The 69524-nt window shown below is 49.1% G+C and overlaps 3 protein-coding genes and 1 long non-coding RNA gene across 7 annotated transcripts in view; 1 reads left to right on the forward strand and 3 right to left on the reverse strand.

Annotated features, from left to right (window-relative positions):
• Positions 1–2235: 2235 nt before the first annotated feature.
• ITGAL (integrin subunit alpha L) lies at positions 2236–44946 on the forward strand. 3 transcript variants are annotated; one of them, XM_040258467.1, is made up of 31 exons: positions 2236–2457; positions 3803–3905; positions 4626–4717; positions 4820–4887; positions 8224–8341; positions 8466–8596; positions 9347–9492; positions 11535–11667; positions 11827–11977; positions 17008–17081; positions 17162–17294; positions 22987–23138; positions 24995–25132; positions 25785–25982; positions 26127–26257; positions 27907–28067; positions 28157–28311; positions 30681–30767; positions 33746–33802; positions 33897–33970; positions 34492–34633; positions 36807–36917; positions 37315–37394; positions 37500–37586; positions 39103–39178; positions 40696–40806; positions 41036–41092; positions 41199–41297; positions 41931–42026; positions 42856–42966; positions 43458–44946. In XM_040258467.1, exons 1-31 carry the CDS (start codon positions 2403–2405, stop codon positions 43629–43631), a joined length of 3501 nt encoding a protein of 1166 aa, XP_040114401.1. In that variant the 5' UTR covers positions 2236–2402; the 3' UTR covers positions 43632–44946. The 3 variants fall into 3 exon arrangements, with proteins under 3 accessions (XP_040114401.1, XP_040114390.1, XP_040114409.1); XM_040258456.1 differs by having other exon boundaries at positions 28157–28308; positions 30678–30767; XM_040258475.1 differs by having other exon boundaries at positions 28157–28308; positions 30678–30767; positions 33749–33802.
• On the reverse strand, positions 35696–36911 carry LOC120877469. The gene is made up of 3 exons (XR_005724353.1): positions 36823–36911; positions 36094–36149; positions 35696–35790 (listed from the first exon to the last, which is right to left on the reverse strand). It is a non-coding gene; the product is annotated as an uncharacterized LOC120877469 (long non-coding RNA).
• A 6270-nt stretch (positions 44947–51216) lies between the features above and the next one.
• ZNF768 (zinc finger protein 768) lies at positions 51217–54636 on the reverse strand. 2 transcript variants are annotated; one of them, XM_040258834.1, is made up of 3 exons: positions 54527–54634; positions 53618–54339; positions 51223–53326 (listed from the first exon to the last, which is right to left on the reverse strand). In XM_040258834.1, exons 2-3 carry the CDS (start codon positions 53703–53705, stop codon positions 51729–51731), a joined length of 1686 nt encoding a protein of 561 aa, XP_040114768.1. In that variant the 5' UTR covers positions 53706–54339; positions 54527–54634; the 3' UTR covers positions 51223–51728. The 2 variants fall into 2 exon arrangements, with proteins under 2 accessions (XP_040114759.1, XP_040114768.1); XM_040258825.1 differs by having other exon boundaries at positions 51217–53326; positions 53618–54636.
• Positions 54637–57970: 3334 nt separating this feature from the next.
• Positions 57971–69524, reverse strand: part of LOC120882636 (zinc finger protein 764-like) — a 21164-nt gene continuing 9610 nt past the window's right edge. Inside the window, exons 4-8 of the mRNA XM_040266668.1 lie at positions 68095–68172; positions 63069–63271; positions 62581–62812; positions 62312–62425; positions 57971–61558 (exon numbers count right to left, since the gene is read on the reverse strand). Coding sequence (XP_040122602.1) covers positions 60642–61558; positions 62312–62425; positions 62581–62812; positions 63069–63271; positions 68095–68172 — 1544 coding nt within the window. The 3' untranslated portion in view covers positions 57971–60641. The remainder of the gene's footprint in view (positions 61559–62311; positions 62426–62580; positions 62813–63068; positions 63272–68094; positions 68173–69524) is intronic.

Genomic DNA, 69524 nt, shown 5'->3' on the forward strand with positions numbered 1-69524 from the left:
GATTTCACCTCAGTGCAATTATACAGTCTGCCTGGAATGCAGGAGACCCAGGATTGATCCCTGGGTCAGGAAGATCCCCTGGAGAAGGAAATGGCACCCCACTCCAGTACTCTTGCCTGGAGAATCCCATGGAGGGAGGAGCGTGGTAGGCTACAGTCCATGGGGTCGCAAAGAGTCGGACACGACTGAGCGACTTCATTTTCACTTTCTTTCACGTAGCATGATTTTCAAGGCTTGTCCATGTTTAAGCATGTACTAATATTTCATCCTTCTAAAAATATTTGTTTTTTAAGCTCAACAATTTGTATTTATTTATTTATTTAGCTGCCTTGGGTCTTAGCTCTGGCATGGGGGATCTTTTGTTGTTGTTGCAGCGCATGGACTATCTAGCTGTGGCTTGCAGGCTCCAGAGCTTGCAGGCTCAGTAGTTGTGGCTTGGACTTAGTTGCTCTGAGGCCTGTGGGATCTTAGTCCCCAGACCAGGAATTGAACTTGGGTCCCTTGCATTGCAAGGAGGATTCTTAATCACTGGACCTCAAGGGAAGTCTCTAATTTTTTAAAATTTATCTTTTCTCTTATTCACTTATTTTTTTTAGCCACACTGCACTACATATACGATCCTCGTTCCACAACCAGGGATCAAACTCAAGCCCCTTACAGTGGATGCACAGAATGTCAACCACTGGACCACCAGGGAGGTACCAACTTCATTCTTTTTTAAACAAAATTTCTTTTAACACCAAAAACACTTTGTATTGGGGTATAGACGATTAACAATGTTGTGATAGTTTGAGGTGAACAGCAAAAGGTCTCAGCCATACATATACATTAATCCGTTCTCTACCAAACGCCCTCCCATCCAGGCTGGCACAAAACACTGAGCAGGATTCCATGTGCTATACAACGGGTCTTTGTTGGTTATCCATTTCAAAGATAGCAGTGTGTTCTTGAACATCCCAAAGTCCTTAACTATCCCTTCCCCCTGGGGCAACCATGAGTTCATTTTCTGAGTCTGTGAGTCTCTTTCTGTTTTGTAAATAAGTTTATTTGTGTCATTTCTTTTTAGATTCCACATGTGGGGGATGTCATATCATTCTTTTTTATGACTGACTAATATTCCATTGTATGAATAGACCACATTTTGCTTACCTATTCATCAGTTGGTAGACGTTTGCATTGTTGCCAATTTTGGGTTAATACGAATAATGCTGATTTGAGCACTCTTGTATAAGTTTTTTTGCAAACACATGTTTTCAGTTCTTTCGGATCTAGACCGAAACTGTGTTTAACTTTTCTGAGCGACTGTCAAACTGTTTTCCACAGTAGTTTAAATCCCACTGGTAAAGCAGAAGGGCTCCAGTGTCTGCACGTTCTCACGAACCCTTAGTTCTTTTCTTTCTTTCATTTTTAGTCTAGCCATCCTCGTGGGTGTGAAGTGGTATCTTTTCGTGTTGATTTGCATTTCTCCAGTGACTAATAATATTGAACATTTTCATGTGCTCAGTGGCCATTTTATATACTGTCTTTGGAGAAATGTCTTTGCCCACTTGAAAAACTGGGTTGTCTTTTTATCACTGAGCTACAAGAGTTCTTCATATATTCTGTTTTGTTTTTCCCTTTTTTGGCCACACCTCATGGCATGTGGGATCTTAGTCCCCAGAACAAGAATTAAATCCACTCCCCCTGCAGTAGAAGCTTGGAATCCTAGTCACTGAACGCCTGGGAAGTCTCACCAGAGTTCTTTATATATTCTGGATACAAGTCCTGTACCAGATGATTTACAAATCATATATCTTCCATTCTGTGGAAATTAGTTTTTTGTTGTTATTTTTTAGACTCAAAATGAATGATTAAACACACTGTTCTGTAACTTGCTTTTTTTTTTCTTCAACAGTGAGTATATTACGGGCATCTTTCAATGTCAAGGGAAAGCTATCTCATCCTTTTTCCCCCACACCCATCTTATTTTTTTCTTTCCTTCCTTTTTGGTGGCTACATAGCATTCTGTGACGGTTGTACCACAGTTCATCTGACCAGTCTTCCCCTGAGTGTTAATGAATCTTAAGTCCTTGTGTTGGTGAAGGACTGAGACACCGCAGCTGTTGGGCAGCACGACTGTGCTGTCTTCCCCAGGATAATATAAAAATGTAAGAGGCACAGGAAGTGTCTAACCTGCTGAACACTTCCTCTCCAAACCCCATGCATGCGGTTTCACAACCTCCCTAGGCACAACCCTCTCTCCCCCGGATTCTGTCACCAGCCTGGCGCCTCTGTGAGAAAGTTCCACTGCAAGACGCCCTGGGGATTTATCATTTCCCTCTTTCACCCAGTCCGGTCGCCAGTAAATCCCAAGAGCCCTCTGAGACTCTACCTGGGGTGGCTCCCTCCAGCCGGCTTGAAAGATGAATTCCTGCACCATCGTGATGAGTTTCCTGCTGTCTGGGCCTTTTGTCTTTGGTAGGCAAGGGAGATGGGGAGGGGAAGGGTCATGCCTCTGTGCTGAGGGAAGCAGCAGGTCTTTGTAGAACTTAGAACGGAGTAAATGAGCAGCTGATTTAAGGGTGGCATGGGCCATAGGTAATGCGGGGGGCTGGGGAATCCTGGAGAGAGGGGAAGGAAAACAAAGAAAGTCAGACAAACAAACTACAGGCAGGATCTGAAGGTCTTTTCAGGCAAAAGAGGGAGAAAAAGGTCACAACAGTGAGAGATGGGGGAGGGGGCCCTTAGAAAGGGGATGTGCCTGCGTGCTAAGTCGCTTCAATTGTGTCCAACTTTGTGCGAAACTTGGAGAAGGAAATGGCAACCCACTCCAGCACTCTTGCCTGGAAAATCCCATGGACAGAGGAGACTGGTAGGTTACAGCCCATGGGGTCACAAAGAGTCAGACACAACTTAGACACTTCACTTTTGGACTTTTGTGTGACCCTATGGACTGTAGCCCACCAGGCTCCTCTGTCCATGGGATTCTCCAGGCAAGAACACTGGGGTGGGGTGCCATGCTTTCTGCGGGGAATGGTTAATGTACACATAGATCTGGCCTAGGATCTGGTTCTATGCTTGGTTCTACCTCTCATTGTCATCTTGGACAAGTCCCTTCCCTCTTTCTGGGGCTCAGTTTCTTCATCTGAATAAACGAGGCCTGCATCTCTGACATCTTAAGTTGTGTGAAATAAGCCCAAGACCTGTAAGGAAAGCCGGGCTGAAAGAAGACAGTTTGGGGCCTTTCAGATGACACCAAGGATCACTAAGGTTGGGGAGGTGATAGGGGAATTTGAGGTCTAACAGTTATGGCAGAGACTGGTCCATGGGGGTAGGGGAAGTTAGGGAGCGTTACCTGAGCAAGGAGGCAGCCTCACAGAGTCAGGGGATCTCCAACTTTCACAGGGAGGAAGGCTGAGGCTAATGATCTGAGTTTTCAGGGCGACTGGGCCCCATGTCCCGGGGAGAAGTGGGTGTGTGAGGAGATGCAAACCCTTGAGGCATTCCCATTGCCACGGGGGCCCCTTCAGATTGCTCCTCCCTTAGGCGCCACCGTCTTCTCATCCTTCCTTTGCTGAGAGGCCAGTCGGAAGTTGTGTGCCTTTAGAGCTCTGGGTAATAGGAATCACTGCTTCCATATGTCCTGCAGTCCAGGCCCCCAGGAGAGGTTGGAGGGCAGCTTCTGGTCCTGCCCCAGGTGTGGGTGGCTTGACCACACTAGGAGCGTGTGGTTGGCGGCCAATCAGCGCCTGCCACTGTGGGGGCTTGTGAGGTAAGGAGGAGTCCCTGGTCGGAAGTGGCTGACCTGCTTTTTGTCTCTCAGCCCCAGCCTGGAGCTACAACCTGGATGTGCGACATGTGCAAAACTTCTCCTTCCCACTTGCCGGGAGGCATTTTGGGTACCGCGTTCTGCAAGTGGGAAACAGGTGAGCTGATGCCACAGGCCCTCTCTGCCCTGGCCAGGACCTTCCTGTTTCGAGGAGTCCGTGGTGGGATCCAAGCAAGGCCATCTGATATTAGGATGAGAACTATCCATTGTTAAAGGGCCCCAGAACTTCCCTGGTGGTCCAGTGATTAGGACCCCAGGCTTCCACTTCAGGGGCAGGGTTCAATCCCTGGTTGGGGAACTAAGATCCCACATTGCGGTGTGAAAAAAAAAAAGCCCTATAAGTGCCTCATAGAAGGGGATACATATGACAACCCCTAAAACGCTTTGCCACACTTTCTCAATTCCAGACTCTCTCCCAAACTATGAACTAGTGAACTCCTTTAAGGCAGAGATTTTGTTTCTCTCTCAAATCCCCTCTCCATCCCTAGTATATAGCACATAGCAGGTAAGCCATATGTGACTTTTGAATTGATTGCTGATTGAATGAAACCACAGTGTCACATTCTGGCAGATCATTCTCTTGGCCTGTTTTTCTGTACTGTCAATGGAAAAGATCCTTAACTTTCTAGAATTCTGGCATATTGGATTATTTTTCTGGGATCCAATAAGGAAGAGATGGGAGCTTAGCATCCACCCAGATAGGGAGTGGCTGAATTGCTTCCAGAAACCTTTTGGGAGAGCTGAACCCCCTTAATAGGTCAGAGTGGTGGGGTAAAGACCTGGGCAACTCCATCTCACAGGTGGAATTTCTCATCAGGGTTGTTGTGGGAGCTCCAAATGAAGGGAACAGGATGGGAAACCTGTATCAATGCCAGCCAGAAGCTGGAGACTGCCTGCCAGTCACACTGAGTGAGTAACTGGTTTGGGAGGAATATGCTCAGGAAGTCGAGGCTGGCCCCATCACACCTGGGTTGCCTAAGTTTCTCCAGGTGAATCTTCTGGTGCCCACAGGTTCCCGCTATACCTCCAAGTACTTGGGAATGACCTTGGCAACAGACCCCACAAGTGGCAACCTTTTGGTAAGATTTTTGTATAGTGTGATATCAGTACCTATGAAACTTTTGCTAGGAAAGGGAGACAAAAGAAAGAAAAAAGTGAATTAAAGAGCCTATACAGATGAAGAAAATGTGATGCATATATACAGTGGAATATTGCTGTTGTTTAGTCTCTAAGTCGTGTCTAACTCTTTGCGACCCCATGGACTGTACCCCACCAGGCTCCTCTGTTTATGGGATTCTCCAGGCAAGAATACTGGAGTGGGTTGCCGTTTCTTTTTCCAGGGGATCTTCCTGATCCAGGGACCAAACCCAAGTCTCCTGCATTGCAGGTGGATTCTTTACCATTGAGCCACTGGGGAAACCATACAATGGAGTATTACTTAGCCATAAGAAGGAACGAAATTGGGTCATTTGTAGAGATGTGGATGGACCTGGAGTCTGCATGCAGAGTGAAGTAAATCAGAAAGAGAAAAACAAATATCATATATTAACATATGTATGTGGAATCTAGAGAAGTGATATAAATGAACCCATTTGCAGGTCAGAAATAGAGACACAGACGGAGAGAATGGATGTGCGGACACAGTTGGAGAGGGGAGGGTGGGACGAATTGGGAGATTAGAATGGACACATATATACTGTCATGTGTAAGATAGATAGCTAATGGGAAGCTTTTGCATAGCACAGGGAGTTAAACTCAGTGCTCTGTGATGACCTAGAGGGGTAAGATGAAGGGAGTGGGAGGGAGGGCCAAGGGCCCAAGTGGGAAGTCCAAGAGGTCCATGTATACGTATAGCTGGCACTATACGTACACTTCGTTGTACAGCAGAAATTAACATAACATTGTAAAGCAAATATACTCCATTTTTAAAAAAGGATCCTATGGAAGAGTAAAGGCACCAGAGAGATTTGGATTCAGTTAGCATTTATTGAGACCCAACTATCAGCTCTTTTTAAGACCTTAGCTACCTCAGTTTTTTTTTTTTTCCCAAATGCGAAATATCTGTGACCATTCATACACAAGATGACTATGGTGGTACACCACTTTAACATTTTAATAGTTATACATTGATTTAATGGTTTATTAGAAAAAAAATACAAGTCCCTCAAATTCATGATTTCTTGGATTGCATTGCTTAGGATGAGGCTAAAGTTTTAAAAAGTAAATTTGTTTTTTTTAGACAAAGCAAAAACCCAAGAGGGAATGCAAAATGGGACTGGAAGTAGGTCCAGGAGAAGGAAGCAAAATAACTTACAGCATAAATAAATTAAAAATGAACCCATTATTATTGAACCAAGAGACTCACAATAATACATTTATATCCATTGCACATAGCCACTTTGTCATTAGGAACGAAAGTTTCAGAAGTGGACAGGGAGGGGAGCGCGGGGCCAGCGAAATTGCTACATTGTATTCACAATTGGGGTTCAGAGGCTGTACAGGGAGAAGCCCCCTATCCCTTTTCTTACCCCCTTTGGTCCCTTAAGACCTTGAGACCCGATGCCCGGAGTTGATTTTAAGCAACAAAGTCCTGGGTTTGTCTTTTTTAATTCTGTTAAAGTCTAGTTGATTTACAATGTTGTGTTAATTTGTGCCGTACAACATAGTGACTCAGTTATACATATGTTTTTTTCATAATCTTTTCCATTATGGCTTATGACAAGATATTGGATATAGTTCCCTGTGTTATACAGTAGGACCTTGCTGTTTATCCTATGTATAATATACATTATATAGGATAACTATATTTAATAGTTTGCATTTGCTAATCTCAAACTCCCAATCCTTTCGTCCCCTATCCCTTCTCTCCCAACAATGTCCTATTATATAACACAAGGAACTTTATTCAATATCTTGTCATAAGCCATAATGGAAAAGAATATGAAAAAGAATGTACATATATATATATGTAACTAAATCACTTTGCTGTACTCTAGAAACTAACACAACATTGTAAATCAACTGTACTTCAATTTTTTAAAAAAATAAATCTTAATTAAATGAAATATTAAATAAATAATAGTATGTGTGATATGCCCATATGGCAGAAATTGTGAATTCATACACAAATGCCTAAAGCTTGAGAAACCCTGCATTATCTCTTCTAATCCTTAGGACAGAGGTGAGATAGGGATCAGTAGACACATTTTACACAGGAAGAAACAGGACCCAAGGGGTTCAAAGCCTTTGTCAAGATCACACAGTTTTAAGGAGGTAGAGCCGGGATTTGAATCAGATTGCTATCTGAGCCGGAGTCCATTGTTCTTCCCAATTCATCTCAGCAGTATCCTGACCCAGGTGTATGAGAGACAGAAGGTTAAGTGAGTGAAATAAAGGGTTGGCTGAAAAGTTCCTTTGGGTTCAGTATGGAAAAACCCAAACAAACATTTTGGCCAACCCAATATTTATCCGGTATTTAATTGGAGTTTGGTTACTTAGCTATGATTACACACCAGGCACTGTACTGGGTTCTGATGTGGGAAAAGGAAATGAGATACAAAGATCATGATCCAGACCTTTCAAAATTACAGTCTGGCAGGAAAGATAGTCATCAAAAAGGAAGCAGCATTGAAGATTCTAGGAATAGTCATTTGATTTGGTGTAAACGCAGAATGTGTCATTGGGAATAGAAGCAGATGGGCCTGGAAATGTACAATAGTGCCCACTGTAAACAATATGAATGCCAAACTAAGGAGTTTAGATTTCATCTTGGAGGCAGCAAGCATCCATTGGGGTATAGCATTGGTAGTAAGGATGAAGAGACTGATACAAAAGACCTGGAGGCTGAATTACCTTGCCTTGGTAACCAGTTGGATATAAGGAATGAGAGTCAAGGGATAATGATGCCTAAGGGCAACGTAGACTTGGTATTTCTATTCTGGCTCAAGGAGCTTGCAAGATGAATTTCAGAAAATTATGGACTTCATGGAGGATGTGATGAAGGTTTTTGTTCTTGGTTGATGATGCACAAAAGACACACAGCAAGAGGAAGCCCCAACCCGTTTCATTTTTAAATAATTTAATTAATTATTATTATTATTTTTTTTTGCTGGGCTGAGTCCTCATTGCTGAGTGGGCTACTCTGCAGTTGTAGTATACAGGCTTTTCATTGCAGCACCTTTTCTTGTTGCAGAGTACAGGCTCTAGAACACATGGCCCTCAGTAGTTTCGGCTTCTGGGCTCTAGAACAAAGGCTCAATTGTTGTGGCACATGGCTTAGTTAGTCTGAGGCATGTGAGGTCTCCCGGGATCAGGGATCGAACCCATGTCTCCTGCGTTGGCTAGCAGATTCTTTACCACATGGAGCCACCAGGGAAGCCTGCCTCAACCTTTTTGAAACTCTTTGCTTCCTTCAGGCCTGTGATCCTGGGCTGTCTCGAACATGTGACCAGAACATCTATCTAAGTGGTCTCTGTTACCTCATCCACGAGAATCTGAGGGGTCCCGTGCTACAAGGGCACCCTGGTTATCAGGGTAAGGAGTGGGGGGCCCAGTGGGGAGCAATACCTCCAAGTGGTTGCCCTTTCATGGGAACAAGCATGGGGAGGCCAACCCCTGGAGACCCTTTACCAAGTCCCTCTGTGTCTGACCTCTGTAGAATGTATAAAGGGCAACGTAGACTTGGTATTTCTGTTTGATGGCTCAATGAGCTTGCAGCAAGATGAATTTGAGAAAATTGTGGACTTCATGAAGGATGTGATGAAGAAACTCAGCAACTCTTCCTACCAGGTAAATATAGTAGTTAGGATTCCTGGTGGTAGGCAATAGCTACCTAAAGGCATAAAGGGAAAATCTAGTATTAATACAATGTGTCTCTATAACCTAAGGGCATGACTGTTACTGGACCTTTGCTTCCAGAATTCTCCCTAATTCGTATTTCTCTTTCTTTTTTGCTCTTGCTTCCCTCTTCTCTTTCTTTCTGTTTCTCTCTGCAGACTGGCTCTCAGCTTCTTTAGATCACATGGGCTGGTGGAAAGTGCCCAAGTTCACATGTTCAAGTTGCAGGAGGGCTGTTGGTTTTTTTTTTTTTAATTTTTTAAATCATCTTCTCAAGCAACCCCTCCCTCTGTAAATTCCAATTTCACACAGGAAAGATTTTGACTGGCCTCACCTCAGTCCAGTGGCCAACTTTGGCCCAGCCAGTTGTACCCAATTTAGCAGGGTCATATTCATACTCAGCAGTATGAATATATGAATATGGCTGCTAGGAACCATCTCTGTTGGTGAGGTAGGCAAACCCAGAGAACCAGAGCCCAGCAGACAGCATTCTATAAGGGATTTGAAATGTATTTATTTCTGTGTTTGTTTATATACGACCTCATTTCCTTCTTCTTTTTTTATATAGCCTCATTTTCAAAAGAATGATTTGAGGCAGGAATGTGGAGTTGGGTTGCCCAGGTTTGGATAAGAAGTTGAGATTGGAGCAGACAAGTGGGAAGGGCTGTATAAAGAGTTTCATGTCTTCCTTCTTTTTTCTAGTTTGCGGCTGTTCAGTTTTCTACAGGTTTCAAAACAGAATTTACTTTCTTGGATTACAATAGACAGAAGGACCCTGACGCTCTGTTGGCTGGAGTCAAACACATGCGTTTGTTGACCAACACCTTTGGTGCCATCAACTACGTTGCGTGAGTTCCCTTTTGTGAAAGATCCCATCCATTGGTTGTCCTGGGTATTACTAGCTTCTTCAGGTTGCAAGGTGTAGGAACTCGATAGGTAGATCTAGCAAGGGACAGGTTATTGTAAGAATTCAAGTGGAGCAATTTTAGTTCACTCCTTTCATTGATTTATTTTTAGTTGAATAATAATTGCTTCACAATGTCATGTTGGTTCCTGCCATACAGCAACGTGAATCAACCATAAGTCTCCCACCCTCCACCTCATCCCACCTCTCTAGGTCCTCACAGAGCAACAGGCTGAGCTCCCTGAGTTAAACAGCAACTTCCTAGTAGCTATTTGTCTTACATATAGTAATGTATATGTTTCAATGTCACTCTCACAACCTTTTTTTTTTTTTTTTAAATTATTTATTTATTTATTTTAGGCTGTGTCGGGTCTTAGTTTCTGCATGTGGGATCTAGTTCCCTGACCAGGGATCAAACCTGGGCCCCCTGCACTGGGAGCGTAGAGTATAGGCCACCTGACCACCAGGGAAGTCTCTCATTGGTGATTTTGGACAGAGAGTGATAATCTGACTTATGTTTTTAAAAGGATCCCTCCAGCTACAGAGTTGTGATCAGACTGTGGGAAGGGCAAGGGTGGAAGCAGGGAGGCCAGTTTGCGGGCTATTGAACAATCTAGAAGAGAGACGATGGTGGCTTAAGCCAGGGTGGGAATCCTTGAACAGGATCCATGATAAACTGTGTTCAGGTGGATGGAAGCTAGGGAAACATTTGCATCCGAGATAGAACCAGAGATATTGGCAGCAAGTGGTTTTGACCCGGCCCACCCATCAGATTCTTCTGTCCTTGGCAGCTTCCAAGTGTTAATAGCTCTCCTATCTCTTCACCTCACACTGTGGCCTCTCCAGGTGACTTTCAGCTTCTGTGCCCAAAGCAGATCATGCCCTAAGTCAGGGATGGTGGGATGGCCACTCTTGGATAAATTGTCCATCTTTGGTTAGCTGTAGAGAAGGCAATGGCACCCCACTCCAGTACTCCTGCCTGGAAAATCCCATGGAGGGAGGAGCCTGGTGGGTTACAGTCCATGGGGTCGCTGAGGGTTGGACACAACTGAGTGACTTCACTTTCACTTTTCACTTTCATGCATTGGAGAAGGAAATGGCAACCCACTCCAGTGTTCTTGCCAGGAGAATCCCAGGGACGGGGGAGCCTGGTGGGCTGCCGTCTATGGGGTCACACAGAGTCGGACACAACTGAAGTGACTTAGCAGCAGCAGTTGGTTAGCTGTGGGGTGAGGAGAGAAGGATGGTTCAGAAAGAGTGGCTGTCCCAGGGGAAGTGGTAGGCAGCCCGTCTTGCTTCAGAAGGAGGCTGTGGGCAGGGCAGGAATTTGCAGCCTGGACCTGTCCAGAATTTAGTCCTCCCCTCTTTCTCTTCTGTCACATGACTGAGCACCTACTCGAGTCAGGACCCAGAGATACAGCAGCAAATCAAACATGGCTCTTTCCTCAGGGAGCTCATGATTTGTGGGGGAAATTGATGTGGAAACAAGTCTCTTTGATTCCCTAGGAAACTTGCTGTTGCAGAGATGTACAGGCAGCCTGGAGATGGTTGGGGAGGCAGAGGTGGTGTTGAATGAGCTTTCTCTAGAAGAATGCCTTTCCAGTTTTCTTTGGCTATGGAACCCATCCTTCCACTGGAATCTCACCTAGATCACCAGCATATCTAACTGATTGAAGTGTAGTTGCCATGTGGTTGAAATGGAGAGTAGGAAGCCCAGAGTCTCCCCTCATTGCCCACGGTCTCTGGGACTACCTCGTGGCTATCTAGAATTCCGTTGAAGACCACTGGTCCAGAAGGAGAGATATGGCGACCTGGGCTGAGGAAGGAGGCTCAGAAGAGAGCTTTTGAGGGCTGGAAATAGCTGCCTGGTAATTGTGAAGAGGGATTTGTCATCATTAGCTGGACAGTGACTTAATGAGCATGGTGAGGCAGAGCCTCAGAGGATCTGGCGGGGAGTCTCTTACATCCCCCTCTTCCTGGATACAGGAAAAAAGTGTTCCGGCAAGAGCTGGGAGCCCGCCCAGATGCCACGAAAGTGCTTATCATCATCACTGATGGGGAAGCCACCGACGAACAGAACATTGATGCAGCCAAAGACATCGTCCGCTACATCATTGGGGTACAGGCCCCAGGTCCCTGCTACTCCTTAGGACCCTCATTCCCTCTCCTATTCTTGAACCCCACTCCCTCTCTCCCTGGGGCCAGGGTCTTGTAAAAATAGTAGGAAATTGTTCTGCAAGTTTGGAGATGCCAGCTCTTCACTCTTCATTTCTTCCAGATTGGAAAGAATTTTAAGACCAAAGAAAGTCAGGAGGCGCTCCATCAGTTTGCCTCCAAACCCGTGGAGGAGTTTGTAAAGATCCTGGACACATTTGAGAAGCTGAAAGATCTATTCACCGAGCTGCAAAAAAAGATTTATGTCATTGAGGGTGAGTGGCAGGCCCTGGGAGAGAGGGTTTGGGGGATATAAAGAACCTCACCTAGGATGTTAGATTTGAGGCATTCGGAATAATAATCACGAGCGCTTACAAAGCATGTGTCACTCTGCTAAGAGTTCTCGGGATGAAAGACCTCAGGTAGGAACTTAGGGGAGGGTGATATAGGAGCAGCCTCTATTTTCCTCTGAAGTTCTGTCTTCCTATTGAAGCTCGGCCTGGTCCAGGATGGGGCTCCGAGCTGACCTATATCTTATTGGTGTCAGCTGTGTCCTGTAGAATGACTATAATTGTTTCCATAACTCAGCTCCCTCGCTGTCATTTAACCTGGGCTTCAAATTATTTGAGAGCAAGCAGGGAGGGGCTGAGTGCAAGGAGCCCATAGGCCCTCTTTCTTGCCCCAGAATAAGAGAAGGTTTGGTTGTAGTTGTCAGACAGGAGAGTATTTCCCCAAGCAGCCTAGTCTGCTGAAAGGTACGTGATTTCCCCAGGAAGCCCCTTCGCTTAGGACACAGCCTTGGTGTTCACATCATGTGAACAGGCAATGTGTTATGTATAATGGGACCAAGCAAAATTAACTCTGCCTGTGTTGTGTGACCTCAGGCAGGTCACTTTCCCTCTCTGAGGCTCGTTGCTCTGTCAAACGAGAATAGTAATAGCTATCTCAGAAGGTGGTAAGGTTTGACCACTGTATTCATTTCCTAGGGCTACTGTAACAAAGTACCAAATATGAGGGGGCTTAAAGCAAGAGAAGTGGGTTGTCTTACAGTTCTGGAGCCTAGAAATCAATACTCAAAAGCTTGACAAGGCCATGCTCCTTGGGATGGTTTTGGAGAGAATCCTTCCCTGCGTCTTTAAAAAAAAAAAAAGTTGAATAATTAATTAATTTGGCTGTGCTGGGTCTTAGTCGAGGCACACAGTATCTCTGATCTTCATCGGGGCACACAGGATCTTTAGTTGCAACATGTGGGATCTAGTCCCCTGACCCAGTCCCCTTGCATTGGGAATGTGGAGTCTTAGCCACTGGACCAGCAGGGAAGTCCCTCCCTCCCTTCTAACTTCAGCGTTTGCTAACATTCCTTGGCATTCCAGCTGCATCATTCTGGTCGTCTGGCTGTCTTTTCCCTATGTGTCTGCCATTATCTTTTCTGCGTGTCTGTCCTTCTGTGTCCAAATTGCCCCTTTAATAAGGACACCAGTCATATCGGATCAGGGCCCACCCTAATGACCTCGTTTAAACACATCATAAGCTAATGCCTGTGGCTGGCAATTTGTTATGTAAGGGAATATTGAAACACTCCTGTCGATAACATCCGAGTAACAAAAGACGTATAACCATGACTCTGGTCAGTAAGTTGTTAACTTGATTACCTCTGTAAAGACCCTGTTTTCAAATATGGTCACGTTCTGAGGTACAAGGGGTTAAGACTTCAATATATTTTCTTTAAGGTACACAGTTCAAGCCTTAATGACTGTTTAGAAAGTGCTTGGTAGCTTGTAGGCTCTAAGTAAGTCATAGATCTTATCCTCTATCCTCCCAGCCCTTACTCATCCTTCAGATCACAGTTTAGAGGTCATCCTCTCTGATACTTCCTTGTTGATCCCAAGTCTGGGATCCTGTGTGCTGCTTTAACCACTGTTTTTGTTTCCCATCACACCGCTGTGATATACATTGTATTAGAACTCTATTAGGATTTCCCTAGGGGGTCCAGTGCTTAAGACCCCGAGCTTCCACTGCAGGAGGCATAAGTTTGATGTCTGGTCAGGGAAGTTCAAGTTTGTTAATTCTAGCCATGGAGTCACGAATATATTCAGGGCTTTCCTGATGGCTCAGTGGTAAAGAATCTGCTTGCCAATGCAGGAGACAGGTTTGATCCCTGGTCTGGGAAGATCCCACATACCACAGAGCAACTAAGCCCATGCACCACAATTATTGAACCAGTGCTCTAGAGCCTGGCAGCCACAACTACTGAAACCTAAGCGCCCAAGAGCCCAAGCTTTGCAACAAGAGAAGCCACTGCAGTGAGAAGCATCAAAACTAGAGAAAGCCTGCACAGCAATGAAGACCCAGCACAGCCAAAAATAAATAAATACATTAAATTAAAAAAAAGAATACATTGGAAAATCACTGGAGAAAGTACATCAGCCATACTTCAATTAAAAAACAAACAAATAGGAACTTCCCTGGGGGTCCAGTGGCTTAAACTCTGTGCCTCCAATGCAGGGGGCCCAGGTTTAATCAGGGAATATGCTGCAGCTGGTGGCTCAGACGGTTAAGCGTCTGTCTACAATGCAGGAGACCCGGGTTCCATCCCTGGGTCGGGAAGATCCCCTGGAAAAAGAAATGGCAATCCACTCAGTGCTATTGCCTGGAAAATCCCATGGACAGAGGAGCCTGGTAGGCTACAGTCCATTGGGTCGCAAAGAGTCAGACACGACCGAGCGATTTCACTTCTTCATGCTGCAGCTGAGAGTTTGCATGCCATAGCTAAGACCTGGTGCAGCCAAATAAATAAATAAAAATCTAAAACAAACAAAAACTTGGACTGAAAAAAATTGAAAAAGAGAAAGAACTCTCTATTAGATGTCTGTCTCCCACACTATACTGAGATGTCTATCTCAGTAAGCATTGTGCTTGCTTTTCCACCACTGTATTCCTGGCACCAAGTATTTAGTGACTGTAAATATTTCTTCAGTGAATGAACACATCTTCATGAAAATGGCTATGGTTCTTACAAACTTACAGGTCACAGGCCCTTTATCTATATCATTGAATCCATTCTTCTTAGTATCCTTGCCAGGCTGGTGGTAATTATTTTCATTTTATTGATTAATGCTGGCAGCAACCATGGAGCAGGCACTGTGAATCAGACTCTCAGGGATAGTGTCAACATAGAACTCACGTTCAGGTTGAATAAGGAAAGATAAGGGGCTTTCCTGCTGGTCCAGTGGTTGAAAGTCCTCCTGCCAATGCCGGGGACATGCATCCGATCCCTCATCCAATAGGATCCCACAGGTGCTGCACCCATGGAGTCCAAGCACTCTAGAGCCTGTGCTCTGTAACAGAAGAGGCCACTGTAATGAGAAGCCCATTCATGGTAACTAGAGAAAGCCAAGACCCAGCACAGCCAAAACCAAATAAATACAAAGAAAGATAGTAAGACAGGAAAACAGTGGAAACAGAGAGAGACTTTATTTTGGAGGGCTCCAAAATCACTGCTGTTGGTGACTTCAGCCATGAAATTAAAAGACGCTTGCTCCTTGGAAGAAAAGCTATGACCAAACTAGACAGCATATTGCAAAGCAGAGACATTACTTGCCTACAAAGGTCTATCTAGTCAAAGCTATGGTTTTTGCAGTAGTCATGTATGGATGTGAGAGTTGGATATAAAGAAAGCTGAGTGCTAAAGAGTTGATGCTTTTGAACTGTGGTGTTAGAGAAGACTCTTGAGAGTCCCTTGGACTGCAAGGAGATCAAACAAGTCCATCCTAAAGGAAATCAGTCCTGGATATTCATTGGAAGGACTGATGCTGAAGTTGAAACTCCAATACTTTGGCCACCTGATTTGAAGAACTGACTCGTTTGAAAAGACCCTGATGCTGGGAAAATTAAAGGCAGGAGGAGAAGGGGATGACAGAGGATGAGATGGCTGGATGGCATCACCGACTCTATGGACATGAGTTTGAGCAAGCTCCAGGAGTTGGTGATGGACAGGAAAGCCTGGCGTGCTACAGTCCATGGGGTCACAAAGAATTGGACACAACTGAGCAACTGGATTGAAGCAGGATGTTTCAAGATTGTGATAGGTACTGTAAAGTAAATGAATAAAGAGATAATACAGATTTAACTGGAAGAAGCCATGTTAAGGAAGCTTTTTAAGAAAGGCCTTTCTGAGATGCAGATTTTTTTTGTGGCCACACCGACCGGCTTTTGGATTCTCAGTTCCTCGACCAGAGGTTGGACTCAGGTCGCAGAGTGAAAGCCTGGAATCCTAACCACTAAGCCACCAGGGAACTCTCATGAGATGCTTTTTTTTTTTTTTAATTGAGATAAAATTCATTCAGAGATGACTTTTGAGCTGAGGCATGAAAGATGAGAATCAGACAGTTATGGGAGGAGAGTGGACAAAGAGGATTATAGTCAGAGATAAGGTCAAGTGCAAAGGCCCAGAGATGGGGCAGGGATGGACATGGAGGAGCAGGGGAAAAGGTCGGTGTAATGAATGTGGGGCCTAAGGGAGAGAAAAGGCTGGAGAGGAAGGCAGGGCCTCCCAGTTCCTCCTAAGGAGTTTGAATTTTAGTCTTCAGACCAATGCGAAGTTGTGAAGTCTTTAAGAAAGTGAAAGATGGGATCTGATACACATTTCTCAAAAAAAGAATTAACTTGCTCTGTGGAAAAAGGCATAGAAAAAGGAAAAAATGAAGTCCAAGGGGGTTCCCTGGCAGTCCAGTAGTAAGGGCTCTGTGCTTCCACTGCAGGGGATGTGGGTTCCATGCCTGGTCAGGGAACTAAGATCCCACGTGCCTTGAGGCATGGTCAAAAAGAAATTAAACAGAACGAAGGAAAAGGGAAGAATCAAGGTTGATTCCTGGCTTTTAGCATGAGTCACTAGGTGGATGGGAGTGGCATTCATTGAAGAGGGGAAGCCTGAGGAGAAACAGAAATCAAGAGCTGCCTCTTAGATGTGCTGAGTTGGATAACAGAATATCCACATTTGGGTCCCATGGAGACTCAGGGGACACTCAGGGCATAAGTGGCTTCCCCGTCTGACTCTAAAGTCCATGCTCTTGGGAATTCCCTGGTGGTCCAGTGTTTAGGACTTGGTGCCCTCCCTGCTAGGGCCCCAGGGTTGATCCCTGGTGGGGGAACTAAAATCCCATAAACTGTGTGATGCAGCCCCCCAAAAAGTTCATGCTCTTTCTACCTTGCCTATGGGCAGATGCTGTGTGATTTTTTTCTCAGTCCTTTCCTGAGCATGACTGCTCCTTGGGATTCAGCCCATTCTCCCTACTTCATCCCTCAGGCACAAGCAAACAGGACCTGACATCCTTCAACATGGAGCTGTCCTCCAGTGGGATCAGCGCGGACCTCAGCGAGGTGAGTGACGGGCCTGAGGCAACCGGCAGAGGAAAGTGGTGAGAATGAAGCTGATCCCCCTCCTCTGCCGCTCTTGGCAGGGCCGTGGCGTTGTGGGGGCCGTTGGAGCCAAGGACTGGGCTGGGGGCTTTCTCGACCTGAAGGCAGACCTGCAGAGCAGCACATTTGTTGGGAATGAACCACTGACAGTAGAATCGAGGGCAGGATATTTGGGTAAGTATTTCTTTTTTTTCTGCTGCGTTCTTTCTGGTTGGGGAACCAGAGAATCACTCATGTTGACTTTCAAAATCATAATGAAAGCAATGAAGCAACAGTATGAAGAAGTTCAGTTTAAATATGGTCATAATAGTCTTCATTTTTCTCTAACAGCCCCTTGTGTGTGGGTGCATGTCTGACTCTTTGACCCCATGGACTGTAGCCCTTCAGGCTGCTCTGTCCATGGGATTTCTCAGGCAAGAATACCAAAGTGGTTTGCCACTTCCTCCTCCAGGGGATCTTCCTGACCCAGAGATGGGATCTGAGTCTCCTGCATTGGCAGGCCGATCCTTTACCCCTGAACTACCATGGAAGCCCCAAATATGGTCCTGACAGTCTTTATTTTTCCCTTAATAACCTCTCACCTAGGTATTAATCACATTTTTATTTTCTGTGTCTTATGATGCTTTGACACGTTATGGCCTCGCTAGTCCTGGAGAGACTGGCTCCTCCCAGGACTAGTTAATTTCTACAGGTAGAAAACTGCTTGCCTGGGAGGAGGCCTTCCATAGGCCAACCAGCCAATCCAGAGCTTGCTCCCTGATCAGTTCTTTATCTAACTTTCATGCACCAGGCTAATATCTACCCTGACCTAAATCATCCCTGGCCCAGGTACTAGACAACTGAAGACCATCCCTATAGCTCAGAGCCTACCAATGTTATTCAAACCGCCTAGTCTTCTGTGTGTGTGTGTGTGTGTGTGTGTGTGTGTGTCTAAGTTAGTCACTCAGATGTGTATGACTCTGCGACCCCATGAACTATAGCCTGCCAGGCTCTCTGTCCATGGAATTCTCCAGGCAAGAATACTGGAGTGGGTTGCCATTTCCTCCTATAGGGGATCTTCCTGACCCAGGGATCAAACCCAAGTCTCCTGCATTGCAGGCAGATTCTTTACCTTCTGAGCCACAAGGGAAGCCCAACCTCTCTGTGTTGTCATTCAGTCATACCTATGAAATTAAAAGACGCTTACTGCTTGGAAGGAAAGTTATGACCAACCTGGAGAGCATATTGAAAAGCAGAGACATTACTTTGCCGACTAAGGTCCATCTAGTCAAGGCTATGGTTTTTCCAGTAGTCATGTATAGATGTGAGAGTTGGACTGTGAAATAGGCTGAGCCCGGAAGAATTGATGCTTTTGAACTGTGGTGTTGGAAAAGACTCTTGAGAGTCCCTTGGACTGCAAGGAGATACAACCAGTCCATTCTGAAGGAGATCAGTCCTGGGATTTCTTTGGAAGGAATGATGCTAAAGCTGAAACTCCAGTACTTTGGCCACCTCATGCGAAGAGTTGACTCACTGGAAAAGACTCTGATGCTGGGAGGGATTGCGGGCAGGAGGAGAAGGGGACGACCGAGGATGAGATGGCTGGATGACATCACGGACTCGATGGACGTGAGTCTGAGTGAACTCCAGGAGTTGGTGATGGACAGGGAGGCCTGGCATGCTGCGATTCATGGGGTCGCTAAGAATCGGACACGACTGAGCGACTGAACTGGACTGAACTGATGCATTAAATCCTGAATACACTTTACTGTGGTGGCTTCTCTTGTTGCAGAGCCTGGGCTCTAGAGCACTCAGGCTCAGTAGTTGTGGTGCACAGGCTTAGCTGCCCCATGGTATGTAGGATCTTTTCTGACCAGGGATCAAACCCACATCGCCTGCATTGGCAGGTGGATTCTTAACCACCGGACCACCAGGAAAGTCCCTGAGTACAGTTTAAAACAATCTAACTCATTAATAGGTGGACCAACCCCTCCTCTGCAAAGTTTCTTCTTCCAGAATTGTCCAGGAACTCCAGGATTGATTCAGTCTCAAGAGTTCACCAGATGCCAAGCACAGAGGAAATGCGTTTGGTCAACTCACAACTGTTATTGCTTCTTTCTGCCTCGTGATGTCTTGTCCTGCACAGTCCTGGGGATGCTGTTCATCCAAGGTGATGCCAGTCTCAGGAACAGAGGAATATTGGCCTTGCACTCAGGGTTATAGCCATTCTAGTTCATGTTCAACCAGTCTCAAGGCATAAACTGACTTCAAGAGCCCTGCGATAGGACTGCTTCTGGGTCCTACATCCTCACAGATCTAGAACCAACAGCTTCCTCCCTTCCTCACCTGTGACCCTTGCCTAGGAGTGGGCTCATTACACAAAGACTATTATTATTCAACTCTCAGAACACAAAGATCTTGTTAAAAACTTTCTTCGGGAAAATTGGTGCTATTCATCATGCATCTACCCTTCTAAGGGGGACTGCCCCAAGTGATTTTTTTCATTTTCTTTTTTTGACAAGTATTTGGGACAAGTATTCTTTTTTTGTGAAGGCTTCCCCCAGTGGCTCAGTGGTAAAGAATCTGCTTGCAAGGCAGGAGCTATAGGAGATGCCGGTTCAATCCCTGATTCAGGAAGATCCCCTGGAGGTGGGCATAGCAACCCACTCCAATATTATTGCCTGGAGAATCCCATGGACAGAGGAACCTGGTGGGCTACAGTCCACGGGTTGCAAAGAGTCAGACACGACTGAAGCGACTTAGCACACATACATTCTTTTTTTGTGCAAGTATTATGCACCAGGAACTGTTCTAAGTGCATGACACCTATTAACTTCTTTGATCTCATTTTATCTTCCCAGCAACACTGTAAGTAGGTATTTTTATCATCTCTATTTTACAGATGAAGAAACTGAGGCCAGGACACTATTTATTCATTTATTTTGGCTGCGCTGAGTCTTCAACAGATCGAGGGCTTTCTCGAACTGTGGTGCCTGGGCTCTAGAGCACGTAAGCTCACTAGCTGCAGCAAATGGGTGGAGTTGCCCCTGGGCACTTAGTTTCCCAACCAGGGGTTGAACCCACATCCTCTGCACTGAAAGGTGGATTCTTAACCACTGGACCACCAGGAAAGTCCCAAGTCCAGGGGACTTTAAATAACTTGTTCAGGGTCACAGAGCTAGCAGGTGGAACCCAGGGTCTGTGGTTGGTAACCACTTCACTTACCCTATAGCATCTATACTGCTGCCTTCAAAGAGGATTTTTGTGCTTCAGTATCCAGCTGGCTCTCCGCAGCTGTAGGTTCCATGTTTATGATCCAAGGTTGGTTGAAGCCACAGATTTGAAAGTCAGGGATATCAAGGGCCAATTGTAGGATTTTGAGCGTCTGTGAATTTTGGTATTGGGGCAAGTCCTAGAACCAATCCACTGCGATACCTAGGGACAACTGTACTGGAAAATAGTTGGCAAGATGGCTCCCTAAATAAGAAGAAATAATGCCAAAGTTGAATCTCTAGTTAGGCACCCACCCCACAATACACACACACACACCCCCACACATAGATGTCTGTGTGTGTGTTTATATATATGTAGAAGTAAATATATTCTTGATTGCCTGCTATGCTACTGTCCTTCAGATCTTAGTTTATGTTTCACTAGCATGGTGCCAAGCATCTTACATCCACGATCTTATTTAATCCTCAAAACAACCCTGTAAGATTGGTACTGTCTCATTTTTTTTTTAATGAGAAAACTGAGGCTCAGAAAAAAGAGAGTAATTTACTCAAGATTATACAGCCAGGAAGAAGTCACACTTGGATTAAAACCTAGTCTCTCTAATTTCAGAGATCAAGTTCTTAATCCCTGTGCTTCAGGAATATACATGAAGAAACAAGGAGAGTGGTTTGGCCTCTTCACCATTCCTCTCCTGGGCTATAGAATCTCAGACATCTCTTTGTCTCATTCACTTTGAATTGCTCTAAGCAAAGAAGGTCATGCAGGGAAGAGATAAACTGAGAGATCAGGAATGATATATGCACATTTACTATATATAAAATAGAAGTACATATTGTATATAGCCCAGGGAACTCTACTGAATACTCTGTAATGGCCTATATGGGAAAAGAATCTAAAAAAGAGTGGATATATGTATATGAATCAGTTTGCTATATATGTGAAACTAACACAACATTGTAGATACTCCAATACAAATTAATTTTTAAAAATATGCAAAGAAGGTCAAGTTGGGTTAGTGAGCCATCTTCAGAGCATTCCTATAAGCTGGCTCTTGGCTCTCACACAATCCCTGATCTAATTTCCTGCAGTACTTGCTCCAGCATTTTGTCAGTAGGAGCAGAGGGCAGGCAACCTCGCCACAGAAGCTGTGAAGTATGAAGATAACCTCCGTGATACTTTGAAGCAGGAAATATTTTCATGTCACCTCCTTTTTTTTTTTTTCCTTGAGGTATGGTTGACTTACAATAATATATTAGTTTCAGATATACAAGATAGTGATTCAAATTTTTATAGATTATGCTCCATTTATGGTTATTATGAAATATTGGCTATATTCTCTGTGCTGTACAGTCACTACTCTTTGTGTTTGTTGTTCAGTTGCTCAGTTGTGTCTGACTCTTTGGGACCCCATGGACTGTAGTGTGCCAAGCTTCCCTGGCCCTCACCATCTCCCAGAGTTTGCTCGGACTCATGTCCTTTGAATCAGTGATGCCATCTAACCATCTCATTCTCTGTCACCCCAGCTCTTTATGTTTACATTTAAGTATTTTTATTAGGCTATGTCTCCAGGCTGATTGATTTGTATAATCTTTTCATTTCAATCTTTTCTATTAAATTTTTATGAAAAAATTTTCAAACTTTCAAGAAAAGTTAACAGTACAGTGAATACCCATATACTTTTCACCTTATCAGTTATTAACATTGGCCACTTTTGATTTATCTCTCTTTACATATATACACATATATATGTAAAGAATAATATACACAAATGTATATTATCAGTCAGCATTCTCCAGAGGAAACAAAGCCAACAGGATATATCTAGATCTGTATCTTTATAAAGATACATAATTCTTTTTGTCTCTTTTCTCATCTATCTATCTATAAAGAGATTGGTTTTAAGAAACTGGAGACTTCCCTGGTGGTCCACCGGTTAAGAATCTGCCTGCCAGTGCAGTGGACACAGGTTCTAGCCCAGGTTCGCTAAGATTCCACATGCTGTGGGGTAGCTAACCAAGCCCGTGCACCACAACCACTGAAGCCTTCTAGAGCCTGTGCCTGAAACAGACAAGTTACCACAGTGAGAAACCCTTGCACCACAACAGGAGAGTAGCCCCTGCTTGCTGCAACTGAGACGCAGCGCAGCCAAAAATAAATATTTTTTTTTTCTTAAAAAAAAAAAGAAAGAAATTGGGTCATGCGGTGTGAGAGCTGCCAAGTATGAAATCCATAGGGCAGGCTGGCAGTCTTGAGGTCTCTATTGCCCGGTTTTTAATCTTCAGGCAAACTTTGCCTTCTTCTTACTAATATATCCCATTTTATTTCATTCTTTAAAAAGAAGGTAGTCTCCTTTACAACCCCCCAGGTGAACTGAATCTCGGAAAGATGTTTACCCTTTAGCACGCGGCTGCTTTGTCTGTGCATGCGTTTTATCCACGGTTTGAGAAATACAGTTTTGGACCATAGCGCCAGGATTTGTACCCCTCGGAGCACTTGGCTGCTCTTCTCAGGAGAAGGTCTTCTGATGATTTCAGTGCATCGTTCCTGCTAACCCAGCTTCCCAGGATCTCCACCACCTTTTCCCCTGGGGTGTACCTTCTTTCAGCAGCCCTTGTGTTCCTGACTCCAAGCCCCTCCCTCTCTCTCTCCTCAGGTTACACGGTGACCTGGCTGCCCTCCCGAGGGACCATGTCATTGCTGGCCACTGGAGCCCCCAGATACCAGCATGTCGGGCGGGTGCTGCTGTTCGAACAGCCAAAGAGAGGAGGACCCTGGAGCCAGATCCAGAAAATAGACGGGATCCAGGTGAGCGTGGCTGCAGTGGCATCAGTCGATGAGGGGCTGGCAGATACTAATCATGCTCTCTGTCGTCTTCTGAACACTCATGCACCTGTTGTGTGGTGGCCCTATGCCAACCACTGTCACATTTGTTCCCCACAAAGCCTCTGGGGTGTTTTGTCATCCCCTCTTGCCAATTTAGGGGCTTCCCTGATGGCTGATCATCTGGTCCCATCACTTCATGGCAAATAGATGGGGAAACAATGGAAACAATGAGAGACTTTTTTTGGGGGGTATGGGAGCTCCAAAATCACTGCAGATGGTGACTTCAGCAATGAAATTAAAAGACATTTGCTCCTTGGAAGAAAAGCTATGACCAAACTAGACAGCATATTAAAAAGCAGAGACATTACTTTGCCAACAAAAGTCCATCTAGTCTAAGCTATGGTTTTTCCAGTAGTCATGTATGGATGTGAGAGTTGGACTATAAAGAAAGCTGAGCGCCGAAGAATTGATGCTTTTGAACTGTGGTGTTGGGGAAAACTCTTGAGAGTCCCTTGGACCGCAAGGAGATCCAACCAGTCAATCCTAAAGGAAATCAATCCTCAACGTTCTTTGGAAGGACTGATGCTGAAGCTGAAACTCCAATACTTTGGCCACCTGATGCAAAGAACTGATTCATTGGAAAAGACCCTGATGCTGGGAAAGATTGAAGGCAGGAGAAGGGAATGACAGAGGATGAGACGGTTGGATGGCATCACCAACTCAATGGACATGAGTTTGAGTGAGCTCCTGGAGTTGGTGATGGACAGGGAAGCCTGGCATGCTGCAGTCCATGGGGTGGCAGAGTTGGACATGATTGAGCAACTGAACTGAACTGGTGGCCCAGATGGTGAAGAATCTGCCTGCAATGCAGGAGACCCAGGTTCGATCCCTGAGTCGAGAAGATCCCTTGGAGAAGGTAATGGCTACCCACTCTGGTATCCTTGCCTGGGAAATCCCAGGACAGCAGAGCCTGGCAGACTACAGTTCATGGGGTGGCAAAGAGTCGGACACGACTGAGCGAATAACACTTTCACTTTCTTGCCAATTTAAGAACCCAATTTGGACTCTTTGGTGGTACAGTGGATTAGAATCCGTCTGTCAATGCGGGGGGACACGGGTTCGATCCCTGGTCCGGGAAGATCTCACATGCCGTGGAGCAACTAAGCCCACGGGCCACAACTAAACAAACAAACAAAAAGAACCCCGCTTGTCTAAATTCATATGGGCTCTAAGTTGGATTGTTACTTGGCCTCCTTCATCAATTGAAATTGATCAGAGGCCAGACAAGAAACTCAGGCGTGGCTTTACTGGGGTCCTTGATGCAGCAGGGCAGATCAAGAACAACAGGTTCCCTTGTGGGCTTGCTCCCCAAGAGGGGGCAAACTTGTTCCTTCTGTGAGGTGAGGGTAGGGTTCCTTCTATGAGGGAGGGCTGACTTAGGTGGTTTGCCCACTCCTTAGGTGGTGTTGGGTGCCGAGGGCATGCGCATTACTCTGCTTTTGCTCCCAACCCCCCGTTTTTGCTCCAGGCTCTTCAAAGGCCCCAGTTAGGTTTTTTTGGTCTCTTTGTATCATTTGTCCAGAATTTGACCTAACTGCGGGCACATACACAGTTAAATTTAGTCTCACACAATTTCTTTGTATAAAATACAAAGAGATGTGTGCAGGTCCAAGCATTGCAACGCTGCAGCCCAAGGTGTTACAAGTCCTAGCTTGTCTCAGGATCCGGGACTTGCACCTTTATTTGAGGGCTTGGAGTAGGATGGATGTGGTGCAGCTGATGAGGAAGGAGGTGTGTGGCTCTGGATTTCTTCCTCAAACGTTTTCCTCTCCTTGCAGGTTGGCTCTTATTTTGGTGGTGAGTTGTGTGGCGTTGACGTGGACAGAGATGGAGAGACAGAGCTGTTGCTGATTGCAGCCCCCCTGTACTATGGGGAGCAGAGAGGAGGCCGGGTGTTTATCTACCAGAAAATACAGGTGGGGACCAGAACACTAAGCACAGAATGTGCGAGAGACTCCCAGGCTTTCTGAGGTCTCAGTTATTCTGAAAGTTTCCTGTCTGACCCTGTGTTAATCAGACCTTTAGAACAATGACAAACAATAGCTAGTATGCAGGGGTGGCTAAAATGTGTGCCAGGCCCAGTGCCAAACTTTTTATATGTAGGATACCTCGTTTGAGTCTCATAATCACTTTCTGGGACACTATGAGCTTTATGAATGGAAATGTTGCAGCTCAGCAAAGTTGGGCAACTTTCCAAAGGTACAAAGTCATACCGACAGCAAGGGTGGGGAGTTCCCTGGTGGTCCAGCAATTATACTCTGCCAAATAAAAAAGCGGGAGCTGGAACTTGAACCCAGGTTGATGCGACGGCACTGTTCCAGTTCTGGAAAGGACCACACCCAGTGTTTCTGTAGTGTTCTTCCTGTCCAGTGGAGAAGGAAATGGCACCCCACTCCAGTATTCATGGCCGGAGAATCCCCTGGGCAGAGGAGCGTGGTGGGCTACGTTCCATGGGGTTGCAAAGTGTCGGACATGACTGAAGCGGGCACACACTCCAGATCCAGTGCCTTACCCTGTGAAAGCTTACTGAGTGACTGAGGTGCAACCTGTCGCCTTGCTCCTTCCCAGCTGGGGTTCCAAATGGTCTCAGAGCTGCAGGGGGAGACCGGCTACCCCCTTGGACGATTTGGAGCCGCCATCGCTGCCCTGACAGACATCAACGGGGATGAGCTGACGGATGTGGCTGTGGGAGCCCCTCTGGAGGAGCAGGGGGCTGTGTACATCTTCAATGGGCAGCAAGGGGGGTTGAGTCCCCGGCCCAGTCAGGTGAGGATCCCGACCTGCCAATCAAAACCCGTTCCCAGGCCCCTGGAAGCTTTCAAACCCCTATCCTGCTCCCCAGTCCAGCTCTTCCCACCCTTCTGCCCATCCTCTCCGCTAGCTTAGCATGAATTTCTTCCTTGACTTCAGCGGATAGAAGGGACCCAGATGTTCTCAGGAATTCAATGGTTTGGACGCTCCATCCACGGGGTGAAGGACCTCGGCGGGGATGGCCTGGCAGATGTGGCTGTGGGGGCCGAGGGCCAGGTGATCGTGCTCAGGTAAGATGGGACTCCTGAGTCCTGCCTGGGGTAGTTGCAGCTCTCATCTTTTGAGCAGTTCTGGTGTAGTAGGCATCATGCTAAGTGCTATCGCCATCAGCACATTTGGTCTTCAGCCCAACCCTGTGAACCTGGTTCTCCTTCTATACCGGCTTCGTGTCTTACCCCAGATTACACAGCTGCTGTTCAGTGGCAGACTGGGGTTTGAACTGAAGTCTGTCTGACACCGGCTTCCCTGGTGGCTCAGTGGTAAAGAATGTGCTTGCCAATGCAGGAGACGTGGGTTTGATCCCTGGGTCGGGAAGATCCCCTGGAGAAGGAAATGGCAACCCACTCCAGTACTCTTGCCTGGAAAATCCCATGGACAGAGGAGCCTGGTGGGCTGCAGTCCATGGAGTCTCAAAGAACTGGACACAACTTAGCAACTAAACAACAACTGTCTGACACTAAAACCTCCTACTGAAGCATGTGATAGCTTTAGAACCTGGTCATTTGAGTTCAAGTCAAAGACAGTTATTAACTTCTTGGGTCATCTTACCCCAGTCACTTAGCTTCTCAGGACCTCAGGTTTTAGTCATCTTTGAAATGGTAATGGCATTTCCTGCCTGACGCATGTTTTAGAGTCAGTGGAAGCCTCATGTAATGTCACATAGTGAATGACATCATGCTAAATACTTGATGCACCTACTGTCTTCAGTACTGAAACAGGCATTGACTGCAGGGTGTATGGGGTGGAGGGGAACATATAAAAAAGTAAAATAAATAGGTAACTATAACTGTGGTAAGTGCCACTAGGGACATGAACAGGGTTCTGTGAGAGAGAATAGCAGGGGAGAACTATGATAGGTTGGATGGCCAAGAAAGGCCTGTTTGAGGAGCTGGGACTTGAAAGATAAGAAAGAGCCAGGCTTGCAGAAATCTGGGATAAGCTCTTTCTATGTTGAAAGCCCAGGAGGTGCCAAGGCTATAAGGCAGGCAAAAGTATGACATGTCAAGACTTTTCTGGTGGTCCAGTGGTTAAGAATCCAAGCTTCCACTTCAAGGGATACAGGTTTGATCCCTGGTTGGGGAACTAAGATCCCACATGCCTTGAGGCCACAATGTAAAAATAAATAAATAAGTCGGGCCAAGATATTTTAAAAATTACTAAAAAAAAAAACCCACAAGTGTGATGGAACTGAAAGAGGGTAAGGAACTGAAAGAGGGTCAGCGTGGTAGGTGGTAAAACTGAAGAGGCAGGTGGTATGAAAAGACAGTGAAAAGTTTGGATTTTACTCTGAATATCATGGGGCATCCTTGCAAGATTACTGGCATTGCAGTAGTACAATATCTTAGTTCCCCCACCAGGGATCAAACCTGGGCCCTTGGCAGTGAAAGCTTGGTGCCCTAACCACTGAGCCACCAGGGATTTCCCTGACTCCTTTCTTTAGAAACTCACTGTATGGAAAATAGGTCAGAAGGCTGGTAAGGTGAATTATCATTATGGGGAGCCCTAATGAATGATCATTATTATTGTTGTTGCAAAGAGACAATGACAGTGAGGTCTGCAGTAGGGAAAGCAAGTCCTCTGGATTCTGCTGGAGCCCCAGGTCTGATTGGGGGTGGCAGCTGAGGCCAAGGCAGAGTGTTGGTTGTTTCCTGCCCTGCAGCTCCCGGCCTGTGGTAGACATCATCACAAGCGTGTCCTTCTCCCCGGCCGAGATCCCAGTACGTGAAGTCGAGTGCTCCTATTCCACCAGCAACCAGAAGAAGGAAGGCGTTAACATCACAGTCTGTTTCCAGGTCAAGTCTCTCATCTCCACCTTCCAAGGTCAGTGCTGTCCTCTGGGTGGCCCCCAATCCCAGCCCCTGGCCCCAGGATCTGCCACCACTCACCTCTTGCCTTTCCACCCTGACCAGGGCACCTGGTTGCCAACCTCACTTACACTCTGCAGCTGGACGGCCATCGGACCCGAAGCCGGGGGTTGTTCCCAGGAGGGAAACACGAACTCAACGGGAACACAGCTGTCACCTCTGTCAAATCCTGCTTTATGTTCTGGTTCCACTTCCCGGTGAGGAGCCAGCAAGGCTGCTTGGGGCAGGGGAGGGGTGGATGAGCTGACCACAGCAGGAGGCAGCCCCGGTGCCAGGCTCAGCTCCATCATTGTCCAGTGAGGGTCACAGGTCACCTTGATCTCCCAGTCCTACCATTTCCTCTTTGTACCATAGTAGTAACTATACCTTCAGCATGTTATCTTAGCGTCCTTAATCCACATCCACAGGCATTTTTAACATGACTACAACTGTAAAATGCTTACCGTTTTTCCCATACTCTATTCACATATTGTATATCAATGCCGCAGTCTAGCTTTCAGATTTATTGATTCTGGGGGGGAGCCATACCGAGCAGCATGTGGGATCTTAGTTCCCCAATCAATCAGGGATCAAACTCTTACCCCCAGCATTGGAAGCTCAGAGTCTTAACCACTGGACTGCCAGAGAAATCCCCAGATTATTTTTAATGGCTACAGAATATGTAGTCCTATGGAATATTCAGGCATGGCGGTGTGTCACTATTTTCCAGGTATACATGGTCATTTATTATTAGCATCCATCCCCAAAAGAATTTTTTTAAGTTATTAGTTTAATTGCTAAAATATCCAAATTCAGTTTGCTGACAACCATCCTGTGTGAAATAGGATTGATACTAGATTTTATCCTGGTCTCTTAAGTATTTCATAAGAGACTGAGTATAAAATTGGTGTGTAAGTTTGTTTTTACTTTTTTATTAAGGGAAATTTTGGACATACAAAAGTAGAAAAAACAGTTCAATGAAATCCCAAATATCCATCTCCTGGTTTCAACAATTATCAGCTGACAATCTTACTTCATTCAGAGCTTGTCTGTCTCATACTTCAAATCCCCACCTTAGAATTTAGACATTTTAAACAGAAATTAGCCAGAGAAGAGGCATTGTGACATCATAGAAAGACTTTAGGCTTGGGAGTTGGAAGGGTCTGGGTTCACTCCCTAGTTCTGGTCCTTAGGGAAATGTGTCACCTTTTTATACTTCATTTTCCTTGTGTATAATTTGAGGATAATGATACCTACCTCTTCAGGTTGGGGGAAATGTTACCTAAGTATAATCTGAATGTCTCCGAAGTGTCAGGCACTGGTATTAATAATAACATAAAAGACCAAGACTGTGGACTTCCCTCGTGGTCCAGTGGTTAAGAATCACCCTTGAAGGCATATACCTTGAGGAGGTATATGTATCCCGTTGTTCATTGCAGCATTATTTACAATAGCTAGAACATGGAAGCAGCCTAGATGCCCATCGACAGATGAATGGATAAAGAAGTTGTGGTACATATACACAATGGAATATTACTCAGCCACAAAAAGGAATGCATGTCAGTTCTGATGAGGTGGATGAACCTAGAACCTATTATACAGAGTGAAGTGAGTCAGAAAGAGAAAGATAAATACCATATTCTAACACATATTACAGAATCTAGAAAAATGGTACTGAAGAATTTATTTACAGGGCAGCAATGGAGAAACAGACATAGAAAATAAACTTATGGACATGGGGAAAGGGGAGGAGAGGGTGATATGTATGGAAAGAGTAACATGGAAACTTACACTACTGTATGTAAAATAGATAGCCAACAGGAATTTGCTGTATGGCTCAGGAAACTCAAACAGGGGCTCTGTATCAATCTAGAGGGGAGATAGGGGGGTGGGAGATGGGAGGGAGGTTCAAAAGGGAGGGGGATATATGTATACCTATGGCTGATTCATGTTGAGGTTTGACAGAAAACAACAAAATTCTGTAAAGCAATTATCATTCAATAAAAAATTTTAAAAAATAATAGTAGAAATAAAGTGCACAATTAAATAAATTAAAAAAAAAAAAAAAGAATCCCTCTTGCAATGCAGGGGATGCAGATTCAAGCCCTGGTCCAAGAACTAGGGATCCTACATGCCACAGCTAAAGATCCTGGGTGCCATGACTAAGACCCAAGGTGTCCAAATTAATTAATTTTTTAAAAAGACTAAGACCCACTCCTGTTCTCAAGGACCTAAGATATTCTGGTTATTCCAGAGTATTTTTTCTTTGTGCAAACTTTGATAGTTGTTGCCTAGACGAGTTTGACAAAGATCTGGGGGCTTCTGTTAGGACTCAGGGAGGAAAAGCACTGTGGTTGATGGCTGATATCTGCCTTGGAATTGGGGCTGAGGGATGGACACTGACAGAAAAGCAAGTCAGGCATTTCACAAACACCCGATGTGTAGTAAACATATTCCCATTGGTAAGTTCTCAGACAACTAGCTGCTGGAATTCCCTCATTTATAAAGTACGGACAAGGCATGTCTTTCACTGGAAGTGTTGTAAAGGTTAAACTCTTGACAAGGGGTGTATTCTTGTGGTCCTCAGATATGCATTCAAGATCTCATCTCTCCCATCAACGTCTCCCTAAGTTACTCTCTCTGGGAGGAAGAAGGGACACCGAGGGACCCAAGGGCGGTAAGAACAGATGAGTTGGGGGAATTGATAGTAAACAGGGGAGAATAGAAATTTGATTTGGCAGGATTGTAGTATATTGGATTCAAGCAGTAGAAATGAAATATGCTTACTTAAGCAGGAAGGAGTCTATGGGAGTTTTGTACTTAAAAGACATTCGGAAAACTGGGGTTGGCAAGATGGGGGACCAGAGTGGGTAGAGTCTCTAGGGCCTCTCAAGAGGAAAAAATAACAGATGGACTGCCCAGGGCATGGCCCCTTCTGTGAATCTTCTCCCAGTGTCTCAAGAGTGTCAGTTTCAGACTTCATTAGGCTTCTCTTGCTCAGTTGTATCTGACTCTGCAATGCTATGGACTGTATAACCTGCCAGGCCCCTCTGTCCATGGGATTTCCCAGGCCAGAGTATTGAAGTGGGTTGCCATTTCCTCTTCCAGGGGATCTTCGCGACCCAGGGATTGAACCTGCGTCTCTTGCATTGGCAGGCAAATTCTTTACCCCTGGGACACCTGGGAAGCCCCATTAGGCTTCTAACAGGAGGCGAATGTCTGAGAGATGCAAATTCCAGGGAGAGAACACGAGAAGGCCTAGGACCATCCCTTATCTGTGGAAGAACAGGGCACATTGATCAGCCTTGCCAAAGGGTACTCCACTGAGGGCAGGTAGTTCCCGCAGAGCCTCACTGGGGTGTCCTTGTTATGGAAAAGAAGAGGAAAACCCTGTCTATCTTTGTCTACCCGATCACATGCTCCCTGCCCAGCGCCGAAAGCCTGGTTTCCTCTTCTGAAATCCTTAACACTCAGCCACTGGTTTAGCTTCTGTTGGAAGGGAGCAGAGTCTGATGGAAGGAACCTGGGCCTGGAAGCCTGAAGATGAGGATTTTTCTTTTTTTAAGGAATATTCTTGGTTGATTACAGACCCAGCCAAAGCTGTTTATTTTTTTATTTATGACTGTGCTGGGTCTTTGCCACTGCACAGGCTTCGCTCCAATTGCAGCGAGCGGGGGCTACTCTCTAGCTGTGGTGCTCACGCTTCTCTTTGCACTGGTTTCTCTTACTGCAGAGCATGGGCTCCAGGGCGCAGGCACATGGGCCTCAGCAGTTGTGGCTCCCAAGCTCTAGAGCACAGGCTTAATAGTTGTGGCTTAGTTGCTCCAAAGCCTGGGGGTTCTTCCTGGACTAGGGACCGAACCCCTGTCTCCTGCACTGGCTGCAGATTCTTCACCACTGAGCCACCAGCCAAGACCCCTGGATTCCACCCCCAACCCCCCGCCCCCGGCACAAGCAGTTTCTGTCTTACTCCGGGACTGTCTCTTCTCTGACGTGAGTCCCAGCCTTGTGGGCCCCTTCAGAGCTGGAGCATGATGACTGCTAAGCATGGCGACCCTCTTGTGGTTTTTGCCAGTGCCCCACTCCCCAACCTGCCACGCACTCAGGATGTATAGGGACAACCAGCAGTTTCTCCCACTGGTACTAATTTTAAATAAAAGGCAAACTGTGTGGGGTGGCAACTCAGGGTTAAAAAGAGACCTGAGGTCACAGTTGTCAAAAAGGCTTCCTGGGGGAACTGTCATTGGTTCTGGATCTCACAGAATGAGTGGACTTTGTGGGGAAGAGAGGCATGGTTTTAATTTTGGAGACAATGAGAAGGTGGGCTTAGCTTCTGTCAGGACAACTGAGCAAGACAGAGGCCCTCGATGCCCCTTTGGGGACTGACTGTAGTTTCTGGTGGGTGGTGGGAATAATTTGTGTGTGAATGTTGAGGGTAGGTGAAAGCACTCAGCAGAGAATGCCAGGACCCCTGCCTTTAAGGAAGAGTCAGAGGCTGCTTGGCAGGTGGCTCAGAAGTCGAGGAGGCTGGAGTCTTCTCTAGAACATACAGATGATCACCCATAAAACATTTCTGTGACCCCATTACCTTCCACTGCCTAATATGAATTGTAAGGTCAGGGGGATTTGGACCCTGCATCTGGACACCTCCTGACAGGTGGCACCCCAGCCGGTCTGAGCACCTCTCCGCTCCTTGAACCTTACACGGGCAGTCTCTCTGTCCTTGGTCTCGGTGTAAATTGTTCTTTCTTCCTCTCTCTCCATCCTCTTCACCTGGCTCCCTCCTCCTCATCCTTTATATTTCAGTTGTGATGCCATCCCTTCAGGAAGCTTCCCTGATCTCCAAGCATGGGAGAGTCCCCTTCTACACCCTTTAAACACATCCTGTACTTGTCCCACCCTCACGCTTGAGGGTGCCTGGCCCTTTCTCTCACCGGACTGGGAGGAAGGGCAGGGTGTCTGTTTTGTTCTCTGCTGTGTGGGGGTCTGGGGGCTTCCCAGGTGGCCAGTGCAGGAGACATAAGAGACTCAGGTTTGATCCCTGGGTTGGGAAGATCTCCTGAAGGACGAAATAGCAACCCACTCCAGTATTCTTGCCTGGAGAATCTCATGGACAGAGGAGCTTGGAGGGCTACAGTTCACAGGGTCACAGAGAGTCGGACATGACTGAAGAGACTGAGCATGCATGCACATGGGAGTCTGGTCCCAAGCAGAAATTCTAGAAACATTGAAAAAACTGGCCTTGATCTGATAAGAGCTGGAGAGCTATTCTAGAAGGGAAGTGGGACTCACACAAAAGAACCACAGGAAGAGCTATTCCGCAGCAGAAGAGCCTAGATGCTGTGCAACCAGCTGTTCCTGCGAGCAGAGAAGGTGGGCTGGGGGAAGCTAGGGGAGTGCATGGTCAAGGCCCAGATCTCCTGGCCAGGATGGGAAGTGGACACACGTGCTGAGCCTCCCTCGAGGAGCTGCCTCCAGAGGAGGGCAGCACAGACAGCCTCAGGCTGAGTTGGGAGGTGGAGCCCACACTGGGAAGGCTTTGGCTCCTGGGAGGGATGCAACCACCCCCCACCCCCCAGCTGAGCCCTGGCTCTGAGCCACTCCAGCTCTGCTGCCTCAACCACCTTCTCCTGTCTTCCCCTCCTCCGTGCTGAGCAGGGCAGGGACATCCCGCCCATCCTGAAACCCTCACCACACTTGGAGACCAAGGAGGTAAGAGGGGCAGAGGGGCAGACAGAGAGGTGGGGGCCAGCCCTCCTGGGTGTGGGGACCTGAGCCTCTAGGTCCTTTCTTCTTGGCCTTTCAGATTCCTTTTGAGAAGAACTGCGGAGAGGACAAGACTTGTGAGGCAGACCTGAAGCTGGCCTTCTCCGACATGAGGTCTGTAAGGCTTCCCACCCCCGGGCCCTCCTGTTTCACCCAATGTTTTCCCGAGGCAGCTCCTGGCTATAGAAGGAACACAGGGTGGATTTCCCTGGTGGTCCAGTGGTTAAGAATCTGGGTTCAATCCCTGGTCAGGGAACTAAGATCCCTCGTGCCTCGGGGCAACTAAGCCCGCATGCCATAATCAAGACCTGAAGCAGCCAAAAATAAATAAATATATAAGTACTTTTTAAAAGAAAAGAAAGTAGTATTTGTATGAAGTGACGGTCAGAAGACCCCCATGGACACTGACTTTTATTTGTCATCTGGGCCTTAGATTCCTCCTCTGAGAAATGCTGGTTCATTGCAGCCCTCCTATCAGGAATAGAGGAGATGGCAAAACTTAAAGCCTGTGCATAGGAGCATATTTTGCTATGTTTCTTTTTTCTGGCCTACCGGATCCCTCAGTTCTGAAAGCCTCCACCTCTGATCCTGTTTCTTTCATGGACTCCCATAACTTTGCTCTGATTTCCCCTCAGATCCAAAATCCTGCATCTGACCCCCTCCGCCAGCCTCTCTGTGAGGCTGACACTGAGGAACACAGCAGAAGATGCTTACTGGGTCCAGGTCACCCTGAGCTTCCCCCAGGGACTCTCATTCCGCAAAGTGGAGGTGCTCAAGGTGAGTGAGAGGGCAGGGCCTGCCCACAGACCAGGCGCCAGGCTAGTCCTGCAGCATCTGCTGCCTCCTGGAGCCCCAGGCGGCCAGGACAGCCTGAAGATGTGGGTGGAAGTCTTCAGACCACGTCTGGGTTCTCAGCCTGATGGCTACCCATGAACTGTGAGACCTAAGATACAAGGTTCATGCTCTGTGAGCCTCAGATTTGCCAACAAGAGGTGAAGCTGGGGATGTCATGGGATTAGAGAGAAGGTCGCATGAGATGGAGAGTGTGACAGAGGCTTAAGGACCTGGGAACCAAAAAGAAGTACACAGATTCAGGGAGATGGAGCCACCTTCCTCCTAAAGGTGACCAACATGTTTTCGAGGAATGGCCTGGGTTTTTTTTTTTAATTCCAGTTTTATTGAGATATAATTGACAGAAAGCACTGTATAAGTGGAAGGTGTACAACAAGAAAAAAGTACACTCACAGTCCATGCAACCATCCCCACTATCTATCTGAAAAAGTTTTCCATCATCTCAAAAAAAGTTCTGTACCCATGAGCAATAACTCCCATTCCCCACTCTCTGCCACTGATAACCTTTAATCTATTTTCTGTCTCAATGAATTGGCCATCTCTAGATATTTTGTATACCTTGAGTCATATAATGTTTGTCCTTTTGTGTTTTGTATCACTTAGCATACTGTTCTTCGCCTTTGCCTAATGTTTTTGAGGTTCATCCCTGGGATAGCATATGAATTTCATTCCTGTTTAAGGCTAATATTTTATCACAAGGATATAGCACATTTTGCTGATCTGTTCATCTGTTGGTGGACGCTTGAGTTATTCTTATACAGCAACATTCACTGCTTCTTTTTGAAAATTGTTATTTATTTTTTTAATGGCTGCATTGGGTCTTTGTTGGTGCGCACGGGTTTTTCTCTAGTTGCGGTGAGCAGGCACTCCTCTCCATGGCAGTGTGCAGGCTTCTCAATGCGGTGGCTTCTCTTGTTGCGGAGCACTGGCTCTAGGGCGTGCGGGCTTCAGTAGTTGTGGTGCGTGGGCTTAGTTTCTCCTTCACATGTGGAATCTTCCTGGACCAGGGTTGGAACCCGTGTCCCCTGCATTGGCAGGCAGGTTCTTAACCATTGGACCACTATGGAAGTTCTGAGTGCTTCCTTACGGGACACATAGTAGAGCGATTAAGAACTTGAGATCTGGAGTTAAACAGACCTGTGTTCAAGTTCCTACCAGATTCCTGCCAAGGTTACCTAATTATGAGACTGTGGGAAAGTCACTCGACTTGCCTGAACCCTTATTTCCTGTCTTAACTTTCTTCCCAATCTAAGCTGAGACCTGTCCCTTCCAGATAGTCATGAAGATAAAGGGTTTTGTTCTGCTTAGCCCAGGATCCAATACATTTTGGAAATGGTTGCTGAATGTGTGAATGTAGCAGCGTTTTAACTCTCCTGTGATTGTACCTCAATTCACTGAACCATGCTTCTCTTTGGCTTGTTGGATCGCTTCCAGTTTTTCCCTAGGATAAATAGTATTGCAGAGAACATCTTTGTTTTTTAAGTACTTTTTTTTTTATTTTTATTTTTTCCCAAACTTTAAACTTTTTATTTTGTATTGGGATTTAGCTGATGAAAAACATTGTGGTAGTTTCAGGTGAACAGTGAAGGGACTCAGTCATACATATACGAACATCTTTTTTAAAACTTTATTTATTTATTTGGCTACACTGGATCTTCATTGCTGTGTGTGGACTTCCTCTAGTTGTGGCAAGCAGGGGCTACTTTGTAGTTGCAGTGCTCGGGCTTCTCATTGTGGTGACTTCTCTTGTTGGGAAGCCCAGGCTCTAGGGCGCATGGGCTTCAGGAGTTGAGACGTGGGTTCTAGAGCACCAGCTCGGTAGTTGCAGCTCACAGGCTTTGTTTGCCCCCCGCAAGTGGGATCTTCCCGGACCAGGGATGGAACCCACGTCTCCAGCATTGGCAGGAGGATTCTTAAAAGCTGGGCCACAGGGAAGTCATTACAGTGAACATCTTTGTACTGAATCCCGATTCTTTGGCCCGACCGTTCTCTACACGTGCCCTGGCAGGGAGGAAGTGGGCCCTGAGAGGTTAGTGGCCTTTGGGGAACCCTTAGCTTTGCCCACTAAAAAGCTCCTTCTCTCACGTCTCACCCCCAGCCCCACAGCCATGTACCTGTGGGCTGCGAGGAGCTTCCTGAGGAGGCCATACTGCAGAGCAGGGCCCTCTCCTGCAACGTGAGCTCTCCCATCTTTGGAGCAGACAGCATGGTGAGTGCCTCCAGCCCCCAGGAGCCCAGCGCCAGGGGCTGTAAGCTCAGGAGGGGAGGGAGGGAGCTCCTGGCTCTGGGGAAGGGGATTGACAAGGCCAGGTGTACCCCACTCCCTACCCCCAAGAGAGTGTGTGTAGAGGTGTCCTGTGTCGTGTTTGAGAAGCTGGACTTTGGAATCGGAGAAACCCAGGGCTGGGTCATACATACTGTGACCGTACACACACGACCTAATCACTCGGAACCTCGGTATCCTCATCGATACAGTGGGGATGAAGCACCTAGCCCAGGGAGTTTCCTTTGACTATGGCAGTGGGGCCATGGGGCTGTGAGGGCCCAAGGCAGTCCCCCGAGGCCCAGGCCCCTTCCTTCTTCATACGTCTCTCTTCTCCTGCCAGGTTGATATCCAGGTGATGTTTAATACGCTGCAGAAAGGCTCCTGGGGGGATTTGATCAAGCTGCACGCCAATGTGAGCTGGTGAGCAGACCCCCACCCGCGTCTCCACCCTCCCTTGGCCTCGGACTGTCTCACGGTCCTGGCCAAGCCATCTCCTAACACTGCCCTCTATCCTGCCCCCTGCAGCGACAATGAGAACTCAAGCCTCCTGGAGGACAACTCGGACACAGCCAGCATCCCTGTCATGTACCCCATCAACATCCTCACCAAGGAGTGAGTCCTGAGTGGCCACCCCGCCTTTTCCTCCTGCCTCGGCCTCCCCACCCAGGGCCCCAGCCTTCCTCCCAGGGCTGCCCCTCCCCCCACCCGTTAGAGGCGCAGGGGCGATAAGAACTGATTCCAGCCACAACCCCAGCAGATTTCAGTACTCTGTAGAGCGAAGGCCCTCGGAGAGTTCTGAGTCTGAGTCAGATGGAAACTTACTGACCTGGTGTCACCTTCTGCACCAGCTGTGATGCACAGCTGGGGACTTCCCTGGGAGCTTTTAATACCTCATGGGGCAGCCATTTGCCTCTGTCCCATTTACTTATGAACCACGAGGCCCAGAGAAGGGAGGAACTTGCCCAGAGTGGACAACTACGAAGCGCTGACCCCAGGATCTGAACTTGAGTCTGTCTGACTTCAAACCCCAGCCAAGCTCTTTACTACTTCCAGCTGTGCTAGATTCCCTCTTCTCCGGGGCCAGCAGAGCTAGAAGAGATAGAAAAGTTTTCACCATGACCCTTGCCCACGGAGATTTTATGGTCAGGTAGGAGAGCCCAAACTCATGTACACACAGAGGAAATGAGTCTCAGAATGTTGTGGTAGGAAGGACCCATAGGGCTCACTTCTTGGATTTTCTCATTTACCAAAAGGGGAGGAAGCCAGAAAAGGGAAGTGGCATTTTTAAGTCATCTGAATGAGATAAGGACGAGGATGGTGTCTGAGCCGGCGTTCCTGGTGCTTTTGAACATAAATGCCACACACAATGATGTTGTCTGAGGCGTGATATGGAATTAGAGTCAGGAAAGATGGTGTGGATTAGAGGACACTTGGAAGGAAGGGTTGGTGGGGAACAGGGGCCTGAACTGGGGTCTGGAGAATGAGGGTGGAAGTGGTTCAGATATGGGCCAGGAAGGAAGGCATTCGTGGTTATCAGAGAGACAAGTGGAGGGGACAACATGGAGGCAGCAAACAGTGGGGCCGATCCGGGGAGCAAGGAGTGGGCAGGCCCAGAGGTGGCAGGTGTGAGCGGGGAACGGTCGGCAGGTAGACCAGGAAACAAGCAGGTCTGGCTGGGGGGGAACACTGGACCTGACTCGTTGTGGGCACCAGGGAACCACTGATGGATTCAAAGGCAATGCATGACAAGATTAGGAAGGTCATTAGAAGGAAGGAGTGGGGAGGGGTCCAGAGGCTGGCGTAGTTCTCTAGGAGATGAGCAGTGGGGTCCAGAGGACTACGGAGGCCCCAGCGAGGTGACGTCTAGTGGGGAGAACACAGCTCCAAAGGCCACCCCTCTGTGATCCAGCCCTGGTCCCCCACTGCCGGGCTCTGAGTAAGAGCGACCCCTTCTGTGAGACTGAATTCCAAAGGGCAACAGCAGAGCAGCGTCGGGATGATGTGAGACCGAACCTGCGCCATTTCTAGAACAGTGGCTGGCAACTCAAAGGCTTCCCCTAGCCCTGGGCCCCCCGCGTGACTGGTTTGCTGTCTTCTCCATCATCTCCAGCTGCTCCTCTCTCTACAGCCAGGAAAACTCCACGCTGTATATCAGTTTCACCCCCAAGAGTCCCAAGATCCACCATGTCAAGCACATCTACCAGGTATGAACCTCAATGTGAAAGAGTCCTTAGAAGTGCCAGGCGCAGCCCCATCCTAAGAACTAAGTATGCAGCAGAGACCAACTAGATCCTGTCCCTAAAGGACCCCAGCCCTCCACCTTCTGTGATCCTTTCCTGAGACACTCCCAGTGGCAGCATACTCATCGGCTCCTTTCCACCCCTGGATAAATCATTTCTGGAATCACAGAACTCAAGAACTCAGAATCTAGAGCCCAGTACTCTAAGAAAGAACCTAGTTTTTTGAGTTTTGTTTTTATGTTTAAAAATTTTTTTTGATATGGGCCATTTTTAGTCTTTATTGAATTTGTGACTATATGGCTTCTGTTTTTTGTTTTGGCTTTTTGGCCCTGAGGCATGTGGGATCTTAACTCCCTGACCTGGGATCAACCCGCATCCCTTACATTGGAAGGCAAAGTCTTAACCACTGAACCACCAGGGAAGTCACTGATTTGTGGTTTTTGTGTTTATTTTACTGAAGTATGATTGATATGTGCTTCCCAGGTGGCACTAGTGGTAAAGAACCCACCTGCCAATGCAGGAGACTATAAGAGATGCAGGTTAGATCCCTGGGTTGGGAAGATCCCCTAGAGGAGGGCATGGCAACCCACTCCAGTATTCTTACCTGGAGAATCCCATGGACAGAGGAGCCTGGCAGCCTATGGTCCATAGGGTCGCAAAACTTAGCACGCATTCATGCATAATTGATTTTTAATGTTATAATGCTTTTTTGGTTTTTTGAAATAGAAAATTCTCATTTATTTTAAGATTCAATTATGTAGACATTTGATCTGCTAATTGTGTTCTCAGGTACAGAATCCAATTCATGTCTTTCAGAGAGAACCGAGGTTTTTGTTTGTTTGATTGTTTTTGCCTCAAGGCACTGCTTGCAGGATCTCAGTTCCCTGACCGGGGATTGAACTTGGGCCACAGCAGTGAAAGCCTGGAATCCTAAACACTAAGCCACCTGTGAACTCCCAGGAAATGTTTCTTAAATAAATCCAGTGCACTTGCCAAAATGTCTTTGCCAACTTGCATTGTGCAAATAATTTTTGCATCCGTCCTTGTTAAATGTCCTTCCTCTTTCACTCATTCAGAAAATAACTCTTGCGAGGCTGGTTATGTGCTGCGTTACTGTGTCATGGCTGTATGAAGTGCACGTGAAATGATCCCCGGCTCCTGCCCTCACACAGCTCACAGTCTAGAGGGGATACACACACACACACACAAGCAGATGGTTTACTATCTTTCTGGGGAACAAAAGTGCTGTGGGGGAGTCAGCGAGACCTTCAGGGATGATGTCTGAGCAGTATCTTGCAGGATGGGCAAGGGTAAGCTACATGGAGGAAGCAGAGAAGAACCCAAGCTGTAAGGGTGTGATTGACCATGGCCCGCTGCCTAATGAAGAGGGGTGTCCTTGGGCCCCAGCCAAGGAGGATTGGATCTGGGGTGACAGTTGGGGTGGCATTCAGGGCTCTGCAGCCCCTTGTCTTCTGTACCAGGTGAGGATCCAGCCTTCTGACTATGACAACGTGCCCTCACTGGAGGCCTTGGTTAGGGTACCACGGGTGCACAGCGAGGGGCTCATCACCCACAGGTGGAGCATACAGATGGTGAGTGGGCCCAGAGGAGGGAAGGGCACCCAGGTCTGTGCGGGGGAGCTCCTGACAGGGAATGAGGGCCGGGAGGTGGGTAGAGATGGTAGTGGACTGACTGCACCTGCCAAGAACCAAGGAGACAAGGCGGTATCTGCGAGGTGGGGAGGAATGATGGGTCTGGGCTCAAGGGGCCGGCATCCTCTCAGCTCTGGACTAACTGAAGACCCTGCCTCCTCCTTCCCAGGAGCCTCCAGTCAACTGCATCCCCAGAAATCTGGAGAGTCCATCTGATGTGGCTGAGGTAGCGGCTGTGACCTCAGCAACTGCAGCAGGGGCGGGGCAGGGGCGGGGCAGGGGCCAGGTGGGAAGAGACCTCTCTGACCCCCTGCTTTCCTTCTTCCTATCAGCCTTGCTCGTTTGGAACTGAGTTCCGCTGCCCAATCGACTTCAGGCAGGAGATCCTTGTCCAAGTGAACGGGACGGTGGAGTTGAGGGGGACGATCAAGGTAGGAAGCACCCACTGGCCCAGATGGTTGGCGGGCGGGTTGGCCTCAAGAGGTGAAAGTGGGTTCTTCCTGCAGACCTGCCTTTTTTTGTTGTTGTTCTGTCTTGAGGAAATGTCCCTGACATTTACACAGTTGCAGATGAAAGAGGACCAACATTTGTTTAAAATTTGCAGGACAGTTTTCATGGGCCAACCGACAGTTCTTAGGGCTTCCCTGGTGGTTCAGACAGTAAAGAATCTGCCTGCAATGCAGGAGACCTGGGTCGGGAAGATCCCCTGGAGGAGGGCATGGCAACCCACTCCATTATTCTCGCCTGGAGAATTCCATGCACAGAGGCGCCTGGCGGGCTACAGTCCATGGGGTCTCAAAGACTCGGGCATGACTGAGTGACTATCACTCACTCACTCACAGATGGTTCTTACAAGTTCTTGGTAGGAAAAACCTCCTTCCCACAGTAACAAGCGGCACGTTCGGCCACTCCAGGAGAGAATGGAGTAGAGACAGCGTGCCCCCCAGGACCCTTCCACTGCCTCTGCCCCTTGAGTTGTGCTGGGGGGGCAGAAGTCAGGGGGTCCCGAGTCCCCCTTCCCTCTGGCCTGATAGCTGCCCCTCCTGCACCCCTGCCTCCCACAGGCCTCCTCCATGTTGAGCCTTTGTAGCTCCCTCTCCATCTCCTTCAACAGCAGCAAGCACTTTCACCTCTACGGGAGCAACGCCTCCATGGCCCAGGTATCTCTGCCTCCTCAGAAGACCCGGGAACAGGGCAGAGCAGAGGGGCGGGAGGATCCCCAGGGCAGAGCTAGGAGAGCGGAAGCTGGGAGTGTGGGAAGCCATGGAGGGGAAGGTTGGGGCTTTAGTGCCGTAAGAAGCTCGTCTCAGCCAGAGCCACTGGCCTTGGCACAGCTCCCCACCACTGCTGGCGGGCAGACAGACCAACCATAAGGCCAGGATGAGTTTGACAGCAGCTCAGCCAAGGGGCCGCTACCCTGCAGGCGGGGCACAATGGGAAGGTGCTCTGGGCAGAGAGAGTAGCACGTGCAGGGCCCAGCTTTGAGAGAGCGGGCGAGGTGGGTTTAACAGCAGGAATTTCAGGGACTTTGCTGGCAGTCCAGGGGTTAAAACTCCACGCAGCCGATGCAGGGGGCATGGGTTCGACCCCAGGTCTGGGAACTGAAGAGTCCACAGGCTGTGATGCATGGCCAGAAAAAGGGAAAAAATAAAAATAAATAAGAGCAGAGAGCTCAGAGCAGAAGGGAAGAGATAGCTGAAAAGTAAATGGAAGCCAGGTTCCAGAAGGCTTTGAGTTGGGATTTCATCCTGGGACTGAGCGAAGCCTTTTAAGGGCTTAAGGGAGGGCCTGAGGTGCGGGTTTGCTGGTTCATTACAGTGGCTGCGGTGGGAGATATACTAGAGAGGGAGGGTCTGGGCCCAAGCCCCATGCTCTGCGTGACACAGTCCAGATGGGAAAAGCTAAGACCTAGGGTCTGAGGCCAGAGTCACACGTTGCATCCAGGGTGGGAAGAGCTTCCTCCCCGCATTTCTGTCTCCCCTCTCCCAGGTCGTCATGAAGGTTGACCTTGTATATGAGAAGGATATGCTCTATCTCTACGTGCTAAGTGGAACTGGGGGGCTGTTGTTGCTGCTCCTGATTTTCATAGCTCTGTACAAGGTAGGAGCTTCTGGAAAGAACGGGCACCCAACCAGGCTGTGGAAAGCAGAACTGAGTGGAGTCAGGGAGCAGAGCACCAAGATGAGAGGGTGTTAAAGCCAGAAGGGGCCTCAGCCTACTCCTCCTTCTACAGATAAGCCCGCTGAGGCCTAAAGAGCAAGCAAGACTTGCCCCATCCCTCAACAAGCACTGGCAAAGCTAGACCTGGGTACCCAGGGAGAAGAAGAAGGAATTTCCCGTGTATTGAGGGCCAGACCCTGGGATACAGAGGCACAGACTACACACATGGTCCATGCTTCTGAGATGCTCCCAGTCTCTACGGTGGATGGATGCGAACATGCTCTGCAGCCTGTAACACAGGAGTCTAACCTAGGCTGGGGAAGTCCAGGAAGGCCTCTCAAGAGAGGTGGCCTTTGAGTTGGGATTTGAAGGATGCATAGAAGTTAGGGCTCTGCTGGCTCGTTGTTCACTCCAGTGTTGTCTTCCTACAGGTTGGTTTCTTCAAACGGAACCTGAAGGAGAAGATGGAGGCGAATGCAGATGCTTCCAGTGAAATCCCTGGAGAAGATGCTGGGCAGCCGGAGTTGGAGAAAGAGGTCAAGGACCCAAGCTGCCTGGAGCCCCTCCAGAAGAAGGATGAGGACGGAAGTGGTGGTGGAGATTGAGGTGCAGCCCGTATGCAGAGGGCCTAGGACCAGACTCGGGGTGCCTGGTACCAGCCTACCTCTACCTGAATTTCACTGCGTGTTCCAGGGCAAGTCACTGCCCCTGCATAAGCATCAGTTTCCGTATCTTGAACACGGGCCCTTTCCTGCCTGCCTCCTGTGCAGGCTTGTGGTAAGGATCCACTTAGGGATGCGCCAGGAAGGTCACAGAGGTGAGGCCTTGGAATCATCACATGTCCTGGTTCCCACCGGCCCCTGTTAGTTTCCTCCCCTGGAAGAGAACATCTGATCTAAATTTGGAGAAATGGTCATCTCAGGACCTAGTAACACTCCAGGCTGTCATATCCACCTGTGCCTGGATGTCCTCAGGGACCTCAGACCACCCCCCCCCTTCCCCAGAACCTTGCCCTGCCTTCCCTGGAATCCTCTCAGCTTTTAATTCTCGTGCCAGAGCAAATCTCTTCTGTGTCACTACGCTGCTCCTGCAAACTCTTTGACTAACAACCAAATTCCTTAATATGCCTTCCAGAATCTGCAAAATTGGGCACATGTTTCCCTCCCAGACTCTTCTAGAAATGTCCCACCTTCCTTCCTGAGGTGACCAGCCTTTTCACTTGCACGGCTCCTTCCTGGCTTACTGCCTTCACCCAGACTCTTCTCACTTCTCACTTCAGACTCCTCTCACATTCCTCCTGCCTAACAGCCTTCAGTTCTCAGCTCACACATCACTTTCGCAGAGCAGCACCACCCCCCCAACCTCAGCTCAGTTGGGTTCCCATGTTATACATGCTTACACAGCCTGTACTTGTTCTGCATAGCACTGATCATATCTGTTAATTGTTAAATGATTTACTTCATATCTGTCTCTGAAATTAAACGATGAACTCCATGAGGGTGAGGATCATAGCTGTCTTGTTCACCTTGGGACCCCCTGGTGATATCACAGAACCAGATACATAGTAGGTGTTTGACACAGTTTCACTGTATTAGTGAGGGTGCCCGTGGGAAGACAGGGAAAAAAGTTTGGGTGGGCCCCCTGGGCAACCTCATCCACTGAGGCTCAGCCTTCCCCAGGCACCTGCCCCCTCATTCTACAGCCCCCCACCCCAGGACCCCATCACATCCTACTGCGGCCCCCGCTGTGAGATTGTGAGCTCAAAGATGGAAACTATGTCCAATGACTTGGCTCCCAGTGCCAACCACAGTGCTTGCATGTATTTAGCAAATAAACATGAAACTCTGGCCAATTTTGTGATGTTTTTGTACTGGTATAACATTCCAGCCTGACTCAATTAAATGAACATTTCCTCCTCAACCCTTCCACTAAGTGGGCCCAAAACAGTCCGATTTTGGGGGAGGTTGTTTTCTTTCCTTTCTTTTTCTTCCTTCCTCTTCTTCTTCTTCCTCTCCTTCCCCTTCTTCTTCTTTTTTGCCATGATGACCCTCAGAAACTGACTTGTGCCTGATATTGTGAGTTAATTGAAGAGAAGCAGCAAGAGGGACTTCCCTGGTGTTCCAGTGGCTCAGACTGCACTCCCAATGCAGAGGGCCTGGGTTCAATCCCTGATCAGGGAATAAGATCCCACATGCTACAACTAAAGATCCCATGTGCCGCAACTAAGACCTGGCACAGCCAAATAAATAAATAAATATTTTTTTAAAAAAGAAGAAGCAGTGAGAGGCACAGAAAGTGAGGAACAGGTTAGGGAGAGGCATTGAACATTTATTAAGCTGTGACAATAGACCTTCGCTGACATTACCCCCCCACCCCGCTTTTTTTTATTTGTTGCTTGGAGATTATTTTCTACTTGGTACAAGGCAAGGGTTATAGGACATCAGGAAGTCTCTTGTGTGGCTTGGATTGTAAAGGGTGGGGTTCTCTCAACTTCCTTCTTGGTATTTTTCTGTTTTCATATTAAAAGCCCAGCTGTCTCTGTGGGTTGCAGTCTGCTTAGTCTTGGGAGGGGATGGGAGAGGAGGGGTCTCTGATGAGCCTGTGCCTGGAGGGAAGTCTGGTGGCTGCTGGTGGTCACTCAGGATTGGAAGCTGCAGTTGGTTTTGCCAGGCTGCTACTTCCCTATGGCTTCCTGAGCCAGGTCACCGGTGATAATGCCAGTGGATCCTGGGCAGATTCCAAGTGCTCGATGGCCATGAGTGGGAGAGCAGGCTTCCCAATAAAGAAGCTAGCTCACCAATATCCCAGGTCGGCTTTGGGGAAACAGAGATGGTAGACAACCCCTCTTTTAAATTTTATTTATTAATTTATTATTTTGTCTGTGCTGGGTCTTCGTTGCTGCGCACCAGCCCTCTCTAGTTGCAGCAGATCAGGGCTACTCTTTCTTCCGGTGCACAGGCGTCTCGTTTTGGTGGGTTTTTTTGTTGAGAAGCACAGAATCCAGGCCGGCGAGCTTCAGAAGTTGCGGCGCACAGGCTCAGTAGTTGCAGCTTGAGGGCCCTAGAGCATGGGCTCAGCAGTTGCCACACATGGGCTTACTTGCTCCAAGGCATGCTGGATCTTCCTGGATCAAGAATTAAACCCATGTCCCCTGTGTTGGCAGGTAAACTCCTATCCACTGTACCACCAGGGAAGTTGTTTAAAAAAAATTTTTTTTTAATTAAGGTATTGTCGATTTATGCCCACTGCCCCCTCTTTTTAAAAAAGCAATCAATTGTTGTAGGGCCTTGAAACTGAAACCACCTCTACCTTCAGAAGGAAGAAACTGGTCACTGCTGCCCTCTTGTGGTCAGTAGGATTCCAGGGGCGTATTGAGTACTCCTACGGCCAGCTCCTGTCCAGACCTGGGAGGTGAGAAGCAACATTTTGTTCCCCAAGCAGTGACCTTCGATGGCTCCTTTCTGTCTACAGCAGGGTAAGTGGACATTCCTGAGCCAGACACACAAAGCCCAGAACAGTCTTTCAAAGCCTGCCAGCCTCTCCACTTCATCAATGCCCTTCTGGTCCAGCCCCCAAGGAACCATGGGTCTGGCTCCAAAGCAAGACAACAAGAAGGAAGAAGCAAGGCTCATTTTCCCAAAGAGGGGAAAAAATGTTTTGACCAAGCGTATCACAGGAGACTTCCCTGGTGGTTTCATAGTTAGGACTCCAAGTTCCCACTGCAAGGGGCACAGGTTCCATTCCTGGTCAGGGAACTGAGATATATGCCATGTGACATGGCCAAAATAATAATATTAAAATTAAATCTCATCATGCTTGTGCATGCTCAGTTGCTTCAGTTGTGTCCAGCTCTGTGCGACGCTATGCACTGAAGCCCGCCAGGCTCCTTGTCCATGGGGATTCTCCAGGCGGATGGCCATGCCCTCCTCCAGGGATATCTCATCATATCAAGTTTTTTTAAAAAAAGGAGTATCACAGAACTACTAAAAGTACATGGAATGATTTATAAGCCTTGGAAGCAAGAGTCAGTTTCTATTCAGGGTTTCCTGAGCACTCTGTGTCAGGCCCTGGGCTGAGTTTGAGGACATGGTGAACATAACGGACAAGTCCCTGCCTTCAAGAACCTTCACTCCAGTGGGAAACAGAGCGAAAAGTAGAAATGTGATTCTAGGTAGGGATAGGGCCATGAAAAAAAATGAAGCAAGGTAAGGGGTAAGGGGGTGAAGGAAAGGGGCCTTTTACATAGGTGATCGGGAAAGTCTCTCTGAGGAGGCAATATGATGTGACATGAGGGAAAAAGTGGATGTTTTCATCCAAAGTGAAAGTATGAGTCACTCAGCTGTGTCTCTTTGCGACCCCATTGACTGCAGTACACCAAGCTTCCCTATCCATCACCGACTCCAGGAGTTTACTCAAACTCATGTCCATTGAGTCGGTGATGCCATCCAATCATCTCATCCTTTGTCGTCCCCTTCTCCTCCTGCCTTCAATCTTTCCCGACATCAGGGTCTTTTCAAATGAGTCAGCTTTTCGCATCAGGTGGCCAAAGTATTGGAGTTTCAGCTTCAGCATCAGTCCTTCCAATGAATATTCAGGAGTGATTTCCTTTAGGATGGACTTGTTTGATCTCCTTGCAGTCCAAGGGACTCTCATGAGTCTTCTCCGACGCCACAGTTCAAAAGCAACAATTCTTCAGCACTCAGCTTTCTTTATAGTTCAACTCTCACATCCATACATGACTACTGGAAAAACCATAGCCTTCACTACACCGAGGAGGAGAAAAGGACAAACTTTTTGTTTTTTTTACATTGATTTGTTTTAGTCACATAAGACTTTATTTCTTTAAGCCCAGAGTCAATGATTACATCAGACAACTCAAAAAAAAAAAAAAAAAAAAAGACAACTCATCTTAAACTATATAACAACAATGTATCCTGCTCGAGAACATGTTACTCCTTCTTAAGAACCTTCTGATTAAACTTGTTATCTTAAAAAGCAAATTGTGGAAGTGGGTCTGGTAAGACTTTTCTATTCTTAGTTCTAATCTTGTTAATTTAAGATTTATGTTATGGGAGTGGGTCTGTTAAAGTATATAAGGCCTTGATAAGACTAGTTGGGAGACACTCTCCCTCCTCCTTCTGATGTCTATGTTGGAAGCTTTCTCTGTTTTTCACTTTAATAAAACTCTGCTACACAAAAGCTCTTGAGTAATCAAGCCTGGTCCCTGATCCCAAAGCTAAATCTTCTTCAGAGATCACAAATCTGACATCATTCACCGTAAGCTATCTTTTCATAATGGTTTGATTCAGTGATCCTAAGTGTATATGGATTAAATCTATTGGTTTTATCCAATTAGAAATTGAAATGGAGAAAATTTTGAAACATAAGAATACCCAAGTCCACATTCCACGCAAGCCATCAAAGTGATGACGTACGTTATCATATGTCAAGCAGCTTCTAGAAAACTGTTCCTTGTGGGAGAAAGAGAGTGAAAAAAGTAAATAACTTCTTAGTATTATTAATGTCAGTCGCTCAGTCGTGTCTAACTCTTTGCAACCCCATGGACTGGAGTCCTCTGTGCATGGAATTCTCCAGGCAAGAATACTGGAGTGGGTTGCTATTTCCTCCTCCAGTGGATCTTCCCAACCAACGGATCAAATCTGAGTCTCCTGCATTGCGGACATATTATTTACCGATTGAACCACCAGGCAAGCCCTTAGTATCCTTAGGAAGGGATGGAATCCAGGCTCTTCAGCTTCCTAGCTGTGTCATGTAGAGCAAATTCCTTATCCTCTCTGGGATTCATTTCTTCATCTGCTAAACGGGAATAATAGCTCAGAGCTGCTCTGAGCATTAAGAAACATGTGTAAACTGCTTAGCACTGTTCCTAGTGTGTAAGCACTAATGGTGGTGGACAGAAGTGGTTGGTCTGTTGTGCAGGTGAAGTGATTCTTTGTGACCCTATGGACTGTGTCCATGGAATTCTCCAGGCCAGAAAACTGGAGTGGGTAGCTTTTCCCCTCTCCATGGGATCTTTCCAACCCAGAGATCGAACCCAGGTCTCCTGCATTGCAGGAGGATTCTTTATCAGCTGAGCCACAAGGGAAGCAGGAGGGCATAGTAAAAGCAGCATGCTGAGACTTCCCTGGTGGCACAGTGGAAAAAAAAGAATCTGCCTGTCAATGCAAGGAACACCAGTTTGATCCCTAGTCCAGGAAGATTCCACATGTCTCGGATGCAACTAAACCCATGCACCACAGCTACTGAGCCCGAGTTCTAGAGCCCACGCTCCCCGCCACAGTGAGAAACCTGAGCACCACAACAAAGAGAAGCCCCCGCTCACTGCAACTAGAGAAAAGCCCATGCAAACAGCAAAGACCCAGTACAGCCAGAAGTAAATAAATCAACAAAATGACCATCAAAAAAAAAAAGCAACAGATTGACCAAGAGTCAAGAGACTTGGTGCTGGAGACCAAGATCTTTCATTATCCCTTCTACCTTGATGCTGGAGAACACACATGTCCTTTCTGGGTTTGGTCTGCTCCACCTGGCAACTGAAGGTACCCCAGGAGCTGTCATGAAGAGAGGGGTAGGAGCCGAGCGTCTACATCTCCATCCTCATTTGAACCGATTTTAAATACCTAGGCTACTGGCAATTCCCTGGCAGTCCAATGGTTAGGACTCAGTACTTTCACTGCCAAGGGCACAGATCCAGTTCCTGGTTGGGGAACTAAGATTTGGCACGAAGGATGTGACCAAAAAGAAAAAAACAAAAACAAAAAAACCAAGGCTACTTTGTGGTGCTACAGTTGAACACCACAGGCACTGTGCCCAAGGCCTTCTAGCTTTCAAGTGCCTACATTTTGGAGCCAAAGAAAAATCCACCTCCAAAATGAGGAGATTGAATTGTATAATTGAAATAAGCGTTGCAGTAAATGTCTACTAATGTGATATCATGTCAGATATTCAAATGCAGTTCTGTTCAACATATATGAATTATATTAGATGTGAGAACTGGAGTATTTTACTATCTGAAATTGTGTGTAGTAGTGTGTCCGTACAGAAATATGCATACATTTTACAAAGGTCTTTAAAAAACTGAGATTTCACTTGAAAAGTAATGTTCTGTCTCCAAAATCATCTAAACTTTGAAAACCACTAAACACGCCAAACTGTACTGAACTACGTGTCTGGGGGCCCTTTCCAGAGTTTATAGATCACAAGAGGTTGGACTGAAATGTGCTTAGAGAGGTTATTTTCTTTTGACAAGTTCTAAGGCGGCTATGAGGATGGGCGTGGGGCCGAGGGTGATGTCAGGGTCCTGGGGCCCTAGAGGTCTCATGGAGCAATGACTCCCCACCCGCCTGTGAGGCTGAGCTGCTGGGGGCAGCTGGTGCCAGGCAGGCGTGTTCTGAATGTCTCCTTCACAGGGCACTGCCCAGCCCTCAGTAGGTGTTCATCTCAAGATGTGTCCGGCGGCTGGGTAATTCTGAGGGGCAGCCTGGCCTCCTCAGCTAAGGTCATGACTGGCCACACTCCAGAATCCCCCAGACTGATGGCACCAACTCCCCATCATTTCCTGAGAAGTTGAGTCTTGGGAGGGCTGAGACTCAGGAAAGGAAAGTAGGAGAAAGGTGGGGTGGTAACAAGGTGGTCCTAAAAAGGACCAGCCTGGTGGGAGGGTCTTGAAGCCTGAAGCTGTCTAACCTTCATACTGGATCCAGTATGTTCCCTTGTGGGTGGGGTTGGAACTGGAGACACTCCCTGTAATTGACACACCAGTGTGTACAGAAGGGTGGCTAGAGGTTCCAGCTGGGAGGGGGAGGGGATGGCCCAGCTGGGTGCTGGGAGCCCAGGAATGCTGGAATGCAGGCTCTGGGCCTGGATATGAGAATCAGGGTCTATTTTCTGGCTCAAGGACAGACCCTCCGTGTTTGTGAACAAAGTTGAGTTTTCTCACACCGACAGTGAATCCCTTTCACATTTGTGCAGGATTCAAAGCACAGGACATGAACTTGAGCAGATATGGGCAAGTCATGTCTCCTGTGCCTCGGAGTATAGGATTCCGGTGAAACGCTGAATCTAAAAGCACTTCCCAGACAAGGCCTTATGGCTTTGTTGGCTGCCGTTATGACCCAGCGTCTCTCAATGCCCAGGGCACTATCCACACACAAAATTTAAGGCCAAGTCTCTTTTACCACATAAAGGTTTTTATTGAACTCAAATTCAGGGGCTCCAAAGCCTGAGGAAGACAAGAGAGGCTGGGGTTGGCGCTCAGAAGCCAGGCCCCACTTTGGGCCCCACCCCTCCCCTCACCCCTTCCTGATTCAGTGAGGGTCTCAGTAGCTACCAGTCTAAGCTACCCGATCTAATTAAGTAACCCGACCCCCCTCCCCCCACCCCCATCTAGCACTTTGCCAAGCCAGGCTTCCACCAAGGGGCATGCTGCTGCTGAGGCCAGCTCTCCACTGACCTCTTTCTCGATCTCTCCCAGAGCCTCCGGCTGCCAGCTTGGCCTCCCTCCAACCCCTCTTCATAGCCCATTCACCACAACTCTCCAGGGCATGTCACTTCTCCACCCTGACCCCCTCTCCTCCTAGAATCTCTTTTCTCCTCCAGTCACCACTATTCTCTCGCAAAGTTGCTCTAGCTGTCCCCTTCTTTTCTGCCTACCAGCTCCCCAACCCTGACGGGGCCCCGGGTCAGCGCCGGCCGGCTGCGTGGGTCCGCTGGTGGCGGATGAGGTCGGAGCTCTGAGAGAAGGCTTTCCCACAGTCATCGCACTTGTAGGGCCGCTCCCCACTGTGGACCCGGTGATGCTGCAGCAGCGTGGAAGAGCGGCAGAAGCCCTTGCCACACACGGCGCACCTGTAGGGCCGCTCGCCTGTGTGCGAGCGCTGGTGCTGAATCAGCGTGGAGGAGCGATTGAAGGTCTTGCCGCAGTCGGGACAGCTGTAGGTGCGGCCTGGCAGGTGAGTGCGGGCATGGATGGCGAGCACCGAGCTCTGGCCAAAGCGCTTGCCGCACTCGGGGCACTTAAAGGGCTTCTCACGGGCATGGCTGCGGGCATGGGGGATAAGTGCCGAGCGCTGGGAGAAGCTCTTGCCGCAGATGCCACAGCTGAAGGGCCTCTGCCCAGTGTGCACCCTCTGGTGACTACGCAGGGAGGAGTTCTGGCTGTAGCACTTGCCACACTCGGGGCAGCTGTAGGGCCGCTCGTGGCTGTGAGTGCGCTGGTGCCGCAGGAGGTAGGAGCTGTCGCCGAAGGCCTTGCCGCAGTGTGGGCACTTGTAGGGCTTCTGACCAGAGTGGGTGCGCTGGTGGCGAAGCAGGTAAGAGCTGTCAGCGAAGGCCTTGCCGCAACGGGGACACTTGTAGGGCCGCTCGCCCGTGTGGGTGCGCTGGTGTTTGATGAGGTCAGAGCTCTGGGAGAAGGCCTTGCTACAGACCTCACATTTATAGGGTTTTTCACCCGTGTGGATGCGCTGGTGCTGGATGAGGGTGGAGCCCCGCCCGAAGCTCTTCCCACAGATGCCGCAGATGTTGGGCCTTGGGCCCTGCCCACCCCTGGCCCGGCCACCCCGGCGGCCTGGACCACGAAGGGTCCCCGTCAGGCCCAGGGGATTCTGGAGCATCTCAAACTGGGGTGGAGCCAGCAGGGTCCCCGTGGGCATCTCAAATGGGGGCCCTAGGGGCATGCCCCCTGAAGGCTGTTCCCCAAACCCCTGGGTGAAGGCGTCCAAGGGGTGGACTCCCAAGGGGATGCTCAAGGGATTCTTTTCCTCAGGATTCAGAAGAATTTCTGCACCTTCCTGGAATTTGGAACTTTCAGCTTCAAACTCAGGGCTTTGGGTTTTGAACTCCGGATTCTGGGGTTCATACCCTGGGCTCTGGGGTTCATACCTGGGACTCTGAGATTCATATCCAGGGCTCCGGGGTTCATACCCAGGGCTCTTGGGTTCATACCCAGGGCTCCGGGGTTCATACCCAGGGCTCTTGGGTTCATACCCAGGGCTTTGGGGCTCATACCTAGGGCTCTGAGGTTCAAAATCGGGGCTCTGAGAATCTGATTCAGGGCTTCTGGGTGCAAATTCAGGGCTTGGGGGCACAAACCCAGGGCTTCGGGACTCAAAACCTGGGCTTTCAGGCTCAAACCTGGGGCTTTGGGGTTCAAACTCTGGGCTTTGTGGCCCAAAACCAGGGCTCTGAGGTTCAAGCCCAAAAGATATCTCTTCGACCTCATAGTCCCCAGTGCCTTCTTGCTGAGAAATTTCCTCTTCCTCATTCTCACTCATGTTGCCTGCAGGATCAGAGAATTACAAAAAACCCAGATTGTGTGGGACCTGGAAGGTTACTGGGTCCCATCATTAATTGATACAAACCTTTTCCTCCTCCTCAATCAAGGTCGCTGGCCCTTGGGCAAGTGCTGAAATTCCCACCTCCCCCTCAGCAAACCCAGGCCACCAGGTCCCCGACCCCGCCTCCTCCAAGTCCCAGGTGTCCAAGCCCCCTGCTTTCTTACCCTCCCACCCACCACAGCCCCCTCTCCCGCTCCCAGGCACACTTCTCGGAGGGGCGCTCCCTCCCTCACCTTTGAGGGACCCTTCAGGGCTCCCCATTTCATCAGGACTTTGCATATCTCGGGGCTCGAGGCCCCACGGCGACGCCTCCCGTTCCATCCCCGCCGACTCCCAGTGCGGCGGCGGGGGCGATGGTGGACGATCCTGCGACTCGGTCCGAGTGCCCCAAGACCCGAGCCCTCGCCGCCCGCCCGCTCAGCGCCGGCCAGGAGACCCGGCTGTCCAGCCCCGGCCCCTGAGGCCGGACGTCTTGACCCTGGGCCTCTCCGGCCCGACGGGCCCCTCCCCTACCCGCGGCCCCGCCCCCACCCACAAGGTCTCGGCTTGCCCTGGGGTCCTCGCAGGCCCCCAAGCGTCGTGGCCTCGGAGGTGAGGGGCTTCACGACTCGCCTTGCTGCCCCCCGATACCGCTCCCCACCCGAGACCCCGTCGTCTGGCCTCCCAGCCCCCGGCTGGGCTGCGGCTGGCCGACCCCCTCCCCTCTGCACAGGAAGTGTCCGTCCGCGGCCAGTTTCCCCCGCCGGCTAGCTTCGCGGCCTCTCTAGGAGCGGCTGGAGGTGGAAACTCGTTGGCATTAACCCTGGGCAGGATGGCCCCGGCGTCGAGGTAGGGGGAAGACTGGGCGCCCTGTAGCCCGCGGGAGAGGCCGGGGCAGTATATGTGCCTATGTCGTAGGTCTCCGTCCGCCCGAGGGCCTATCTATCCGTCTCCAGGGCCCTGCGTCCATCAGTGCCTGTGGCCAAGGGCGAGGCAACAAGAGAGACCAAGGTCAGCGAGAAGGAGCGACGCTTCCCGGCGCCAGCGGGGGCGGTGTCTAGTTCCCCTCCCCTCCCGGGCCTTGGGGTCAGTTCTGGCCGCGTCTCGGGAGCCTGGACAGACCTCCCCCTACCCTCACCCCTGACTTAGGCTCATCGAGGCACCTGAGTCCGGGACGCCCCTCTTCGAACTCCACTCCCCCATACGGGCGCTCCCACCCTCACTCCTCCTGGTCCCCCCCCGCCCCCCGCACCTCGCTGCTTCTAATCTCCACCCTTCCCCCGCTCTGGGAGGGCTAGGATCGTTGCCAAGGAAACAGCCCCGCCTCCAGTTTCCAGAGGCACCGCCCGTCCCTCCCAGGGAGCTCCACGATTGGTTGGTGGAGCTCGTGCTCTCACCATCCCGCCTCTTACCACTACACCAACTATTAAGCGTTAAGGGTCTCCAGGGACCGCGAGGCACCTTTCTGATTGGTTGCAGGATGCGCAGGCCGGTTCCACCTTCTCAGTGCTCCAAAAGTGCCCCCGGGAGGAGTGCGAGGGAGGTCCTGGCGTCTCTCGTCTTCTCTGACCTGTACTTTGAGGGCTTTTCCCGCCCTCATTTACCCTTCATTAAAGTTTATCTTTCTGCAGAATGAAAGACAGGGATCTGAAGACAGACACCCTTGGCTCCTCTCTCTCCCTTTCCCAGCAGTTTTCTTTTTCTCATAGGTTCCAGGTTTCCAAAGGGGCCAATCCGGGCAGAGGAGGTTGGGTTGGGGGGGATCCTGCTGCAGAAAGAAGGTTGCTTCCTTTTCTGTTACCCTGCTTCTCCCCCCAACCTGCTCCGAAGCCTGAGTTTAACTCAGTCCCTTGGAGCTTTAGTCCCTGGTTCCTGGATTTTCTCACAGGGAGGCAAGGATCCTATGAGAATTCCTTCAGGTCAGGGTAATAGAGTGTAGGAGGGGAAGTGGATAGAGAACCATCTGGCCTTTAAGGCAGTTAAGAATTTTCCACTCCTGTCTGACTTGGATAGAGGCTTCTAGAGAAAGGGAACCTGAGAAACATAGGTGCAGCTTTGAATCAAAGGAAAAGTGATCCTGGAAAGACAACTGAATAGAATCCAATTCTTGACCTTTTTCTACCCTTGCTGCTAAAACTAGTGTTCTTGACAACTAATGAACCAAATTCTCCCTTTGTGAATGATGCAGGAGCCATAGATTGTTCTCCTGTTGCCTACTCAAAGGAAGGAAGGAAACTGGTTGAGAGGAAAGATGACATCTTCCATTCTCCTGAAAAGCGATGAGAACAAGAATTTGGAGAATTGCAAATGGGCAAAGGCTGGAGAGAAACAGTTCTCAGCAGAGGCTTACAAACAATCACAGACAGACACCTTCCTACTAATAAAGCAGAAGTCCTTTTCTGCCCTCCAGAGGATCAGCTTCCAGCTCCATACCGCTCTCCCATCACAGGGTCCAGCACTAGAGGGTCCACAGGCAGAAGAGCCTACAAGTGCAGTGATTGTGGGAAGAGTGGGACCTGGGGCGCCTTCTGATCATTGCCAAAGCACACAAAGGACCTTCAAGAGACACTTCTCTTTGACCTCCAACCTTCTTACCTACCAGGAAATGCATACACTTTGCAGGCAAAGTGTATGGTGAGCCCTCCAGCCCCAGCTCTGACATGGTCCACTGCCTGGACTCTTCATAGCACAAGCCTCAAGCCCCATGAGTAGCAGGTGTGGGGCCAGGGCTTCAGTTGGCTCTGGCACCAGTATTTCCACGTGGAAATTCAGTCTGTTAGTACATGACCGACTGCCAGGCAGCCTCCTCCAGCACCTGTCCTCTCTCATCAGTGGGCCTTCAAGAGGCAGCCAGCCTCTGCCTGCCACACGCCCACAGCAGTGACAGGCTAGAAGCACAGGTAAGCCTCTGATGAGGGTTCCAACTTAATCCTGAGTGTGTGTGTCCTGAGTTGGGCAACCACTTTATCCACAGAATCATCCCGTGGTGTGCAGCAGCACCGGGGCAGAGCTATTCAGTGGGCAGCCTTGGTTTATGGTGACTTGGCCCACATTTAAGGTAGGTTCTCAGTGTGAGAGAGGCACCTCTGTGATCTGCTTCCTCCCTGCATGCAATGAACAAAACCTCTGAAAGGCCTTCTGGGGCTTCCCTGGTGGTGCCATGGTTAGGAATCTGCCTGCCAATGCAGGGGACATGGGTTCGAGCCCTGGTCCAGGAAGATCATGTGCTGAGGAGCAGCTAAATCTGTGTGCCACAACTACTGAGGCCCAGGTTCCCTAGAGCCCATGTTCTGCAACAAGAAGCAATGAGAAGCCCACACACGGCAACGAAGAGTAGCCCCCACTTGCTGCAACTAGAGAAAGTCTCTGCATAGCAACAAAGCCCCAGTGCAGCCAAATATAAATAATAGTCAAAAGAAGAAAAAAAAAAAAAAAAACCTTAAAAAAAATAAGTAAAAGTCCTCTGTCAGATGCTACAAGCGATGTCCTGGTATATTCAAGATTTAAGGTACCCAGGAAAAGACCAGTCATGGCACAGGCCCTTTTGGGAAGAACAAAGGAAATGGGAATCTGTGTGTATGGCAAGGTCATCGGCTGGCCTGACACATTTGGAACATGCCCAGACACCAAACCCTACACTTGTAAAGCTAAGAGCAGCCAGAAAAATAAGTTTTCTGTTCAGAGCAGTCATCCTCTCAAACTTTAGCAGGCATAAGATTCCATCCCTGGAAATACTGATTCAACAGACTAGGGACAGGGCCCAGGGAGACAGCTGCTTCTGAAAAGACTACATATAATTCTGCGGCAGAAAGGCCTTACTTTGAAAAGTACTGGTCTGGGGCAGATTTTAGCCTCTGAATCATAAATGTCTTTGCACATGTTCCTAGAAAGATACACATAAACAAATATCGCCCTCCCCCCGACCCCGCCCAGACTTAGGGAGTCTTTGGAGCTCAAATCAATACCCTTTACATGACCTGGACACATTAGGGATAGGCCATGTGGATAGGGCTCAAGTTTTCACTAGTGCAGATAAGCATTTCTCCTGATGCACCAAAGAAGCCCTAGAAAAACCCTCTTCCTGGCTTGCTTCACGGGCTGAGCCTCAGTGACCTATGGTACGTCCCTGGTGGTCCAGTGGTTAAGAATCTGCCTGCCAATTCAGAGGACACGGGTTCAGTCCCTGGTCTGAGGAGGGTCCACGTGCCTTGGATGCAACTAAGCCTGTGAGCCACAACTACCGAGCCTGCACGCTCTAGAGCCCATGGTCTGCAACAAGAAAAGCTACTGAAATGAGAAGCCCATATACCACAGCTAGAGAGTAGCCCCCATTTGCTGCAACTAGAGAAAGCCTATGCACAGCAGTGAAGACCCAGTGTAGCCAGTAATTAAAGAGAAGCCCTATCTTTAGCGGGGCCAGGGGGAAGAATCCGTGCCAAGGAGTGAGGGGCTAAGAAGGGGGCAAGACTGAGGCTTAGGTGTTCCATGACTCTCAAAAACTCATTAAGTGGAGGAAATTTGGGTCAGGAGGACAGGAAGCAGAGGAGCTGGATTTGGTTTGAAGGCCCTAAGCAAGTCTTGAAAACTTCAAAGTACTCAAGAGAAAATAGTAATTACAATACTTTTAATTTGCAAGCTCAGGGCAGGGTCTAGATCTGGCTTTGAGGCTGAGCTGAGAACTGGTATTGCAGGCTGTGTGTTCCTCAGGCAGTGCTGAAGGGCAGAAGGATGGCTTCTTTAGGGGATTAAAAGGTAGCTACTATGCCAAGGTGCCTCTCCTCACTCCCACATCTCCCTGTGACAGTTGGCAGATTCTCCCAGTGAACTTAAGGCTAAGAGAGGTCTTGGTGGGGCCAATTAGGTTGGAATCAAGTCAGTTCATCAGTTTACCTAAAGTCTTTTCCCCAAATTTTCAAGCTCTTCCTTTAGAAATTCCTTTAGGTTGACAAATCTGGTTTCTTCCTGTTAGGCCAGACACAGGGCTGAGTTGTCAGAAGGCAACCGAGGACATAGGCCCTTGCTAATCCTACTTGAGGTGAAAGGTTGTCCTGACCAGTGGCAGGAAAGAGTCTGTCCATGGCTGGCTGCTTCCATCACCGGGGCAATGCTGGACTCTGACCACAAAGAAATGAGTGGTAGGTGAATAATGGAGTCGCAGGGTGATGGGGGAGGGATTCTGTGCAGAGTTTGGGGATATAGACTAGCACAGTTCCCTCTGGCTACTGACCCCAAATGTTCCTGTTCTGGTCCCCCTTTGCTGGTGATGGAGATCCTAGAGAGTGAAGATGCAAGCTTTGATTTTGTTGGCCCTGGAACTCTCCTCTGAGGCCGGTTTTTCCCTTGCCTTGTTGGCTTTGTCACTCATCCTGTAGCTGGGCTTCACTGACACTGGGGTGCTCTGTCCCTGTCTGGGAGATGCCTCCAGAACCCTGGCTGAGACACTGGCAAGGAACTCAGGAGTGGTGTGAAGACAGAAGGAAACCCAGAATCCTAGCGTCTCTTGCCCTGTGTGAGATCATGGGCAGGTTACTCAGTCTTTCCCAGTCTGTGTCCCCAACTGCAAAAGGATGGAAAGCCTAAGATCTCTTTCAGTTCAAAAATATGATGAGGGACTTCCCTGGTGGTTCAGTGGTTAAGGCTCTGTGCTTCCTATGCAAGGGGCACAGGTTTGATCTCTGCTCAGGGAACAAAGATCCTATATGCCACAGAGCAAAAGATTAAATGAAATAAAGCCATTTAAAAAAAATGTAATGAGGCCTTCCTATCTGAGCCTAAAGTGGCAAAGCCTAAGCCATAGGGCTCTCCCAGGGAGGCCCAAGAAGGGAACAAAATCCGACACATCACAGGGGCTCTTGGGTCCTTCTCCTTCAGAAACAGGAAGTGCAGGTCAGCTGAGGGGTGCCGCGGTGGAGACACCACTTGTTTGGGGCAACAGATTCAGTCGAACTTCCCTGGTGGTCTACTGGTTAAGAATCCACCTGCCAATGGAGAGGATGCAGGTTCAATCCCTGGCCTGGGAACAAAGATCTTACATACCACAGGGCAACTAAACCTGCACCCCCAACTACTGAGCTCGTGTGCCACAACTAGACCCAATGCAGCCAAATAAATAAATATTGAAAAGATTCAGTCCTAACTGCCTCTTCCTGATGATCTGTCCTCTCCAAGCAGATGCTTCCTTCCAGAGGCAATTATGAGGGTGAGTTGAGTTGATGGACAAGACAGTCCTTTGTAAACCATAAAATGCAATATGAGCCAAGATCTAACAGAAAAGCCTGCTTTTACTTCTCTCCTGCTGCCCTTTCACAAATGTGCTCTCTACCTGAATCCCTGATTCAAAAACAACTGAATGCCATGGACTACAGTTTGTAAACTCAAATGACTACAGGAGGGGGCATCCCTGGCAGTTCAGTGGCTAAGACTCAGTGCTCTCAATGCAGCAGGCTCAAGTTCGATCCCTGGTTGGGGAACTAGATTCTAAGACCGGCCAAATAAATAAATACATATTTTTATGTATTAAAAATACATATTGTCTAAAAAGTGACTACAGGAGTCCAACAGGTCATGTAAATGAGTAGAAAATGCCAGATGGAGAGGGCCTGCTTTGCCAGAAACAGCCATGACAAGTGGCAGCTGACACTGGTCAGGAAGTGCTGAGTTGGCAGGGGGGCTGAACTGAAGAGCCTGGGCTCCATTCCAAGGGGTCGCTAAGCTCCTGTCAATGGTGGTTTTGTGGGAGCTCAGGTCGTCGCCAAATCTTTTTGGATTTTTTCAAGAGGCCAGAAACTTGTTTTTGTGTGTGTGAAATAGCCTGATTTTTACATCTTAACAAATAATTCATAACACTTAAACATGCTGGCTGGTCTAAAAACACATGTATTGTAAAAGGCTGCTGGGAGACCAGATTCAGTACCTGGCCGTCAGTTTTTAACTTCTCCAGTCAAGTCAGTGGATAAAACAAAATTCTCCACCTCAGTCCTCTTACACTTAAGCTGAGAAACAGCCTTTCCCATAGTGGAAGTCTAGTGCGGGTTCTTACCTCAGCCCTGACTCAACAAAGGGGGCTCTAGAGTCTGGGACCACAGGGGACAAGGTCTCAGCAGATGACACTAGTGAAGGCCTGAGATAAAATGGTCCTCACCTCCCACCCCCAGGTCCAGCGCCCTCTGGGAATTTTGTGACCTCCCGGGAGTTGCCTGAGTTTGAGGCCCCTGAGGCCGTCTTGGGCCTCAGACAATGTCTACATCTTCACTCTTGGCCTTGTCACCCATGAAGCCATCACCCACACTCCTGGAATATCTCTGGGTAATGCTGGAAGCCCACGGGGGGATCCAGGTCCCCTCGGGCAGAGGCCAGGGGCACGGGCAGCCCACCAGCACCCCCGCCCCTGCGCACCCCCGCCCCTGGACGATGGACCCACTGGTGCTTGGCCATGGCTGACTTCTGGCCAAAGCACCTGCCACACTGAGGACAGGCGTAGGGGCGCTCGCCGCTGTGGGTGCGCCGGTGGGCGGCCATCTCCGAGCTCTGCCGGAAGCAGCGCCCGCAGTCTGGGCACGGGTAGGGCTTCTCGCCGGTGTGGGTGCGCACGTGGCGCCGGAGGTCGGAGGCATGGGCGAAGGCGCGGCCACAGTGCGGGCAGGGGAAGGGGGTCTCCCCGCTGTGGACCCGCTGGTGCTGGTAGAGGGCGGAGCTCTGGCTGAAGCAGCGGCCGCAGTCGGCGCAGCGGTAGGGCTTCTCGCCCGTGTGGACCCGGAGGTGGGTGGTGAGCGCCGAGCGCTGCGTGAAGGCCCGGCCGCAGTCCGGGCAGCGGTGGGGCCGTTCCCCACGGTGGATGGCCCGGTGCTTGCTCAGAGAGGACGCCTGGCTGAAGCCCTTGCCACAGTCCGGGCAGCCGAAGGGCTTCTCGCCCGTGTGGGTGTAGAGATGCTCCACCAGGGTGGAGCGCCAGGCGAAACTCTTCCCGCACACGTAGCAGCCATGCCGCCGGTCGGCTCTGGGGACCGGGGGGTGGGCAGAGAGTGGCGGGCGACCCCGGCGAGGCACCTTCGGTGGCTGCTGCCAACCATAAGGAAAGCCAGCAGAGAGGGGTTTGAGAGCCGTCAGCCCGGGAAGCTGAGTGTCCACAGAAGGAATCTTCTCCAGTGCTTGCCTCCCTCCTCTTTGTCCTTTTTCTGCCTGATTTCTGGAAACTGCTGGGAGACAAGGGGAGAGCTCAGACCTCAGCTTATCCTGGTCCTTGATGCCCACACCCACTATGGGGGTCAGAGAAGCTGCCTCTGGGACTCAGCTCGGTACAGGCAGGGAAGTTAGAAGTTACACTTTACCCTCAGTCGCACGGGACAGAAAGAAAAACTGTAGAGACAAAAAGAAGGAAGGACAGGGGCACGGTACATTCTGGAAGCTGGGGAAATGGGGGTTGGGGGACGACAATTGAGCTAGATCACACAGCATGAGTGGATGTTAAGTATGCAGCCAGCAGCGGGAACAGCACTGAGAAGCATGAAGGGGACAGGCATTGCCAAGTTCAAAGGGGCCGGGCACAAGGGCAACAGGAGGACAGAATGAACCAGAGGAACAAAACAGTACCAGCCAAGAGAAAGGAGGCTTCAACAAAAATATAACAAAAAACAAAGTGAACACAGGAGGTGGTGGAGGAGCTAGAGAACAGGCAAACAGCAGGTGGGGTGATGTGGCGCTCAGAGGAACTTAGAGACCAGCTAGAGGTCAGGGGCTCAGGTTTGGAGGAGCTGGGGAGTGGAGAGGCAGGGATGCCTGGGTCACGCTCTCCGGCCCTTTCTAGGCTGAATCCAGAAGCTAGGCAGGGATCAGGCATAATTATAACCTTAGCTGGGAAAGCAATTCAGGCAGGAAATTCATGAGCAGGTAAGGAGTTGGCAGAGGGTAACATGACGGGTAGGACCCAGAGGAGGTCCCTACTACTTCACCTGTGTCTGCTTCTGTAAGACACTCTCCCATCTCAGGAGGCCCGGCATCTGGACCCCACAGTTCTGCCTCTTCCTCCACCCAGGAAATGAGGGCTGGCTTGGTGCCTCGGAAGCCTGGAGGGAAGGGGGAGAGAACGCAAAGCCCACGCTGCGGGGGAGGCCGCCGCCCTGGGTCCCGACTTCCTGGGGCCTCCCACTCCACGTGCAGGATCCAGAGGCTGGGCGGGGTGGACGGGGTTGTGAGCACAGGCGGGCAGGTGGGGCCTCACCGAGCGCGCCCAGGTGGCCATAGGTCTCCCGCATCACGTCCCGGTACAGGGCCCTCTGCGCGGGCCGCAGATACCCCCACTCCTCCGGGGAGAAGTACACGGCCACGTCCGCGAAGCTCACGGGCTCGGATGTCCCCCCCTGGGGCCTGACCCCGTTAGGTTCCCGCGCGGGGAGCGGGGCCGGGGGCGGCGCCATCGTAAATGCCATCCGGGCGGCGGGCCGGCGCCACCCCTACCCGCCAGGGTCCGCGGAGCCTCCGAGATCCAGAACGGGCTCAAGAGTCAGGGCGCGGTCGGGAGGCCGGGAGAGCAGGAACGGCCCCTCGAGGGTCCACGGGGGTGGCTGAACACTGAGGGCAGGTGGCTGAAGGTGCTCTCCTAAGAGATGGCGGACACGCGGCCCCACGCATTTCGCTCCCGCGCCATCGTGCCCGGATGACGCCACCCTGCTGTCTCCAGGTGGCTTTGTCTTCGAGCCCTCAGCCAACATGGCCGCGGCGGCTACAGGCGCCCGGGAAGGCGCCGCCGCCGGCCCGGGCAGGGGGGGCGGCCTTCTCCAGAGCGCGGCGCCGGGCCTCGGAGGCGCGGCGGCCGGGCTTCCCCGGCGGGTCCCCGCGCCCGCCGCGCTGGAGGCCTCGCCGCGGCCCCGTCCAGACTTGGAGCAGCGACCTCCAGCCCCGGCCCCGGCCCGCTCCGCGCGGTTATTTCAGACGTTAGGTTTCCTGGCTGGCCCATCGCTGGGTGACCGCACGCTTCCCCCACTGTCGAGAGTAAAAGAATGGAGCGGGGGAAAAAGAAACTTGATCGAGCTTTGAAATTCTGGGAACTTCAGTTTCAGGAGATCGTGGGGCCAGCCAGGGGAGGGTAGGATGAGGTCTGAGCAAGGTCGGAAGGACCCTCTTTCTGGAAGCTTACCCCCTCCCCACGTACCCTTCAGGACGCCTCCCGAACATCCATTTAGCTCTAGCTCAAGGCGAGTTGGCAACCCACTCCAGTATTCTTGCCTGGAGAATCCCAAGGACGGGGGAGCCTGGTGGGCTGCCGTCTATGGGGTCGCACAGAGTCAGACACGACTGAAGCGACTTAGCAGCAGCAGCAGCAGCAAGGCGAGTTCCTTGAATTCCTCGTCCCAGAGCCACTTGCCACCGTGCCCTGGCAGGGATGGCCCACAAACACCTCGGATTTTGCAGGCTCAATCTGAACTCATCCTTTACTTCCCTTTGCCTGCCGCCCCTGGGGTGTTGTCTTAGCAAATGGCACCAACTCTCTTCATCATTTTTATCTCCAAGCTCTCTCTCTCACTGGACACATTTACTGACTGCCTACTCAGTGCTTTCCACAAGTCTTCATAAATATACCCTGCCCTAAAAAGCCTTGATATTTTCCCTTTGGCCAGATAAATCAATCACTGCATTTCACACACTTCATGGACAAGCGCTTCACATTTGCTGGTCTGGGGGCTTACTCTGGAGCTTTAGTCTGTTTGCCTCCTTCCTTCCAAAGGCCTCCCTGAGACCTTCGCGGACTCCTTGTATCTGGTGGCTGCTTCTCCCCAGGGCAGCTGGGCAAGTAAAGAACCGATCTCTGAACTTCCCTGGTGACCCAGTGGCTAAGACTATGCACTACCAGTGCAGGGGGACGGGGTTTGATCCCTGATCAGGGAATTAGATCCCACAGGCTGCAACTAGTTTGCATGCTGAAACTAAAGATCCCGCATGCTACCATGAAGATCGAAGATCCTTCGTGCTGCCGCTAAGATTCAGCACAGCCAAAAAAAAAAAACTCAACAGAAGAAGGGAAGGGGAAGACATAAACTTGGGAGGGGTCAGCCTGGCCAAAGAGAGAGGCTTGTTGGAGGGTGGCCAGTAGAGGACAAGGACTAAGGGCACAGAGTTGACTAGGGGCCCTAGTCCTCCTTGCCTCTCAGGCCCCCTGAAAGACAAAAAAGACAATAGAAAATTTCCATTAAGACTGAAGGCTTTTTGTCAGTGCCCATCCCCATCACACACAGACCTGGAAGAGAGCCCTGGGTAGTCCTGGAAACTTGCAGCGGGGTCTGGACCCTCCTGGAGAAGAGCCTAGGGCGGAGTCTACTCCCCTAGATGGGATTCTGAGGGCCACAGCACCAGGCTGGTGGGTCTGCTATGGCCTCTGGCTGCAGCACCTTCCACTGTGGGGACAGTAGTAAGACTCCTTGCCTGTGTGAGTCAGCAAATCGCATGAGAGGTATATCACTAGCTGCAGGTGAAGGGTCCCTCTCCAGAGTGCACTGGGCCCAGACTACCCTGGTGGTCCAGTGGTTAGGACTCAGTGCTTCCACTGCAGGGGGTCTGGGTTCAACCCTTGGTCAGGGAACTAGATCCCCCATGCTGCAACGAAGATGTCACATGCCACAACTAAGACCTGGCACAGCCAAATAAAATAAATATTTAAAAAAAAAAAAAAAAAAAAAAGAGTGCCCTGGGCCAAGTTGAAGGTAAGGGTAAAGCATAATTGCACTCCGGCTAGGGATGAAGGTAAGTCATCAGTGCCAGGTGTTGAAGCTGGGCACAGGCTGAGGGCCTGGGAAAACCCCGACTACAGGAAGTCTTGGCCACAGGCTCAAAGACCACATCCGTGTCTCTGACTCTAGGGCCTCATGACAACTCCCAGATAGACTCCTTTTGCTGACCCCTTCCAAATGTATCACTTTTCTGAATGAGTGCTGGGAAACAGATTCAAAACTTACATTTTTCCCTGTTAACTCTCCAAGGTCTACTCATGTTCAGGCTGATAGAACCAAACTTCACTAAGAAGCATTCAGTGGGTACCCAGTCCCTGGAAGCCCCCTTCTAGACTGTGTTGGCCAGTTGAGGGCTTGCAGGTCAGGGACATTCCCACCCATTCCAGGGTCAACAGAGGAGATACTCTCAACCAGAGGAGCAGCTGTAATAGGACCAGGGACCTGAGAGACAGATAACTGTCTCCATCCTAAACTTTTATTTTTTGGCCATGCTGTGGGACATGCCTTGGGAGCACAAAATCTTAACCACAAGACTGCCAGGGAAGTCTCAAACTGCCTCCCTCTTAAACTTGAATTCACACATGGCCACTGACCTTTGGATGATTCATAAAGTATGACCTAATCATGGGACCACTTGGATGCTTCAGAGCCAATTAAGTGAGAAAGAGAAGGTCAAGATTGCAATATCCAGTGGGTGTCATAAATTCAGATCAGCAAAAACTAGTAAGGTCAGCGGTAAAGAACATGCAGAGGGTGTTTCTTACTCAACAAACGTTTTTCCCTTCCAGCTGGAACTGGGACGTCGATTCTACTTTTCACCTTTCTGGCTTGCCTTCAGACTTCCTACTCCTGGGAAGACTACCTGTGTGGACTTCCCTGGTGGTCCAGTGGTTAAGAATCTGCCTTACAATGCAGGGGACTCAGGTTTAATCATTGGTTGGAGAACTAAGGTCCCACAAGCCTTGAAGCAACTAAGCCCCCTGAGTCACAACCACTGAGCCTGTGAGCTACAACTAGAGTCCATGTGATCCCTTTGCCAAAACTAAGAACCAGAGCACTCAAATAAAATAAACATTTAAAAGAGAGAGAGAAGTGCAAACTGGGCCAAGTCGTAAGTAAAGGCAAACCATGATTGCACTTGGTGGTGTGGGGATGAAGGTGCAGCCTGAGGGCACCTTTGCATTCATTTAATGAAAATGTATTGGGCACCTTGGGCTTCCATGGTGGCTCAGACAGTAAAGAATACGCCTGCAAAGTGGGAGACCTGGGTTCAATCCCTGGTTTGGGAAGATCCCCTGCAGGAGGGCACAGCACGTTGGTCCAGTATTCTTGCCTGGAGAATCTCCATGGACAGAGGAACCTGTCAGATGACATCACAAAGAGTCAGACACGACTGAGCGACTAAGCATACAGCACACTGGGCACCTTATATATGCCAGGCATTGTTCTAGGTGTTTTAAGAGAGATTCCAGGTTGGAGCTTTGCTGGCAAAGGTGCAGAGAGGACTTCTGGGCAGACTGTCCTCAGGGCTAGAGATGGACAGAGAGCCACAGTTTGGAGACTTCTAGTACAGGGCAGAAGAGCTCCAGAAGAAATTCCTTTACTCTCTTTCTTTTCTCTTCTTATTTTATAAATTTGTATTGGGAGTATAGTTGATTAACAGTGTTGTTAGTTTCAGGTGTACAGCAAAGTGAATCAGTTATGTGTACACTGATTCTTTTTTAGATTCTTTTCCCATATAGATCATTAGAGTATTGAGTAGAGTTCCCTAAGCTCTATAGTAGGTCCCTATTAGTTATCTATTTTGTTTATTTTTAAATTTTTATTTATTGATTTGATTGTGCTGCATCTTTGTTGATGGGAGGGCTTTGCTCCAGTTTCGGTGAGTGGCGGTTACTCTCTGGTTGCAGTGCCAGGGCTTCTCCGTACGGTGGCCTCTCTTGTTGCAGAGCACAAGCTCTAGAGCGAGCAGGCTTCAGGAGTTGTGACACCTGCGCTTAGCTGCTCCTCGGCACGTGGGATCTCCCCAGACCAGGACTGAACTCATGTCTCCTGCATTGGCAGGCAGATTCTTTACCACTGAGCCACCAGGGAAGCTCTAGTTATCTATTTAATATATATAGTAGTGTGTATTTGTCAATCCCAATCTCCCAATTCATCCCTCTCCCAAGAAATTTCTTGAAGATGGCATCTGAGAAAGGCAGTGAAGGGTGTGAGAGTTGGAGGGTAGTGTGTAACAGACAGAATAGCAAGAACAAAGACTCATTAAGCTAGAAGCATGTCCAAAATACAGAGTCTACTTGGCAGGAGCCAATGAGATGGCGTGCTGGTAGAGAAACAGGAAGATGTTAGAGTGTTACGGGCCTTGAAGACCAGAACAGGATCTTTAGTTTTTGCACAAGTCTTGCGGAGCCAGTATTGGTATCTGACAGTGGAGGGTAACTCATGAATTTCAGTCAGACTGATCTGGCGAGGATCCCGGGAACCAATTATCTTGAGGCAGGAGTGGAGTCAGACACCCAGCCCGGCTCATCCCACCCACTGCCTTCCCTTCTCGGAGATCCGGGACGGTGGGCGTCACCGTACGCGCCCAGGTGGAGGTTTTTCACCGCAGACACCCCACTCCTCGGGGAAGAAATATAGGGCCACTTTCACGGTGCCCCCGGCCTTCTCCCACCTTCTTCCCGCCGGGTCTTCGCCGACACCACTGGGCGCCCAGATCGGGAGCCGGGGGTGGAGTCATACGGCCACCCCGACTTCTCCCGGGAGAGACTCTAGCGACTCGGCGTCTGGTGCAGGGTCGGGGTGGGTCCCTCCAGGCCCAGGCGACCGGAAGTAGCTTGTAGTGGGGCCCATCTAGGACGGCGGGAAATGGCCCGTTAACCGAACTCATTGGTCCGTGGGCCGAGAAATGAAGGCTCCCTCAGAAGAGGCGGTGGCACTCTACCGTCCATTTTAGAGAAAGGCATTGATGATCTGGTTTATTCCCCCCTCGAGTTGTCTTCTCTTACTATTCTGCCGGTGGCCTTGCAAGGGCCTCTTGCCCATAGTTAAGATGGCCGCAGCGGCTTCGGCGTCCGCGCTCAGATCTGGCGGGTGAAAGGTGAGGGGGGGGCGGGGGCGCGGCGGCGAGGAAGAGTGGCCACAGGGCCAGGGATAAGGGGCGATACGAACAAACGTCCCCTTCTCAATCCGCGAAAGAAGGCCCATTCAGTGGCCTGGTGTTTAAAAAAATTTTTTTAACAAACTAATTTATTTATCAGATTTTTGTTTATTTTTCATTTAGAAGGTTACACAAGAATATTCAGTGAATGTCCTCTGCCCCAGCCCCCACCATACCTCTACTAACGGTTTCTTAAATATTCCTACAGTGATTGTCTACGCCCTGCAGAGACATCTGTCATATTTTCACACATTAACTGTATCTTACTGAGGACACTGGGACGCATGCTTCTCAGTGCCTTAGAGTTCAGGCATTTTACAGAAGAGGACACTGAAGCCCAGTTAAGACCCAAGGTCAGGCAGCCTGTTAGTGACTCTGGGTCTTCAGACTCCTAATCCAGCCTTTCCTCCTGGCGCTGCCTCCTTCAGACGCCTTCCAGAAATGCAATATTAACGCTTCGAATTTACGGGCCCCTGCCGTCTCTGGGGTCGCACAGAGTCGGACACAACTGAAGCGACTTAGCAGCAGCAGCTGACATTGTGAAAACGAACTGGATTCTCAAGTTATTAAGTTATGATTGAAGTAAAAAAAAAGATGAAAAAAGTTTTAAAATGTGAGATGAATTAAGGGATGACAGGACTCATTTGCTTTCAATGCTCCATCCCAGTGTGCCTCCAATTCCAAGCTCTCCTAACAGAACAGTGACCAGTTATACAAGAACTGCAGTTGGTTCTGTGAAGTGAGTAAGATATCAATAATATTAGCTTACCTTGATTGATCACTTACTATTAATACATGCCAGACTCTGTTCTAGTGCATTTGCCTGTTAACTCATTTAATCCCTCAGAACACTTCAGAGATAAGTACCCTTCTGGATCAGTAGACCACAGCCTGGGGGAATGACCTTACTGCAGGCCACACAGCTAGTGAGTGTTCTGACTCCAGAACCCATGACATGATGGGTTACTGAAGACACAATCTCAGCAACCTGAGAGAGGTGGGATTTTAGGCCAGGTCACGAAGATGCAGTTGTATGTGGGGTAGGACAAGAAGCAGGGACCTGGAAGTCAGAAATACTGCTTCTGGTCACCTATGCCATTCCACTGTTGTTCTGTAGTCACCAAGTCATGTCTGACTCTGTGACGCCATGCACCTTAGAACACCAGGCTCCCTCTATCCATGGGATTTCCCAGAAAGAATAATGGAGTGGGTATGTGATTCCATTCTGTTGCATTAAATGTAGAGAGAAGAAATTAAAATGATGAGCTCTAAATATTT

Source organism: Oryx dammah, unplaced genomic scaffold (assembly GCF_014754425.2).
Source record: "Oryx dammah isolate SB20612 unplaced genomic scaffold, SCBI_Odam_1.1 HiC_scaffold_2, whole genome shotgun sequence".
Lineage (NCBI taxonomy): Eukaryota > Metazoa > Chordata > Mammalia > Artiodactyla > Bovidae > Oryx > Oryx dammah.

Bases quoted from the DNA above. Each gene is read 5' to 3' on its own strand.
- ITGAL (XM_040258467.1), top strand. From the start codon at position 2,403: ATGAATTCCTGCACCATCGTGATGAGTTTCCTGCTGTCTGGGCCTTTT. The intron at 11,668-11,826 runs GTACAGGCCCCA...CATTTCTTCCAG, and splicing joins TCGTCCGCTACATCATTGGG to ATTGGAAAGAATTTTAAGAC. The intron at 37,395-37,499 runs GTGAGCAGACCC...TGCCCCCTGCAG, and splicing joins CTGCACGCCAATGTGAGCTG to CGACAATGAGAACTCAAGCC.
- ZNF768 (XM_040258825.1), bottom strand. From the start codon at position 53,705: ATGGAACGGGAGGCGTCGCCGTGGGGCCTCGAGCCCCGAGATATGCAA. The intron at 53,327-53,617 runs GTGAGGGAGGGA...CTGATCCTGCAG, and splicing joins CCCTGAAGGGTCCCTCAAAG to GCAACATGAGTGAGAATGAG.